This window comes from Pollachius pollachius (assembly GCF_949987615.1).
Source record: "Pollachius pollachius genome assembly, chromosome: 3".
NCBI lineage: Eukaryota > Metazoa > Chordata > Actinopteri > Gadiformes > Gadidae > Pollachius > Pollachius pollachius.
The window spans coordinates 16,407,145-16,479,233 of NC_136936.1; the positions used below are offsets into that span (position 1 = coordinate 16,407,145).

Sequence of the window (72,089 nt, forward strand, 5' to 3'; positions counted from 1 at the left end):
AGAGAGAGAGAAAGAAAGAAAGATAGAGCGAGAGAGAGAGAGAGAGAGAGAGAGAGAGAGAGAGAGAGAGAGAGAGAGAGAGAAAGAGAGAGGAAGAAAGAGGAGAGAGGATGGATGGAGAGAGGCAGATGCTGGCAGGGGGAAAGATGTGAGATGTGGAACCACATTTGGACCGAGATGAGAACGGCGCCCACAAGGTCTTACAATATAAACACCCTTCAAATCACAGTACCCGACTTTTGTTGTACATTGTGTGCACCGTCAACAACTTGTGCATGTCTTTCAGCGCTCTTTTGAGGTTATCTCATAAAAAGCAGTTTGAATCATGACAGTAAACAGTCAACATTGGCGATAGAACGACACAAAATGAGCACACACCACAAAACAAACACAGAGCGGCACTTAAGAAAATCAACCTTCAACATTTATTTTTTTAATTTTCCCTCTTACTCATGTCCATTTCCCCCTGCGTGGGCTGTAGCATGGCTGGGTTCCTTGCGATTTTATTGGCTGCTGCTCTACCTAACAGAGATAAATCGGATTTTGATCAAGTGTTGGAAAAGTGGCACAAGGACCCTGTGCTTATTTAAACTGTAATGTTGATGAATAATCAGACACAAATCAGTTATGCATTAGCTGGGTGCTATGATGAGGCATGCACGCACGCACACACACACACACACACACACACACATACATGCGTGGCACGCACGCAGACACACACACACACTCACACGCACGCAACCACACGCACAACCACACATGGACTTTGGACAATCTTTAATCAAAGCTGGTAGAGCCATGCCTTGTTCAAGGACACATTCCCACTACTCCATTCCAGCGAGCTGTGTAACCATAACAGTTTAATAACATACTATTACAGGGCTATCACACTTAGATCATCATGTTACACCACAAGCCTATTTCAGTCACACAGACAGTAGGCTTATTCAATTTAGGCCATGTTGGATCGTAATTCGGTTAATTTGTTTTTGTATGTTGTTGTTATTGCTATATACATTTTACATTTGACTTGCAAAATTGCTTCTTTCTCTCCGCCTTTCTTTCTTTCTCCCTTTCTTCAAGTGGGTCATTCTATTCATCTGTCTTCATGCATTTGATTCAATCACCAAATTCTTCCTTCCTTTCTCTTTTCCATCCTTAGTTTCATCGTGTAAACAGGCAGGGTCTTTTCTTAGCCTCCTCCAACCATCAGAGATCCCAGGTATTCTCCTGCCCAGCTAAACCCCAGCCCTCCCGCCTGCGTTATTGTGCAGCATTAAACCCGACTCCCAGAATTGGCCACAACAACAAACCCGCGTCGGCGCCGCGAGCCAAGGCAGTCGCTTGTGATTTATTTCATATTTTCCATTTGATTGGTGGCTTGTTCGGGGGTAATCAGGCTCCGTCAGTAGGCCCTGTGCTGTGGCGGCGGGGCTGTTTACATTGCACTGCTGGAGACATGTTGACACCGAGCAGGGCCCAGACAAAGAGCCAAGCGCCTTTCAAGGTCTCCGCCGAGCCTGCACTGGACCCGCTGGGCCGGGAGCAGAGGGGGGCAGAGCGGAGAAGGTGAATGTGTGTGTGTTTACGCGATTGGGCGTCTTTTGACCAGACAAAGGACGTTTGGGTTGGAGGGTCGTGCGGCGCAAGCACAGCGATGAAAACATGGTTAAAAGGGTGGGTTCCTGCGGGACTAGGGAAAACGAAACCCAAACCAGGGGAATATTTGGCTATTTGTTCCCCGCAGGCGACGCCAAAAACAAGACTCCTGAATAATCGTCTATTCATCTGCCGGGGAGAAACGCATCGATGCTCGGTTTCAGAAAGTCGTCAGTTGAATTCCGTATACCGTTGAAATGATGCAAAGCCCCCAGACTTTACAGATTTATAACTGAGCTAAACATGTCACACAAGAATCCCCAGCCTCGTTTTCTTCTTTCTCTTGTAGACCCCCCCCCCATCCACCTGCGTTGAATGTAAGGCCCCAGGTCACTCGTTGTGAGGACAAAAACCAAAGACATGTTTGCAAACTTTCCAGGTGGAACTGGGGCCTTTTCATTGAACACTTCGCAGTGGAGTGCAAACAAAAAAAACCTGAAAAGTTTGGGGAGAACCTAATCAATTTACCAAAAGGTTTTTGTTTGACTGCAGAAGACAAGTCAAGTCTTTGAAAAACTGTGCGACTGGCATCCTTGGAAAGAAAACCGTGCCGAACCCACGCTTTTGTATTCTTTTGGTCTTTTGTTTGTTGAAGGCTCCTCATACGGAGGAGGAGGTAGTTGGCTTTGAGTGTCAACCTCAAGTAATAACATGCAACGTGCACTCAGAATGACAGACACACACGCGCACTCGCCCACAGACATACACAAACTCACATGCACACACACACTGCCTTTAAAGAAATGTATAATGCTGTTAGATATTATTTTAAGGCACGGCGCAGATTTCAATGCCAAATGTCGAATCAGATGTAGATGACTAGGAGGGCTCTTTATGCTAATCACACATAGTGTTAATATTCAGATGATATGTCTACATAAAGCCTTAGTGTGTTTTTAATATCCCTGAGCCCTGTGCATTAGTGTGTGTGGAAGAGTCTTGCTCTAGATAGACGAGATGCCGCTACCGTTGCACCCAGGGGTGGGCTTCTGCACCCACGGGGCGAGCTGAAGCGCTATAGCCTGCGCCACTGAAGTTTGCTCGGTTTTACCGCGAGAAGGAACACAAAAGAGCAGCAGGAGTGTTTATGAGCACCTTGAATCTCCCAGGACCCCCGGGCTGACCTGATTATCGCCTGCATGTAATTCCACAGTCTGCAAGGTGCTGTGACTCTTGGGGGGGTTGAGGACTTTGTGTGTGTGTGTGTGTGTGTGTGTGTGTGTGTGTGTGTGTGTGTGTGTGTGTGACTGTGTGTGTTCAGTATTGTGGCTGATACCGCATCATTAAACATCCTTCCATGGCTGGAGGAAATGCAGGTTGCTGTTTTTTTATATATATATTTGTTAAAATCTTTTAAGATATTTTCCAGGAATATAACTCACAGCATCACCCTATAGACACCAAACACACACACACACACACACACACACACACACACACACACACACACACACACACACACACACCCCACCCTCCCACCCTTAACACATACACACACTAACAAACACATACACACATTAACAAACACATACACACTATGGGTATTCACCAGTCTGACTTGTTTTGTTAGTTCATGAATCCCTTTGACATGAACTTTGAGTGGCTTTCGTAAAAAGCGGAAATCAAATAACAAGGCTAACGCTTGTAGGAACAGCGGAGCAGCAACCCCCCCTCCAGCACACCACCAAAATAAACCCCTGCTCTCTATTTCCAACTACAGGACAACAACTTTTACATCAAGGCCATAAGGCAGTATGAGTGCTGCTTATTGAGGTGCCACGGTGCGTTTGCCTGCTTGTGCATTCTGACAGAGCTAGTAAGCGCTCGTTCGGTTCCCAGCAGACAAGCAACAGCGTTCTAAGTTAAGTTGAATATGTTTTGTTTTATCTGCCAGCATGTGTCACGTGCGATTGTGTTGATCAGCCACTGATTTCCGGGCTGAATACGGAGGATGCCACGGTTAACCTCAGCGTGTTTATCTGCGGAGAGCGACCGTGAGGTACAAGGTCCGGCCACGGCTCGCTGACCTACGCCTCTGACGAGACAGAACTACATCTCCATCCATCATTGGACACAGCTGTGTGCATATCGACAGACGGGACTCCCACGGACCGCGCGGAGATCAAAGCCTGCTAAAGCACAGCCGAGTGCTGCCATCTTCTGGCCGTGCGTCCCACCGAGAGGTCGACTTGTAATTACAATATTCCTCCAGTATTTGATGAGGCATTTTCGGACTATGGTACTTTATTTGGACTTTCGATTTTTTTTTTTGCGTTTTATTTTGGTGTTGCTTCCAAAAATAATGAATTTCATTAAATGTTTAAAAAACACTGAAAAAGGTTGATAAACGACAACGGATAATCTAATAAATCAACAAATGGTCATAAATGTGTTCCTTGCCTACTTTTGGATAGCACCCAATAACAATAATACTGCATTATATATGTAAGCTTAATTAAATCAATTAAATCAGTGACGACCAATCGTATTGTTGCAAAGGGGGCATAAACTACAGGTGCTCATCTCATTGTGCTCTGCGCTGCCACGTGAACGCGCCAGTGGCTGGCTGGCTCCAGCCCGGCGTACCTACTGAACGCATCACGCTAACACGTCGGGACGTGTGGTGAGTTATTATACTGAAGATCGGCTCGCTGGTTCTGCTCATGGGCCTGGTTTGATCTTTTATTTACACTCCTTTTTGCTCAGGATTTCAGGACAATTTTCCCAGCTTTTTACAGTCAACAAAACTACAAAGCAAAAGCCCCCGCTCTGGCAGGCACGTTGGATAGAGAACCAGGCCGCTGGTTTGGCTGCATGGTTCAAAACAAATTACACAGCAAAGTATACAGCCACTTTGGACTTGTGTTGACCTGTAGGTTTGAATGTTATGGACTGTGAGGGCTGGCAGGAGGGATGGGTCGCCGGGTCGTTGGATGGACGGCGCTGTGGAGGGAATATGCAGGTTTACTGGCTGACAGATTTACAGATTTAAGTTTATTGAGAAACAATTTGCTGAAAAAAAAGAAACAGAAGTACTAAAGAATGAGGTGTTCAATGAGGAGTCGAAACTGATTGCAAAAATACTGAGCAATAAATAGTCCAAATAGGAGGACAGACCTTTGGACGGCTGCAAGTAGAGTTGCATATTCACTAAAATATCTGTCTGTATCAAATAAATAAAGCCAGAAGCTAAAACTATTATTTTGCCATTAGTTTTCTGCAGGTCACGGTTGTGGCATAATGCAATGAGAGGCATCTATTTCATTCATTTTAGTTCTTAAAAGAGCGACACACAATTTAATTACAAATTCCCCTCTTTGGTTGTTTAGAGCGGCAGCGCTGTGGCCCGCCCCCCCCCTCCCCCTCCCCCTCCCCCCCTTCGTCTCCCCCTCCCTCCGCTCACTCACTTCTCGTAAAGGATTAAGGGTGCCGAAACAATGATGGATAGAGTCTGAAAAGTGCATTATTTCTGATGCATTTTTGATTATTTCTACCCTTCCCCTTTTTTTTGGAGGTAATGCAATAAAGGCCCATACGCCCTGAGTTCTGTCAGAGACATGGATATTGCATCAGCCCCCCCCCACCCACCCCATGCTAGCATGCAGGTCAATGAGGAAGGTACGGGACCAGGCTTCGCTTCTGGAGATCTTCACGATTTTGTCTTTTGGCTTCTTTTTCTTCTTCTTCCTCAGATGTTTTATATATTTATTTAGATGTCTATCTGTGTCTTTTCTATTTTCTACACTGTGGCTGTCTGTCTTCCCCATGCTTGGAGACATTCCTAGTTGGACCGGTGCCTTGAATGCCCCAGCAGACTGCTGCGATAGTTACTCATCAAAACCATTTCAAGGCCTTCCTCAAACTAGGAGAATCAATACGGCTCATATGTGGGGTTAAAGCAGAGGTTACATGGATATTGTTCAGTTTAAGACACCCCCTTATTCTCCTCGTACTTGCCAGCACCGATGACCCCTTGCCTGCTTGATATAATTCATGCTACAAATCAATTTCCACACATATCACCCGGTTTTTGCCCCAACAAAAAAGAAAATTGAAGAAAGAGATTCCAACTACAGAAAAGTCAAACCTCAGGGCCTATTCTTTAAACCCTCTCCTTCCTAAGCTCTATTTTTTTTTGACAGAAACCAGACAATGTAAATGCTGGAGAACTCTGGAATGTATGTGCTGCTGAAGGGCATGGCTCCCCGAGTCTTTAGATTGCGGTAGCTATTCTCAGCTAGGGCCATCAATGCTGCTGCTCACTTTTGCACAGACAGTTGATTTTCAGTACTGCCAATCCCGTTTTTTCCTTGCTGCGCTTTACAAAAACATCGGCGGTTTACGGTTTTATTTGTTTAAATCAAATCAGAGTCATTCCGTGGTAAGACAAGCCATTCTACTATTATGTTTTCATCCCGTGAAACTGCTTCACGTTTTGCACTGAAAGACTGACAGTTGAACAAAATTAAAACCAAACTCTACACGTCGCATGGTAACCCCGATAAAAACCCCAATAAAAAAAAATCTAGTGACAAAAAAAACCAAAGACCACAATTTTCTCCATCTAAACATCTCTCTTCCTTACAGTACACAGCCCTTTTCCTCGCTTACCTTTGATCGAGCGTACATGTGGTGTTGCTTTGATACAGCTGTCAGCATACACACACACACACACACACACACACACACACAAACACACGCACACAGAGTTACACTTGCAAGTCAACCTCACCCGTGAAGCAGCTCAGATGAGCTTGGCCGATGAACTCAGTCGCCGGGAGATGATTAGTGTTGGTTCCCACTTCATAGGGACTTTGGGGGGGGGGGGGGGGGGGGGGGGGGGGGGGGGGGGGGGGACAACATGCCTCACCTGTACTGCAACAGGTGAGGCAGAAGTTTACTGTACAAACAGAGCCCTTGCAAATGTGTTGGGAAGCCGTCTGTTGTGAAGCATACAGCATAGCTGGCTTAATATTTGTCTTCAGGAGCTGAAGGAACTGCATTTCTAACTGCTTGGTTTAATATTACAGATAGATCTAAATACATCTAAACACAATGTCAGCCGACTGCCTTTTCCACTGAATTTGATTAGGTGTATTAAGATGCTATTGCAATAAAGGGCTACAGTGAATTCCTAACAGAAGAAAGACAAATTCTGTCGCTTTAACAAAAAAGTGATTTGTGAACTGCTAGCATGTCTAATGTCTTGTTTAATATAGATATTAGTGGGCCCCTTACCCAGTATTTGAAGACGTTCCCGAAATTCAGCCGTGGTGCAGAATTACAGCCACTACGAGCATAGGCGTCGATTCCGCTGGGGACGCGTCCCCACCAGTTTTCGTCAAAATTAATTTTGTACCCACCATTTGTAAAAAAAACAAAAAACTCAAGTTCAATTATTATGGATTATTACACGGGTCTTCTCAATGCCGTGGAACGCTCCGTTCACTTGCATGGGCTCTTCACAACTTCCGGCGGTGAATTATATTTGATAATTCACTGTTGCTAAGTATGATTGACCGCTGTCAAGGAAAACAAAGGACTTTTTGCCTCTAATGCCATCTTTGTTACACTCCGCAAGTAGTCCGGTAACTTGTCAACCCCAGCGTCTTCGGTTGCAAAGCGACGTCAACGTCTTTGGCGGACTATTTCTCTGCTGATCAAATCTACGAATGCTGGTAACAAATAAATTGTAAAAAGACACACCATGTGAAGTTATTTTTTCGTTTTGGCAAGTAGCCGTGTATAAGCGGGATAATGTATAGACCGTCGCCGGTCATTATCGAAAATAAGCCCCTTCAGGGCAAAGCAAGACACCGACACGCAGCGGAGGTGTCGTGTTCGCCCTGTCGGGGCTAATTTTCCGGATAATGACCGGTGTTCTATACATTATCCCTTACATAGATCTCCAGGACTCCTGCCGGAGCACCCGGAATGTTCTAGAATATTTACAGAACACGGCCAAAGGCTGTGTGCCCCTCGACATTGCGATACATCCAATGTTAACAGAGCGCATGGTAGCGTGGCCGCAAGCTGCTCAGGGCCACACCCCCACTCTCCTCCTTGACCCGCCTCTCTCCTCCTCATTTGCATTAAAGCAACAGACAACGAAACGGCGCGTTTTGGGAAAGCTCAATGTGCAACTGGCTTGTAGTCATGGGCGTCAGTTTGGTTTGAAATGTGCTGGGGACAGAGACGCATTCGGAAGTGCATTCTCAGAAGTGCTGGGTACAATGAGGATGCACTCTTTTTTCTCTCTTTAGTGCCGGTAATGAAAGGTTCTGAAAGACGGCATACCCATATAGCTAATAACTAAGGAATAAAATGTAGACAAAATCCGTCACGTTTTATGAAGAAAACGTTTCCAAAAAGCAACGGACATTTGACCCACTATGTTCTGCTCCATGTATCCAATGTTGACAACGTGACATGACATGGCTAAGCTACCAACACAAACGACTGCGTCGGGTTCTCCGACGTCTCTGGTTCTTACACTTCCACATCAATCGGAAGTAGACTGAACCGCTCGCTGCCCGCCGCCGGCTGCCCGCCGCCGGCTGCCCGCCACCCGCTGCCGGCTGCCCGCGGCCGGCTGCCTGCTGCCGGCTGCCGGCTGCCCGCCACCCGCTGCCGGCTGCCCGCGGCCGGCTGCCTGCTGCCGGCTGCCGGCTGCCCGCCACCCGCCACCCGCCGCCCGCTGCCCGCTGCCCGCTGCCCGCTGCCCGCTGCCGGGCGGGGGTGCTTTGTGGCGATGGTGCCTGGCGGCAGCGGGCGGCGGGCAGCGGGGCTCCGGCGGGAGACAATCCCTTTCTCCTCCATGTCGCAGTTCATGTACTTCAGGGAGTCAAAGCCAGAGTTCCTTTCCCCCCAATTCCTTCTCAACCATGGCTGAGATAACCCCCACTAGGAGTCTCGTTGTGGAAATACCAGAGACGAGAGTCTGACGTGTTATGCGCCATAACACCAACCGCAGAACGGTTATCCAAATGACAAAGAAGTGCAAAACAATTGCGTTACAGTCCTGGAGGTCTATATCTAAATAATATCATATAATATATATTATCACGGCCAAAAGCTGTGTGCGCCTCCAGACGATATTATTAATCACAAACGACTGCGTCGGGTTCTCCGACGTCTCTGGTTCTTACACTTCCACATCAATCTGAAGTAGACTGAACCGCTCGCGGCTGGCTGCCGGCTGCCCGCTGCCGAGTGGTGCTTCGCGGGAAACAATCCCTTTCTCCTCCATGTCGCAGTTCATTTACTTCAGGGAGTCAAAGCCAAAGTTCCTTTCCCCCAATTCCGTACTACAGTCTCGTTGTGGAAATACCAGAGTCGTCAAAGAACCGACGTGTTATAGTCCATAACACCAACAGCAGAATGGTTATCCAAATAACAAAGAAGTGTACAACACTTGTGTTACAGTGTGTGTAATCACACACACACACACACACACACACACACACACACACACACACACACACGGCGCTCGCACGGTCATAGCTCATTGTCTCATTGGCGGGCCAAATTCTCTGGGCTGGCAAGGCAGAGAAAGGGGAGGTGGCATCTCCCCTTATGACGACATACAGTGAAAATTTCAAAACGGTGCATCTGAGCTTCGTTTTTTCAAAGGCAGAGCAGAATGCCTAGTGCTCGTTTTACACCCAACAAAATTTCGAGCTACTGGGGGAGCATAAGTAGGCTAGGGGAACTCATATTAATGTTAGAAAACCTCAGAAAGTGAATTTCATGCCATGGGATCTTTAATGTTGTTCAATTTCATCCATCTCTTCCAGATCTTAGTTGCTGTACCCCGAAGATATCAAACATGATTCTACTAAAAAGGACTGTGTTCCTTTATATCTTACAGCCCCCAACCACCCACCCCTTTGTTTGTAATTAATATCATCATGGTTTAACTTGTGTTTTTATACTACATTTGAAATGGTTCTGAAATTCAGTAAAATACCTTGAGTTTCAAATTCTGAATTAAACGTGCTGCGAAAAAAAATCTCACACAGACACACACACATGCACAAGCACACACACACACACACACACACACACACACACACACACACACACACACACACACACACACTGACACACATACACACACACACACACACACACACACTGACACACACACACACAGTTAAAGGCCTCGGGACCCCTGACATGGACTCTCCAGTGACATTTCATCAGGAGGTGTGTGTTGCATCCCTCCCAGCTTGACGTGTCTGTCGTTACAACCTGTGAGAGATTGATTGGAGAGCCTTGGGTGTGTGTTTGCGTGCGTTTGTGCGTGTGTGTGTGTGTGCCTGTGGGCGGGTGTTAGTGTGCGTGTGTTTACAGATTGACATGGGCATCATGGAAAGGTCAAACTCTGAGGTGAGGCTTCTGATATTGACTCCATAAAGATTCCACCTGATGAGACAACAAACACAAAGGTAAACACACCATGGCACTTTGTTTTGGCACCAACCAGAGTGCAGCTTCTTCTGCAGCACCTTTCTTTCTTACAGCACATGACCTCTCCCTCGCTCACCTTTCCCCAAGCACCGGGTTGGTGTTGCTTTGATACCTCTGAATGTTTGGATCCCTGAACTTCAATAGAGTCAATACAGATATTTCGAGTGTGCTTGACGGGGGCTCACCTCGGCATAACTTCAACCACTTACCCTCTATCCGTCGCACACCACTAGCCCTCCCCTTATACCTTTCTCTTTTCCCTCTGTAATTTCTCCCTCCTACCTCCACCTCTCTTTCTCTTTCGTTTTCTTGTTTCTTTCTCCTCTGCCACCTCTCACCACACGTCTCTCTCTCCTTGCCCCCCCCCCCCCCCGGCCTTCTCTCACCACTGTCTGGTTCTCTCCCACTCCAGGCAGTTTCCTAGTATTGTGATTCACGTCACCGCATGGCCCCGTACGCCCCGTAGCCTAACCTAACCCTAACCCTGTCGCCGCTTGCCTTAAGCCTACTACGGGCAACCAGGCACCAGGCACCGCCCTACTAGCGGTCCACCCCAGCACCCTGCCACCGTCTGAGGGTCCCCTCTCTCATTGGCCGACACCCCCCCTCCCCCTAACACCCTAGGGAACCCGTCACGCTAATTAAACGAAAACAAAGTCTGCGCTCCTGCCACATGTTCTCAGCATAAACATGTGCTTATGGAGCGCCGAAAGAATGAAATGAAAATCAAACTTCATGATTCATTAGCAGGGGGGAAGCCTGATGAATGGAGAGAGAGTTTAAAGAAGGAAGAGAGGTGTACGTGTGTGTGATGTTGAGGAAAGGGGAGAAAATGAGGGGAAGAGGGAAAAGGGAGAAAGAGATGGAGAGGATGGGAGAGAGAAAGAGACGTTGACTGTGTTTCCATGGGTGTGTGTCTTTAGTTTGCCTCTCTCGCCCGCTCTCTCTCCCAGCTCTCCACAGTGTGGTGTTTTCTTTTGGCTCTAATGAGTTCTAAGTGGCCAATACTTTCTTCTGCAGGAAACTCATGTCAAACTAATTAACTTTTAATGAGAGGAAACCCACTGATTAGAGTGTTTTTCTTGGCCAACGAGCCGATTAATTCAGTTGGTTTGAGCAGCAGGCCGAAGGCCTCTCCTCAGCCATCTGCATTACCCTCCTTTATAAACACATGCACACACATACACAAATGTAGAAAACACACACACGCACACACCCACACTCACTCCCTCACACATTCGTATGCAGACAAGCATATGAGTACACACACACACACACACACACACACACACACACACACACACACCTATTGCTGCCCAACACTGCTCTCTAGTGACGACAGTTGGCCTTGTCAGTTTTCTGCGTTGATATCATGTTCCACATGTTGGTGTGTACATTTGTTTTAAGTGCTTGGAAGTAATTTAAACAAGCAATATTAAACCAATCCAATTATATTAAAACTGATAAAAAAGAAAAACTCAACATTATGAAGGAGATAAATTATCTTTTTCTTTTGATAAAATAATAGATCTATTATTTACTCGAATTTTACTAGAATTTGGAAGTGAAATTTCTGTTAATCTATTGACGCTTTCTACTCAATTAATGGTTGTGTTGCATCCATGGCTGCCCTGCTCAGCTAAAGGTCAACAGCAGATTGAAAAGAATGACATGAATTTTGGATTAAATATGGACTGTAGAGTAGTACTTTATATATATAAAATACTAACTGTTGTGATTAAAGATTAAGCGTTCCCATGATCTGTATAAAATGCATTAGCCTGCTAGACAAAATTGCCTGGATGTAACCGCAAAGAATTATTTGTATTTGGTTTGTTCGTTTTAGCTTAAAACTGAATATCTATCTTTAATATTTGAATAATACAACAATGATTGCAAGATGCAACACACAATCAATAATAATGTTGAATTATTACTGGTGCGTGAAAGCATAAAATGAAACATCAAAACACTATTGATGAGACCGAGATTCAACTTATCCCTTTGAAGAGTGACACATGTTTCAAGCAGTCCAACAATGTAAACACAAAACTTTTTAACAGTATTTAGAGTCAGTATGTGTGTATGCAGTTTATGGTTTCTATGTTTTGTGAGCCCAGGTTCCATGTTATATTGTATTGGACCTGCCTGACAGATTTATTTGAACCTCAAAGTGAGTTCGACTAATCACGCATGTTAAACCAAACCAACATCTCTTAACGGCCACATTATATTCAGCGTAGATGGAGCGCCACTTGGTGGAGCCCTGAGGGGTGGTGCTTGATATGCTGGTCGGAGTGGGCCCACAAAATGTGTTGCTTTCATCTCTTAATTACCGTCAAGAGTTTGAAGCCTTGGTGTCTTCTGCTTTTCTTTGTCACAATATGGCTCACCTTCGTATCGGGAAAATGAAGAGGCAAGCCATTGACTTAAGAAGAGATGGAGAGACAAGCAGCTGGTGTTGTTTCAAAGGGGTCTGTCTGGGCCCTTAAAGATGAAACCCAGTTTGTTTTAGCTTGTACACCCAGTTGTGTCTGATGAGGGGCTCTGGGGTTGAAAAAGAGTGAGAAAGAGAGAAAAAGAGAGATAGAAGGTGAGACATTGAGAAAAAAATATCTGTTTGATTTGTCAGAAGTTCTTTAATTTAATCTACAGCTGTCAGGATGCTGTGGATACAGGCCTCATCAATGCCTTTGATCTGCCTTATCTAACCCGAGGCAACACACTTTCTCTCTCTCTCCCTCTGTTATGTACACACTATCACACAGATGCACAGAGAGACAACAGAATAGTCAATATATCTAGAGAACACACAAAAAAGGATAGGAGAAATAAAAAGTTTATATATATATATGAAAACAACCAAGTGTAAGTATTCATGGGTATCCGTTAGCTATGCTTTAGTGTTAGAAACATTAAAACACAAGGAATAATAACATTGTGTGGTAAAATATATTTTTTTATCAGTCACTCATATGAACACATCAATGCTGTAGAAAAATAAGCCTACTTAATACGAAGTGCATTTACCTAAAACTCCAATTAGTACTTAAAGTAATGAATTCATCATCGTGAACAAGTGGTTATTCATCATCATCAATAAGTAGGCCTCTGCTTATAACCTGTCTACCAGCTCACAAACCAGTCATCGAAACGCCATTAAAGTATGCCGACTCTGCGAGTGTATGTGTACGTGTACATAAATAACACACACACACACACACACACACACACACACACACACACGCACACACACACACACACACACACACACACACACACACACACACACACACACGGCGCGCGTTGAGAGTAAATCTGTGAGTAAGGCAATGGAAACTGTATAAACTTGAGTGTCAACCGAATAAATACATATCATATACTCTCAAAACGGAAAGACAAACAAAAACACGAATATAAAATGAATCGATATATTCACATTACATCTGATTAATTGCATACCTGTCATGGACATGCTGTAAACAAAGGGGAAGAGCTATGCGTTCTACTTCCGGTTAAACATTCCAATAAACGAAGACCAACAATTAAATATGTAACATCTGAAAAGATACACAATCTACAAAACCGAATAAGAGTAATTTGGCAAAACGTTAATTAATTATCATTAATCATTAATAATGGTTTACACCGTTGCCCACATGCAGCTTTAAAAATGGAAACAAACAACAGCCAGTTTAAATGGAGATTCCAATAATCGGACTCTTGAATAACCTACTCCCAATATGTTACTAAGGATATGGTTATACTGCGTTGACTCAGTTGAAGTATTATGGAAATATTTTAAGGTTTTTCATTTGTGGAAGAGACTGTCCCTTTACCATCAGTAACAACAAGTTCTTATTCAATATCAGCACCAAATTGGTAATCATATTAAGTGCAACAACTTGCACATCCGAAGAGCAATAGATAGACCCTTAGCCAGGTTTCTACACCCCAAAGTCTGACGTGCCCAGGGCGGTGGACTATCCTTTAGTGACCTCTACTGGTGAAAACGTTGTATTGAAGTGGCACAAATGAACTATTGCTATATTTATGAGTCTCCCTATATTTGCTGCGAAAAAAAAAAAGTATTTCATGAAAAAGTTTAGTTTATGTGCTCGAGGTCAAATTTAGAAATTATATGGGAGACCTTTAATGTAATTCTGTTTTTCTATTTTGTTCTATTTTAAATAAATGATTTTTGTTTACTTCCATTTCTTTTCACAATATTGTAAACATTGAATCGTAAGAGCTGCAGCCTACAACAGCCTATTCTGCATTACCTTAAGAACTGTAATAACAATTGCTCTCATTATTTATAACATTCAAATAAATGTACTTTCTGTTATGAGAGTCCATGAGTTCATCATCATTATGCTACAACTCTCAAAACATGGAATGCTGTTATGACCGTGATTCCTCATAGCATAGGACATGCCAGAGCTTCAGCGCCAAACTATTTGCCGTCAAACCATGACCGGCCCTGGGCCAGAGAGGGTGTTCAACAACCAGGCCATCCTCCAGCAGAGGCAGCAGAGGAGGAGGCAGGGCTCTAAGAGAGCTGGGTGACCTGCCGCCAGCCAAATTACTACTACTACCGCTAAAGAGTAACGTTTCCACACATTTCTTTCACATTGATGCCCATTTCTGCATCACAGGAAAAATTAAATTGATTGGCATGGCATACTTGATTTTCACTGGTACGGCCAGATTTTTTTTCATTTGTAAATTAACTTTTCTCTAGACGAAAAATATTGTGGTTGTGTCTGGTTCTGGTATAATTTTTTATGTCTTATTACACTGCAACATATATATTATACAAATTTATAGTGGAGACGTGCTGAGCCAGAGGAGGTCTAATGCAGAATGTACTGTAAAAACAGATATATAATGTTCAATAATAATTGAACACTAGACAAAAATATTTTATCAACACAACTAGACTGCGTGATTGACCACTGGCCATTATGCACGTCCATTTTCTCCAGCTAAACCTGCAATGAAATTATTGCTTTTAGTCCATATGCAAAAATCGTAATAAGCAGTTTTTGTCCTCTATCTTCCTCCCGAGTCATTGTCAAAGTCAGTTAGTTATTTTCTGATAATAAATTTGTATAAATACTGCATTATAAATACCTTAATCTTTGGTTGTCTGGATGACTGCTATTCAAACACACAGCAGCAGCTGCAGACATCAGACAGTGCCCCAGAATGGCTGCCAGTTAAATGCAAAGGTGATTAACATTTTTATTTTATGACTTAAACCAGTAGGCTGAGTACTGGGAACATCTATACAGGTCTTTATTTGGCACAGACACCTACACACACACACACACACACACACACACACGCACACACACACACACACACACACACACACACACACACACACACACACACACACACACACACACACACACGCAACATCCCATTGATATCCTTTGTGTGTATTCGTACACCTATAACTACCTTACCGGGAAGGTACATTTCTGAGCTGTGTGTGTGTGTGTGTGTGTGTGTGTGTGTGTGTGTGTGTGTGTGTGTGTGTGTGTATGGATATGGGCGGCTGGAAGGGTCACTTAACAGTCAGTCAGAACAGGACACATGAGGCCATTTATCCCAGAGGGAGTCTGGACACTAAATATTTGATAGCGCTGCACAAGCGGATGTCCTGTTTATCTGCTCTGGTGTCACACATGGATAGGATCAACTCAATTTCATAACAACACAATGTGCACAAGGCCAACCAATTATGGCAATCCGTGTTTCTCTTTTTATAAAACCCCTGAGTGTTTTACTCACTTGGCTGCCCTGCAGCATCTTATACATACATACATACATACACATAGTATACACATGTGTAAGTATTTGAGATGGAAATGCATTGTGTTGGCTGCGCCATCTCTAGTTTATGCATTTGTGTGTGTGTGTGTGTTTGTGAGTGTATGTGGTGTGAGTGTGTTTGTGTGTGTATGTGAGTGTTTGTGTGTGGTGTGAGTTTGTTTGTGTGTGTGTGTGTGGTTTTGTGTGGATGTGTGAGTGTGTTTGTTTGGTGTGAGTGTGTGTGGGTTGTGAGTGTGTGTGCAGTCGTGTGTGTGTGTTTGGCTGAGTCATGTAGCAACCTGATAAGATCCTTAGCCTTCTCAATTCCCTCTAATTCTCTGCTTTTCTTTATCTCTTTGTGTGTCTTTTCTGTGCTTCCTTTTCTCCTCTCCCCTACAACCGTCACTTTGGGTTGATCATTTTTTAAATAATTTATTATTGAAGAAAATACAAAAATATAACAAAAATATAAATCAGCAGTTCTAATAAAAAACTCATACATATAACACATATTTATGTCAATGTGGCTTCAAAGTCTTTAGTCTTATACAGCTCAATGAATCTCTGAAAGGAAACTCAACCGTCACTAATTTTCCATGGGATTATTCATAGCCATGGGGCTAGTTAGTACAATCCACTTTGTGGACCAATGTCACAAGATGTTACACATCCTGGTGGTTTCTGGGAAATTTAGTTTGGGAGGCAGAGAATCCTCTGGAAGCTTAGGGATGCCATCCAGTACCTGTAGCTTTGGCAAACAGGAGAAGACACTAGCAGAAGGAAACAGAGAGAGGGATTAAGACAGTGTTTATTTTGAACCAAGAATGAATAATTTATTATAGTCAATAGCCAAAAGCCGGTACATCATGCACCATCAAATTTAAGAACAGATTGCATGCTCCCCTCTATCCCTCCACCACCCTGTTTTCCCCCCTCTTCTCTCCATTCCTCACCGTGAGCGATAGTCCTGAGTGAAGGTCACCGGGTTGCGGCTGAGGGTCAGCGAGTGCAGTGGGGCGCCCCCCAGAGCGGCCCCCAGCCCCCCCAGGGAGCTGATGGCGTTGTCGGACAGGCACAGGTGCTCCAGGGCTGGGAGCTTTGGCAGCTGACGCCGCAGACACACCAGGTGGTTGCGATGCAGGTTGAGGACTCTGCACCTGGTTCCCAGGGGGAGAGCAAGCGATGGTTACTGTCCTGTCCACCATTATTGGAACAAATTGGAAATATGATCAAGGGAAGGAGGCCAGAGTCATCCAACGCAATGTTTCACCACGTTACTTTAATAACCGGTTTGATCTGGAACATGGCTGATGTAGTGACGCATGATGGATGTTACAGTTACCATTTGGGATTTAAACTGTTGTTTAATGGGATGTGTGTTGGGCTGGAATAGTATGATATATGAGGGATTGTGTATTATTGTACAATGTTTTTTTTTTTTTTTCTGGGAGGGTCAAACTTTGTAGCAACTCATCTCCCTTCAACAATACACCTTCCATGATATACTGAGGCAGATGGGTAAATATTGTTTAACGTGATGTGTACTGAGTGGGAGTACTGTGGCATTAAAGGTTATGCAATGTTCATCCTGATGATGCCAGCTGAGATCGGGCACTTTTCCAACTTTCCAGTTTGCATACCAAAGCTAATAACGTGTGAAGAAAGCTGGGATGTGCTCTTCTTTGAATACGTCGAGCGGAAGAGTAGCTTCACATGCATCATTCACGTTTGGTGGGGACGGGGGAGGATTGGTGCATTGTGGGTGCTGAGACGCCTACCTTGGCAGGCAGACAGAACTCAGGTCGGTGAGGGAGTTGTCCACCAGTTGCAGCTTCTCCACGCGGATGAGGCGACAGAGGATCCGAAAGAAGTTGTCCCGCTGGAATGGATCCCCGAGGTCCTGGTAGGACAGATTCAGCTCCTGGGAGGAGAGAATATGAACGCAAGATGGAAGAGTCTGTTGAGGGTCGGTTCTCTTCGCTGTCTTCGACGGTCTCCTATCGATTTCTCAGTGCCTCACTCTCTAGAAAGCATTTTTATAACATATACACATGCACGCACACACACACACGTACAAACACATAAACACACACATGGACACACACAATCAATGACTCACCAGACAGTTTTCCCAGTTTTCTTGAAGCCTCTCCTCCCATCTCTGCCCCTCCAGCTCCTCTGTCCTCCTCCTCCTCCTCCCCCAACGCTCCTGGAGAACATCACCCTCTTCTCGGATTAACAGTTCCTCCTCTGGCGGCCCTGTTTGATGTCATCATCATCCTCATCATCATCACTCACCATAAGAAATATCGAGCGGTTTTGCTTTTCCGAACAGATGCTGTACTGAAAAATGTTTTTTCTTGTGTACTTGTGCAAATGAAATGGAAATACTAAAGGATTTGAAAGACTTGTAAGTACACTGCCCAACAAAACATGTGTATTTTTTCTTCACAGCCTGTGAAATGTCCTTGTTTCTCTGGAGCGCGAATGGACTCACCTTCTCTCACCCGTGGGCAGGTCAGCTGGTTCCCTCTGACATCACTTTGCTCCAGGCGATGCCAGGACACAAAGCGAAACCGGCTGGATGGCAGCTAGTGGAGGCAGGGGCATGAAGAGCAGAGAGCAGAAGTAGAATGAAAGGTTTTGGGCTGGAACAAAGGGGCTGCTATAGCGACAAAAGCAGCAAACATACTGATCTAGCTTCCAGCAACACAGCCAGCCAAATATCAGTATTTCCCTCAAACTTTTGTCTCTCCCTTTCATTAACGATCATCCCGCAGTTCCAGTTCACAGATGTTTCCTTTTCTTTCTTGGTGTCTGTGTGGTGCACTGTGGGGGTGAGTTGGACCAGATATCTCCCGTACTTTTCTCTTAATTATCTGCTTGACCCCAGCACACTCATCCCTCACTCTGGTTCTCTCTCTCCTCATTTGTGGTGTGTGTAACCCTAGCTCTCTCTCCCTATGTTACTCTAGCCACTAGCAACAGCCCAACTACCACTGACCCCTTGCTGCTGCTGGTCAGTGACCCCATGAGCATAACACCAAGCTAACACCAACAATGAGAGAGGCTGTCAGGTGCACTGTGGAAATATATTGAAATTACAAATATATTGATGATTATAAAGGCGGAAAGAGAAGATATTATTTATTTACTTACCATTTATGTAACGTGTTTATTTAATACCATGCATATTTTCATTCATTCATACATGCATACGTTCAAACAAGCCCACATACTTAAATACATTCATATATACATATGACAGACATAAATACATACAAACAGCCTTACTAGGTACATATGGTTTATATACACATGAAACAAATACTAATTAAATAATTCAACTCATGAATGAACAGGGAGATGAAGGGAGGAGATGTGGACCAAGAGGTTAGGAGGGAAAAGACTAGTTATGTTAGGTTTAGTCTAACAAAGGAGACTAGATAAAATTCATTAAAATCCACTTCCGAAAGATTAATCGAAAGATTCACTCCTGCGAATAAGTTTCCTCCCTAGATTATCTCTGTGAGGAAACAGGGAGCAGGAAACTCCACCCCTCACCGCTGTTTGTTTCTGGCCCTGACTCTGTATCCTGGAGACCATCCTAATAACTTGACCTCACATTCTGCTTCACTACATGGATCAGTCTGTACCTCGAACCACCCACATTGATTTCCAGAAATGAAAATGTAATCGGCCCAATAGGGATTGTCTCGTAGTTGGTGATGTAACGGGCCAATGATGGAGGGATAAGGGATGAGGAAGAGGAGGAGAAGGGGACAGAGACATGAGGGTGGTATCAGTGTTTTGCAGAGTAGGCAGAGAGCCTTATCGAGAATGCCACATTAAAGGACAAGTAAGAATAAGGTAGAGTTTTTCATCTTGAAATATCGGTCAATGCATTGGTTTAAGAATGTAGGCTATGTGAGGCTGTGTTAGCTTATATTAGGAGTGGGGATGTGTGTGCACATGTGTGGTTCTGTGTTCTATGTGTCTGCATATTCAATTCTCTCTCTGTGTGTGAATGCATATTCAATTGTGTGTGTGTGTGTGTGTGTGTGTGTGTGTGTGTGTGTGTGTGTGTGTGTGTGTGTGTGTGTGTGAAACACTCACAGGTGTACTAACAACTCCAGAGTCAGGACTGTGCTCCACAGAGGGTGGGGTGTGCTTAACGCTGAGATCGGAGTACTGGGAGGAGTGGGACTTAGGAAAACTGCCACTGCTAGTATTCACACCTGAGGAACTGAGAGAGAGAGACAGACAGAGTGAGAGGTTAGAGTTACAATGAACCAGCAGGCTACTTTGACTAAGGGCTCGTTGCCATAACAGCAAACAGACACCTGCGAAAGGTACTACTGAACTACTGTAGGTTATTTGCTCTCACAGTACTGTCATTTCAGCTGCCTGGACTGCCTCTGTATACGCTGGTGTGGTTCAAAAGCATTGGATGATGTAACTCCCATTTTAGCATTCAATTCGCAGATGATTCATCTCTCTTTTTCAATTTCTCTCGATTTTCCCGCTTTGCTTATGGCTGTTGTAACGCAGGCGAGGCGATACTAACTTATTCATGGCGGCCTGCGTTAGCAGCTTACCTTTCTGACATGTCCCAATGCTCTGGTGAATTCTCTTGGCTTCTTTCAGTACATTATCCAAGGCCGGTCGAGCTCTCCAGCTGACCTGTTAACCATGGAGCCTCCCGCTCTGGTTAATATCCCTCCTCAGGCGGTGCTGCTGTCCTGCTCAGCACCCATGGGAGACTGACACCGCCGTGCTGGCATGCGTGTGTGTATGAGAAATAGGGAGAGCGAGCAAGAGAGAGGGTGGAGCGCAAAGGGTCACCTGGGCCAGGTGCTGCTGGTTGCCCGGCAACACCGTGATTAGGCGTGTCGCCAGGACCGCGTCTTTAGGGGCATGAGAGAGACTTCCATTAGGATAAAGCGACTTCTTTCGAGGCTGTGTTTGGTACTTTCAGTGCGAGCCTCGACTGAGAAACCATATCCACATGTTTCATTTATATTAAACATATATTAATGCAAGAACCACAGCATTAAGCTACACACGTATTCAATATTGACTATGAGTAAAAATGAACCCAATTGACAAACTACTGGAATTTAGTTTAACTGTGAAATTGCTCTGAACAACTATATATTATGAATATATTGTAATTAGCAAGGAAAAAAAATATTCTGACCTATTCATTGTTATAAATATACCTATTATAGGCCTATATATTATTTATTATACATTAATGTCAAATGTTTTATTCTTATTTCATCAATAATTTGTTAATTGAATAGACTTCGGGGCATTCATCGTCTAATATATCATTCATGAATTGCCATTCATCACATTCAAGTTCCAACATGCTAGGCCCATTTGCTCTTGGCTACACCATTTCCTGGCCCTAAAGGTAGTGATGCAAGCTGTCTATTGACGTGTGAGTGAAGGCAACAATCCTGCCTCTGAGGAAAAAAAAGTTTCAGTTGGCAAGCAGTTTAAGGCACTATATCACATTCACCTGTAATTATATGGTCTACATGTAAGGTCCAAATCTAGCTGCACTAAAGTGAATAAATATTTTACACTTAAACTTAAATTCCATCCCTTATTTTGTTCTTGGATCAAATTCTTCACAAGTAAGCTTACAAATAGAGGGAATCGCAGAGAGAAAAAAGACATATGTTTTATTACTGGAACACATTCATGTTTTCTTGAAGTAAAAGACTGTAGCTGGTGTCACCGTTACTTCCTTTGCTGTACTGTACATCCAAAGAAATGGCATAGCGTTTTCATCGCGACCATATGCACCCGTCGCTATGGCAACCTGTGTCAGATATGCAGGCCCCTCTGGTCACCCGTGTGATGGCCAGCCAGAAGCTTACTCAACAACTGGGATGCGGTAAGGCATGTTATTTCATCAGCAGGTTAGCAATGGGCCCACTGCTCGCAAAAGAGAATAACTAGAACACTGAGAACATATAAATAAATATTTATATATATATATGTTGATATACTAAGATTCATTGTACCAAGGACGAAATGTTTGAGGATACTTCTTTAATGCTCTTTGTTGCAATAAATATTATGGTATGGTATACTTGTAACACGAAAGCCAAATGTACAGGAATATAATTGTAACGTGGCGCACGTGTTGGTTGGAGCGCGTGTGTTCAAAGTGCCCACACAGAGAAGAAGAGAGAAAAGTTGTGTGGGTGTGTCTGTATGTGAAGAACAGAAATAGAAAAGAGTGTTGTGTGTCATAGTGAACGGGGTTGTGCGTGGATTACATATCACGCTCTCTCTCAATACAGTGTTTGATATGCAACACGTATTATAGTACAAACAGTCCTATTCCTTCCCCCAAGAGTATGTACATCTTTTCAATTCCTGTATCCAAGTGTTTAAAGCTTCCAGTATCAAAACACAATCACATTATATGTCAATTATATCTCAATATATATAATATATATGCATATATATTTATAACATTCAGGTCGTATATTCTCATAAAGAGTATAAAAACACAGCTGAGGATGGCATCAAAGGACAGGTAGCGCTTGTGTCGTCCGGATATCATTGGCTGCCGGGTAAGGAAGGGGCGGGCCGTGAGGGATGACCTCACAGCCTGGTTAGAAGAAGTCCTGGTCACTGGGATTGATGACCTCAGGGGTCATGACCCTGCCCATGAAGAGGATGGATCCTGGCGATTGGAAAGATCCGACAGTTAGTCACAATGTTGATTTAACATATAGGTGATGAATATGTGTTGGTTAACACGTACCTGTCCTGCGATTTCTGATAACAAAGAAGAAGGGGTGATCGGCCATGACTTGTGGGTACAGCACCAGAGTCCTTGTCAAGGCAATCATTCCTATAGTAGGGATGGAGGGAAGCAAGAAAGAAAGAACAAAAGAAAGAAGTATCACTTTTTGAGCTGTGTATCCTCAACAGTTTACTGATAACAGACAGAAGGGGGCAGTGTTTAGTGATATTTCAACTGCGAATGGGATGGCGAGGTAAACCCACGCAAAGTAATGTGATAACCATAAACACCTCCACACTGGGATGTGTATGTATATTTTATAGTGGTGTTGTGAGAGCAGAGCTATTTTGAATTTAATTACATTGTACTGTATTTGTTTGATTGACATTAAAGCCATATTAGATCAAAACAAACCAACTTTAAACTAATTGGCCTGAAAAAAAAATAGCCCTTTCCATGTGATATATTGTTATGAATTTAACCTGTCAATTTCATGAAAGAGCCCTGCTCTAGACTAGTAAAGAGTTGATGACGAGGATGATGATGCTGCTGATGATGAAGCTGATGATGGTTATAATTTACCTGATCCTACAGCTCCCTCCGCCCCCTCCTCAGTCACTTCCAGGTAGGCCTTCTGCACTGCTTTCCCTATGAACAGGTCTTTACCATCTGTCCGCACACAGAAACAGATACCCACACACATGGAAAAGCAGATTTAGAGGACCAATAAGCAATGCAAACTGCTTGTGTGCATTTGTGGACCAGATGTGAAATGTGGGTTACAGAGTGTCTATCACAGCCAGAGACGTGGGATAGCACAGGTTTAAAGCAGTACAAAGGTTACAGGTCAATTATTGTGTCAAATTTCGTGAACACACGAAAAACTCCCTTTGGCAGTTGTTTGAAACAAAGATCAACAGATTTGGAGCCCCTTGTTTGGAATTTAATAAAAGCTCAAACCTCTTAGCCAGTCCACATGGAAAGCCAATGAGTCATCCAGTGTACAGCATCACATTTGCTGCAGTTCCCCCCACCCCCCAGAGACTCACTCTGACACCTACAAACACCCACAGCTGTTGACGTGGTGGTCCGGGCCGGCCGTGATGGATGAGGACCAAACAGTTTAAGGCAGGCTGTGACCTTTCCCTCATTTCATTTCATAGCCCTTGATTGATGTGACCACTTGGAACGATTGATTGCCTTTTGAACAAAAAAATTAATTGCTGTTGTTTGCCTTGTGTTTATTCTTTATCGAGTTCCACATTTCGGGCCAACCAAAGCCGGGCCGATCTCCGACATGACCTTGAATATAATGTGTAACAGCCTTTTCTGTCCATCCATTCAGGTCGTTTTCTATCACCAAGCAACGGGTCGTAACTAAGTTGACTTAAATTAACTTATTTTAAGATGACACGGGTGACTGACGGTAATTGACTGCTTCTTCTTAATTTATTGGCGCTTAATGCTGAAGAAGTCAGCATGTATGATTTAAGTGCTAAATGCTAGGTTAGCGCTAAGATAGATAGGAGGTGGAAAATGTTGTATAACAAAAAAAGGTTATGTCACGACAACCCAAACAAAAGAAGGCAATTTCTGACATAAACTTCCTTTCCAAACTTAATGAAATAATTGCATTTTACAGCAAAAGTTTGTTGAAAAACGATTTGGGCTAGCTGTCCTATATGCACCTGCCTGACCCTTAGATAGCCTAAATTTGTCATAGCTGAACACAAGGAGGTCAGCACCAGCTGAAGTATCTTAAGACAAATGAATAAACCTCCATACTTTGTCTCCCACATAATGTTTTTAATTACTTGTGTAATAAACGAATACTTAATTTGTGTATGAGTATATTGGATGGTTATGCATGTTTTTCTATTGTGTTGCATTTCTTTCTCTCGTTGGATCTATTTTTACCCGACAGAGTGACAGATCTCACCTGCCCACACAGTGTAGGTACCTTGGTTGCCGTGGTTACTTGTCATTTGTAAGACGTGGTAACTCCCTGTCTTCCTATAAGACCTATTATATATGAGTATGTGCGCATTTGTGGTCTGCACGCTTTACATTATATATGTGTGTGCGTGGCATTCGTAAGATGCTGTGCATGTGTGTGTATGTTTCTGTGCATGTGTGTGTGTTTCTTTTCATGTATGTGTGTTTATGTGCATGTGTGTGTTGGTTTCTGTGCGTGTGTGTGTGTTTCTGTGCATGTGTGTGTGTGTGTTTCTATACATGTGTTTGTGTTTCTCTGCTTGCAGTGTGTTTCTGTGGATGTGTGTGCGTGTTTCTGTGCTTGTGTGTGTGTGTGTGTTTCGGTGCATGTAGTGTCTTTCTGTGGACGTGTGTGTGTTTCTGTGCTATGTGTGTGTGTGTGTATGTCTTTTTGTGTATGTGTGTGTATGGAAGCATACATTTAGCAAAATTAAAATGGCAATGCATTTTGCAATTCAATAAGTCATTACATTATGCAATTGACAATTCATTATGCAATTTAATAATGTAATTTGAAAATGCATCATTCAAGTGTATTTGAATATGTGGACGTAGAGCTACGGAGAGGGCTCTCCTTGTCTATGTACAGCACTTTACGGAGGAGTGTAAACCTGCCTTGTCCTTACTGGTTGGGCTGATGAGAAAGTGATGCAGTTCCCGCCCAGACGCGATTCGCTGATAGATTGCAAAATCTATTGCAAAGTGTTTTGCAGATTGAAAGAAATTTCTGTTATATTTTTATTCTTACAGGTTTTTCAGATTGAATTGAGGATTTCATTGTAACTTTGCATCTTAAAATACACTTTGGATCACGTATTTTCAAATTAAATTATTCAATTGCATAATAAATTGTCAATTGCATAATAACTCATTAAATTGTAAATTGCAAATTGCATTGCATTTGAACTTTGCTACATATATGCTTCCATATGTGTGTTTCTGTGCATGTGTGTTTCTTTGCATATGTGTGTATTTCCGTACATGCGTTTATTTCTGTGCATGTGTGGGTGTATGGGTGTTTCTGTGCATGTGTATGGGTTTCTGTGCATGTGTGTGTGTGCAGTGGTGTGTGTTCTGACCGGTCATGGCGGAGAGGTCGGCTTCTTTAGTGAATATGTTCCGGATCCCCAGCTGCTGCAATGGCTCCTTCAGGTCCATCTTCTGCTCCACCTTGAACCTGAAACCACAGGACTATGTGGTCACACACTGGGACATCGCAGGTCAAAGGTGAGCTCTGTTTATGTGAGTTGGATTGTGTGTGTGAACATCTGTCCTGTGTGTGCATTGAGTGCATTTTGATCCTCTCTCACCGGGGCAGGTACACCTCCACCTTCTGCCGCTTGACGTTGTTGGCCCACTCCTCCAGCAGGGCGGCTTTGATGATGGGCTCCAGGGAGGCCAGAGGCACCTCCTGCCTGGGGAGGACGATCATCATGGACATGTCCTCCCCCTCGTAGGGCATCTCCAGCACCTGGTACACCCCGCCCGCCTCCTGGGTGCCGTCACTGAACTCACCTAGAGCACAGATGAGGAGAGCAGGGTTAAAACAGGTGATATCTAGAGCACGGATGAGGAGATCAGGGTTAAAACAGGTGATATCTAGAGCACAGATGGAGAGAGAGCAGGGTTAAAACAGGTGATATCTAGAGCACGGATGAGGAGATCAGGGTTAAAACAGGTGATATCTAGAGCACAGATGGAGAGAGAGCAGGGTTAAAACAGGTGATATCTAGAGCACAGATGGAGAGAGAGCAGGGTTAAAACAGGTGATATCTAGAGCATAGATGGAGAGAGAGCAGGGTTAAAACAGGTGATATCTAGAGCACAGATGAGGAGAGCAGGGTTAAAACAGGTGATATCTAGAGCACAGATGAGGAGAGCAGGGTTAAAACAGGTGATATCTAGAGCACAGATGAGGAGAGCAGGGTTAAAACAGGTGATATCTAGAGCACAGATGAGGAGAGCAGGGTTAAAACAGGTGATATCTAGAGCACAGATGGAGAGAGAGCAGGGTTAAAACAGGTGATATCTAGAGCACAGATGGAGAGAGAGCAGGGTTAAAACAGGTGATATCTAGAGCACAGATGGAGAGAGAACAGGGTTAAAACAGGTGATATCTAGAACACAGATGGAGAGAGAACAGGGTTAAAACAGGTGATATCTAGAGCACAGATGGAGAGAGAGCAGGGTTAAAACAGTTGATATCTAGAGCACAGATGGAGAGAGAGCAGGGTTAAAACAGGTGATATCTAGAGCACAGATGGAGAGACAGCAGGGTTAAAACAGGTGATATCTAGAGCACAGATGAGGAGAGCAGGGTTAAAACAGGTGATATCTAGAGCACAGATGGAGAGAGAGCAGGGTTAAAACAGGTGATATCTAGAGCACAGATGGGCGGAGAGCAGGGTTAAAACAGGTGATATCTAGAACACAGATGGGCGGAGAGCAGGGTTAAAACAGGTGATATCTAGAAAAAGGATGGAGAGAGCAGGTGATATCTAGAACACATATCTAACACAGATGGGGACACAGCGGTACTTTATTTATGATGAATATACTTATTTTTACTTTAGCAATGCTCTAACCAGGTAAATCATTGAGATTAAACCTTGAGTAATTCATGTAATTGTAACGCAAGTCATGTAGACTAACCACACAATCAATAAAATACACAATACAATACAGAACATGCACACCCAATCCTGTATAATAAGTACAAGCAGAGCAATCCCTGAGGAGGTACAGTACAGTACTGGACGGTAGTTGGTATTCTGGAAAACAGCTGTATGTTACGCTGAGCCACAGTAGCAACGTAGCGTGCCATCCGTCTTCCAAAGTTTCTCCTCTGGAACAGGAGCACACTCCAGAATAAGAATGCCAACACAGCCCCGTCTTTAGGGACCTGTCCCTGTTCTGAAGCGCTTATGCACACGCACGTGCGCACGCACGTAAAGACACGCTTAAATACACAAAACACACACGCACACACACACACACACACACACACACACACACACACACACACACACACACACACATATATACACAACCAGGCGTGCACCTAAGCAAACAAACATTCCCACACACACATATTCAAACACACACGTGAAAATGCACAAATGCAAAATGAAGAAGACACTGATTTTCCCCTATGCAGGACGTGTGTGTTGAGCAGGATGTGTGTTTTGTGTGTGAGTGTGTGCGCATGTTGCACCAAAATCTTTCTTAGGCTAGAACTTTAGCAGCAGTGCAGTAGTCGGGGGGTTGTGGGAGGGGTGGGGTCGGGGGGTTGATGTAACCGAGTTTGGCAGCGCACGGTAGAGAAAGCAACTGGATGCTAACCCCCCCCCCCCCCCCCCCCCGAAGCATTTAAGATGATAAGCCACTGAGGAGAAACATATGACTCTGTAGAAAGGCGACTCGTCTCACAGGGAGCAGGAGTCCAGGTAGAGAGCTGCAATCATGTCTGACAACCTGGATAGATAGGCTGGATTAGAATGTCGATAAATAACCTTCTCAACAAGGCCAGGGAATCAAGGCCCCTGCGGAGACGTTCAAATATCGAGCCATGGGCACCTCAGCTCTCTGCTCAAAGGAGGGCATAGTGTGCTTGATATGCTTCTGTCCATGAATATGCATGGACAGAACATGTAGAAATGCATGATTAAAGAGCATTCAAAAGGCATGGGGATAGCTTTGCTCTTTTTCACTGTGAAACAACTTGTTCAAAATGGTTTCCTCGTCTTGTATTCATATAAAGATGCTTGACGAAGCTCTGACACAACCGATATTACTTGTGCTTGTAACCCGCCTACGCAGTGTGTCATTACAGCATTATTTTGGGCTCGGCATTAGACTAAATCCTATTTTATGACGAGCATTCATAATGCTTAATTGTGAAACTCTTAAAAATTATAACAAATGAGGGAAACATGGATATCACTGTTGGTTCCTGATAAATAACAATCAACCCAAGAATCGGGGGAAAAAAATACAAATTATGCCATTATGAGACACATAAAGACTTTTTGCAGCATTTTGTATTGGGAGAACCCATTGAAACAGGAATAGGCCGGAAGTCTGGGATTTCCACCAGCACAGATCGTGACTACTGTTATTTTCAATTTCAACCGACTTATTAACTGAATATAGGACTTCCAACCCGACCTCACATCGCAATGACTGCCTCAATTTTGGAAGCAAAAGGGGCATTGGAGTTTAAGTATTTGTGTTGATAGTAATAGTTTTTGAACATTGTTTAGTTACTAATCATGAAGAGATTTGTCAGTATCGGGAGAAATAGTTGTGTGAAACTTAAACATTTTTTTTTCCTAAGTGATGGTATATTTACGTTGATTTAGGATTTCACAGTACTACAGCTCTCTTGAGTCCTGTCAATATGGCAGACTGTCGTAGACAAAAATTCCCATAATGCATGCTGATGTACAAACCCTTTATAGAGCTCACCAGTAATCGCCCCTTTTGAATTGCTCCGGTCCCTAAAGTAAATTTCCCATTCATTCTCTCCATTACATTTTCAGAAAAATTTCGCTTAGTCTTTGTTGTTACCAGCAATAACTTGGTAGCTAGTCATGTAATCTGATATGCTATGTTATTGTATTTCTTAATATTTGCTCCAGCATGATAACAACATGATTATTAAGACTCATGTTAGCTACCTAACTAGCCACCCTGCAAAACTAACTAAGGCCTTGTATGTCTTCTCTTTTATACTGGCCTTGACATAACCCACAAACTGGCCCTCACAAACACTTCAATCCAGTACATGCCACTCTTGTCCTCATCTCTAAAGAAAACGCATCATGTCAGAAAGGGAATTTGTAGTTGCTCGGCAGTAAACGATCACAGGGTTCAGTAGTAGCAGTCATTGTCATTCTTCCATAGTAACAACGCACTCAACCAATCAGAGACGTGCTGTTACACTTCAGGATTGTAGGTAGTAGAGCATTGTAATGTTTTTCATAAAACCTTTCTTTAACTCTACAGGATAATAAACCATCATTTCACAATCTTCTGGCTCGTGGTAAGTATACCTTCGATGGTTAAGACATTATGGCTAATAATCAAAACCTCTATGCAGAGAATGAATGGGATTTTCCCTTGCGGAACCAAACTGATGTGGTCTTTTACTGTAAATAAAATGTGTCACATTTAGAGGCATCTAGTTTCCATAGCAGGGATTCTGAAGTTGATATTGTACCGTAGGAGAAGTCTCCCTGCTGGTACATCATGAGGGTCTGGACCTCTGAGCCGTCGTCCCGGCTGAAGGAGAAGGTCCTGGTGTTTTCTGGTCTGAACTGGTTCTTCCAGGAGCCCCGGAAGTACACAGCGTTCACCAGGGTCAGCCGGGTCATGCTGCTGAAGTCCTCCGCCGACAGCAGCTTATGGATCTTACCTAAGGTTGTTCAAAATTCACAATGTCACAAATTGATGCTGAATAGACCCAACTACAATTGAGATCTTCCGTAAAGTTTGCACAAGCCAATGCCAACAAGGACAATAATTATGGCAGACGAAAAAATTCAAAACTCAACTGAAGGGACACATAGTCCTCATGCCAAGGTACAAGGTGCTTGTAGGGTTAAGTGTAAATTTCAGTGACCATCTTATTTGAGCATCCACATCCATGTCTGACTCTTTCCCCCTTCCTCCGATCAGGGTTTTGTTTACTCCCCCCCCCCCCATCTCTCTCTCTCTACTCGTTCTTCTCCTGGAACAACTCTCTCTGTCTTACTTTCAGTGTGGTTCTCCACCCAGCTGTTGATCTGGTCGGCGACGGCTGCTGATTCGCTGAAGTCCACCGTGTCCACCTCTGCCCTGAAGTACTTCCTCATCAGATGCAGGAACTCTGGGTTGAAGGCCATGCCCTCCTGGAGGAACAGGCTGTTGGCCAATCGGACAATGTAGTGTCCATCGTCGTCTGACATGGCAGACGTCAGGTTGTGGAGCAGAGAGAACTCCTCGTCTGCAGCACACACACATACAACACAAAAACAACATTTTGATTTTTTTTTTTCCAAATTCTTCAACTATTCAAGCAATTGAGTGATTTAGCTAGAACTCTGAGGCTCTCTTGTTTGAGACTTTGTAATTCTTCACATCTTATGAACACAAATATGTACAAACTAAATCAGAAATAGCGACACATATATCGTGACTTAAAAATATGGCCTATCCCCGGATGGAGTATGATTTTCCTTTCCCGGTGGTGGATATCAAAGGTCAGGTTCCATCACTCTCATTACTCTCGATAATCCCTTCCGGTACTCCTCCTCCTCCTGCCGTAATCCCTGTGCTGAGCTGATTGGGAGCGCATAGAGACAGATCCGCAGTGCCTGGCAGGCCACCAGCGCCTCTCACCTGCTGGGAGTTGGCTGAAGCCCACCGCCTGGCGGATCTCCTCCAGTGAGGCCCCCCTGGCCCCCAGCTCCATCATGCCCAGGGCCACCGCCACACTCAGCGGGGAGAAGATGATATTGGAGTCGCTGCCCCCCGCCGCCTGCAGCCGGTGGTACAGCCTGACCGAGAACTCTGCCGTGGTGTCTTCCGGAATGTCGGCCGCATGGCAACCGTAGCCCAGCAACAGGAGGAGGAGGAGAAGGGGGAAGGGAGGAGCGGACACACGGACCGGGATACACATGATGAGGGACAGACCAGAGAGAGCTGGGGGAGAGACACAGGAGAAAGGCACAGAGAGAGATATGCAACTATGATCAATGATCAATGAGTCAATCCATCCACCTCCATTATTACTATATTGTGTTATTGAATTGTTGGCAGACAAAATAAAGTTTTGTGTTGAATGCGAATTGAGGAAACTGTGGAAAAAAAAGGAAAAAAAGAGGAAAAAAAGGATAAGCAAAGCAGGATGCATAGAAAAATATTACTAGAATGTTTTTCATGACATTTTATCTGAGGTGTTCAAGATGTCAAGATATTGGTGTACATGCACGCAATCAAAAGGGCAGACACAGACAAACACACACAACAGTAAAGTGTGATTCTTATCCACACGATTTTGAGTTGGTGAGGAAATAATAGCAGTTGGACAGAATGAGATGGAGAGTGTGCGAGAATAAGTGCGAGTGAGAGACCGATAAATAGCATGATTACGCGGTAACCACCGCAATATGCACTGCCGGCTGCAGTCCGGATTGCTGTTCAGAGCACATTCACTCAATGAACTCATACATATTTCATGACCATTAACATCTTAGTTAAATCTGTCTAAATCTTTAGAATCTGCTTGACTGAGTGGATCTATGCATGCACATCTATGCTGTGTGTATGCTCATGTGCATGAACTCATGAATGTGTGTATAGGTTGACGATTGTGTGTCTGCCTAGGTGTGTGTGTGTGTCTGTGTGCAAACCAGATTGTGGCTGCTTGTGCAGTAAATGATTGAGTTCCCAAACATCTCCCTCTCTCATCCCTCGTTCGGTCCTCCTTTCTAACACAGCACACTCCAGCTCTCCATTTTTCATGGGCTCCCATACCTCCAAAAGACATGGCCTGAGTCAGGCGTTTACGTCAACACTGCGCTACTTTGCATCTGTCGTTGCCAGGCAACGCTTGCAGAGAAGCATGTTCTTCTCTTGGTAACGGAAATAAGTTTAGGGAGGCGAGAGTGCACATGAGAGAGAATATAGAACACTATAAGTGCAGCCCCTACAGGAGACAAGAAAGTCCATAGACTATTTGGTTATGAAATAACTACAAATTAAACACAATCAATTTTTGACAGTGGTTTAGAGAGACAGCGGGATAGAGGGAGAGGGAAAGAGGCAGAAGAAGAGACCATTTGTTCTGTTGTCTACTAACGACAAGCCTTTTTTTTCTGTAAACATAGTAGCCCAGGACAGTGGAAGGTCCCGACTCTGAACTAGAATCTGCTAGCTCGCTGCGTTACATTGAGGCTATAGGAGGCTACAGTAGTCATTGTACCTGAGTGTCAACAAAAACACAGAGAGCAGAGAGCTGCGTTATTTTTGCCTGGACCTGCTGTGCACTCTCCTATTGACCAGCTCGGAGGCCTCTGACACACCCACCAGGACAGGGAGTGAAGCGATTAGCAATAACAATGCTGAACTATGGGAATATACACACACACACACACACACACACACACACACACACACACACACACACACACACACACACACACACACACACACACACACACACACACACATATATATATATATTTTTTTTTACACGGCTCTTCTCAATGCTGTGGAACGCTCCGTTCACTTGCATGGGCCTTTGACAAATACCGGCAGTGAATTATATTTGATAATTCACAGTTGCTAAGTATAATTGACCGCTGTGAAGGAAAACAAAGGATTTTTTGCCTCTAATGACGTCTTTGGTATCACTGCGCAAGTAGTCCGGTAACTTGTCAACCCGAGCGTCTTCGGTTGCTAAGCGACGTCAACGTCTTTGGCGGACTATTTCTCTGCTGATCAACACTACGAATGCTGGTTACAAATAAATTGTAAAAAGACACACCATGAAGTTATTTTTTCGTTAAGGCAAGTAGCCGTGTAATAAGCGGGATAATGTATAGAACGTTGCCGGTCATTATCAAAAATAAGCCTTATTTTCCCGATAATGACCGGCGTTCTATACATTATCCCTAACATATATACACATACATACACACACTCTACCATCAACATTATATGACGATTTGCTCAATTTAAAAAAAGTAATTTGGGGAAAATGTCAAACTGATGGAACCAAATGTAATACTCTCTGTTGAAGCAGATTGTGTTATTCTTCATGAGTAATGCTATACAAATAATTCCATTACCGGTACACATACACGTCAACAACACCAGGGCAAGTTATATGTTGATGTTAACAGTTACATGTCTTGTTATGATACCGCTAGACGTGCTGGGAAAGAAAGACAGAAGGAAATAAAGAAAGATAGATCAAAAGAACAACAGCAGCTGGCAGGGATGTAGAGGGAGGTACAATTTTCCATCTTGACCTTCTGAGTTGTGGGAGCTGAACCTTTCGAGCGGGGGACAACCCGTCTTATGTGAGGAAAGACCCAAACATGCCGCCGGGTCAGGTGTACATGTGGTAGGGACTGCGTGTGTGTGTGCCCTGGTGATTGAGTGTGTTTGTGTGTGTAGATAAGGCAGACATGGGTGGTTGACTATTACCTGTAAAGGGGACACCGTGGTGACCTTTGGATGGATGGCACAGGGCCAGTGAGAGTATCCCACCCAGTGCCTGTATGGCTGGTTGACTGGGCGCTGGACGTTGGCGCTAAACTTCGATACTGGAATTCCGCATTGAAGAAATCCCAGAAGGTAAAACACAAGGCAACCTAAATGGGGACTTTAGATCGCTCTCTCGTGACCAGCAGAACACAATATGGCTTATGTCCTGTCAGGGTTTTAAGTTGCCCCTGTTAAATCCTGACAACTTGATTAATTCCGTGCAATTAAACTCAGTGGCCTTTAAAAAGCGTCTGTTAAGCCCCCCCTGTAATCCTAAATCTCACAGAGAATAGATGGGCATTTGACATTTTGACAATTAGGACGTGACGTCATCCACACGGCACACGCTAATCCCTGTTGCCATTTAAACCTAACACCGTGGGACGGGTCGCTTTGGAAGTCAGCGAATTTATTTACAATGAACATCCTAATGCATGGTTCTGAAACACATACACACACACACGCACACGCACACGCACGCACACACATACACACACACACAAGGAATTACCGTGGGGGCTGAAATCGATAATCTTTTTTTATTTTATTAACTGAATTGACCAGCCAGACTTTTTTTCTTTTCAAAGGTAACTTCCTGCTTCCACATGGGCAGATACACTTTATTTTCCTTTTACACACACATGCACGCACACACAGACACACACACACACACATACACACTCACACAATATTCAGCATTTTCTCTCACATTACCGTGGCTCTTCGCACCTGCTCTAGTTCTGTCAGTTCCTGTACCCATTGCTATCATTTGTTCGACAGGCACACACAAACAAACATAGACATACACACACACACACACACACACACACACACACACACACACACACACACACACACACACACACGCGCACACACATTGCATACACACATATATACACACACACACAAACACACAATCATTCTGCAAAAGAAGACACATGGCAGGCTCCCTCCCCCTGGTAACCCTATCGCAGCAGTAGCACACTTGGCTTATGCTCACTCCTTAGCTCACTTTTCGGCAGCAGTGGGTGGAGTTGGAATTACCTTCCAAACAGCCAGTTGTGATCGTTGTCAAAATCTTGCTATCATTGCAGGTTACTTCACAACACAATCTATCTGACTAACCGGTACATAGAACTGCACTTAGTCTAACATCTGTATGTTTTCAATTTACCCCCTATCAGGACTGCTCTTCTAACTGAAAATCACCCAAATCAATAATAAAACAACATCTACAAACAATTGTCCTCAGACTTTCTTTGAAATAATCCAGGGGACAAAGCCATTAGCTGCAGCCACCAGATGTTAAACCACATGTTTCAAATCACTATAAAAAGGTAAGCAAAGTACGCAATTCATGCGTAAATGTGTAATACAACTGTGTAAAACACAATTGGTCTAGATTTCGTGAATAGGGAATAACAGGAGCGAACATTGGTTCTAATTTCTCACTCGAAGATACAATTCATAAAAAAATAAAAATCATTACTAATTTTGAAAGCCAACAGCAAGCAGCTGGAATTCTCCCATTGGTGTTTTCCTGTTGAATAAATAATGGAATCTTTCAAGGAACTCAGCTGCTCTGTTCAATCTTCTGTCACACTTGATCTTCCAACTGAAAACATAGCTTGTGGGACATAGGACACTTTTGTATAAACATGACATTTCTATACAATGCATTATTTCTATAAAACACTTTCTGTGTCTCTCAGTTTGTGTGTGTGTGTGTGTGTGTGTGTGTGTGTGTGTTTGTGTATGCATTTTTTCTCTTGCTTAAAACATTGATTTATACACTTAACAGGCCATACGGCTTGATACAAACATAAGGGTTAGGGTTACCCTAACACACACACACACACACACACACACACACACACAAACACACACGCACGCACAAACACACACAAACCATAACAACTCAAACCTGGAGGCAACATATGGCCATGAATATTAACTTCTATTGTCAGGTCACAATGTAAATAAAAAGGCAACTGCTAATTACAGTTGGCCAATCATTTTCGATAAATTATTCAAAAGGATCAATAGTTAACCCAGTAAGAAGGAACTATAAATACGGCTGATTTGGACTCTTTCTCTTCTTTTCAATGACAAAAATACATGTATTAGTGTCCATGCAGTCACAGTTTGCAACCACTGCCTCTACCTCAAGGAATTTACCTGCTGAACCTAATGCATGACATTCTAGTTAGGAAATAAGCAATCCGTCGACAAGTCCCTGGGTGCTGACCTGCAATATCTACAGGTCAAGACGGGGTCAACTTCTCATTAGCCACCGTTAAAAGACCCACAGGGACCAGCAAGCAAGAGACTGGTGTTTGTGCATGCGTGAGAGAGGGAGAGACAGAGAAACAGAGAGACAGAGAGGCAGAGAAAGAGAGAACGAGCGAAGGGATAACAATTTGGGAGAGACAGGGCTAACCTTGTATTAACCAGAATGACCCGTAGGCCTGGTTTCCCTTTGGGACAGGAGGAATAGAACGAGACTGGCCAACAGTCTACAGGCCAATAGGGATGCCAACCGGCCAACAGGTCACCAAGCCAACAGACTAACTAACAGGCCAACAGGACAACAAGCCAACTGACCAACAGACAGGGCCAACAAGCCAACCGACCAACAGACAGGCCACCAGACAGGCCAACAGGCCAATATGTCAGAAGGCAGGCCGTAAAGACAGATGATTAGAAACTTCAAGGTCTGAATCAAAAGCTGGCATCCATGTTACGGAACCAGCCGTGACTGGAAGCCAGTGTTACCCAACGACCTGCCGTGTCACGCCGAAGAATGGTAGACTGATCTGAACAACCAGCATTGGCACACACACAAACACACACACACACACACATGCTTGTGTACCAGGCAAAAACACATGTAAGACACAATCGTACAAACTACCTTACAACACACACACACACACACACACACACACACACACACACACACACACACACACACACACACACACACACACACACACACACACACACACACACAGACCCCACACCAATAGCTTAAGTGCTGTGGGACTGTGAGAGGGAGGTTTGAGCTGTAATTGGATCGGCCTCTATTTGGGGTCAGTGGTAAAAGTGAAAAGACTGGAGGCTTCTAAGATGGACTAAAGACCACAGAGACACCGCGCCCAGGAAAGGTTAAAACCAACTACCCCTCAGTGGGGAATAGGGAGGCGGAGGTAGAGAGGAATAGAGAGAGGGAGAGGAAGCGAGAAAGTGGCAGGGATTCGAGAAGAATAATGGAGATCAGAATAGAGGTGCAGAATCGGAAGAAAGCATCGTAGAGAATCCGGGACATAGAGCCAGGGCAATACAAAGGGGGCGTGTTCAGACCCTAGAAACAGATAGTGGAAGACAGATGGTTGTGTAATGGGAAGTGTGCTGGCGGGGTGTGGTGAGTTGCCGTATATCCAGAAAATTAAGAGGCGGTTGAAAGCGACAGCGCGGATAACAAGGGAGACGCTTAAGAGAACAACTTGCATTGATTGGTGCTACAAAGAGAATTCACCACTGCAGCCATGGTGTCAGATTGAGGGGGGAGACAAACAGGGGTATTACACCGCTACTTCACCGTCCTACTCTCACTCTCTGAGATAGGGGTAGGGAGAGAGTCGGTTGGAGGTAAGATGAGGAAATTAGGTGAATCAGATCCCCTCTTTCTAATGACGTGTCCACTCCGGTGAGACACCAATTCATTGATAAATCAATTCCAAGACTATGAAGCTTGTGTGTACATGTGTGATTGTGTTTGTGTTTGTGCTATCACCACTGAGCTGACTCCTCTTTGACTGGGTGCTGAAACAGTTTAAAAGCCTAATGAACCGTCTCTTTCTTCTATTTACTACACAGATATCCAATATTGTTGCAACTAAAAGGTGGATGCTTGTGATTTACATTCTACAAAATAAGACTATCCCTGATTTAGAAATAATATTGGGTACTAACTAAGGTTAACAACATTTTATTATGAAAAAAAGAACTGCACTTTGAATTTAACTGTTGTTTAGTGATTTCCTGATTTCCTCGTCTATCATCTGTCTATTTACTTTTGACTTTGTAATGGCAGTGGTCTTTGCAGATCGCTGCCTAAGTGTTGGCCAAGAGAGTTTTGCACAACACTGGTTTACTGATATATGTGAGGATTAAACCTACATCTTTGTTTTTATTGACTAGCTTTATTAATAAGGAGAAATTGATACAAGATCTGAATGGATGCATTTAGTTATTTGGACCACGTATGCTCTGAACTACTCATAGTTTACAGAAAAACATATATGATCTCACTCTCTCTTGCCAGATATGAACTAATCTCCTGTGGATTCACGACTGCAGCTTAAGTATAGGACAGACCTCCTGACTTACACTGTGTGTAATTGTGCGTGTGTGTGTTTGTGTGTGTGTCAGTATTTGGGTTTCCTCAAGGTCGCCCTTACCAGTGATTACTACAGATGACAGTGCCAGTGTCAACACAATTACCTATAATAACACATCACTCGTAGCAACTCCTAAAACGACTTACCACTACTACTACTACTACTACTACTACTACTATTACCACTAACCATAATAATCATTTGAAATGATATTCAAGCTTCAACTTACATTCATATCAGCAAGCCAATCAAGGATTTAATAAACATTCTATATCCTATTATACTTGTGAATTCTCTGTACATCACATAGCAATGGTGTCTATGGCAGAAGTGAGTCAGAAACAAAACTAATTCCCCTGATTTGCTTCTGCTTTTGCTTTTTTTTGCGGCTTCAGTATAAAGTTAGTCTTTGGTGAGAGAACATGCATTTATAGGTACTTATTTGTGCAGTCTGCAGACTTCTATTTATATTCTAAAACAACAGCGTGATGTTGATAATCCAAGAAACATTTATAAGCATTTTATCGACACAAGCACACACACACATACACACACACACACACACACACACACACACAGTTTCTTCTCACTCAACACATTTCATTTGGTCAGGCAGACTTAAAAGGTCTTATTGAGATGCAATTAATGCAACGCTTACTAGAAATCAGTCAAAACAGACTTACTGAATCCCAGAGGCTAGAAATGCAATAGTGTGCTATCAAAAGAGATTTGCAAATGGCATTAATGCATGGGATAAATACATTGAGATTAGTTTAATCATATATTTTCTACAGGAAGAGGGAGAGACCGAGAGAACGGCAAAAAAAAGTAGAGTAGAAATGGTATGAGGGGAGATACTACGAATTGTATCATAATTTGGCAATTTAAAAATAAGATTTGATTTATAAAAGGTTTCACTTTTTACATTTTTTCTCATTGTCTAGTTGAACAGATGCATACGCACACGCACGCGAGCACACACACACACACACACACGAGAGAAAAAACGAAATAACAAGTGGGATGCGTGTAGGGTGCATATATGGTAAGACTACTACTACTATAATCTACCTCATTGATACACATTATGCGGGGAAGAGCGCACGCCTTTGCCGTTATTTCAAGGACAAGAAATTCACCGCAATGTCTCGAGCTTGTGTGATTGCAAACAACAAGCAATGCGATGATTGAGTATCGATGAAATGGCCTTGGGTGGTAGACACACGGCAATACATTCAATCAATACACGGTGTATAGCTTACCACTAGACAATAAACAATTACCACCCCTCACTAGTATCCACAACATGGTACATGCAACAAGAAAGCATTTGTAACGTTACTTAAGTCTTACTCTACATCCATCCATCTACAATAAAACATAAACCAAGGATTAACATTACATTATCCGACCAACGGTATGGCTCGAAAAGTCGAACTGTTTGAAAATGAAAACGTAACCCGCTTCTCAAATGTGTTAGTTGGTTAAGTGTGCGCTATGCCTCTGTGTATAGGGTAAAGACGGGCTTACCGACTGAACAGCGGCAGGCAGGGAGGAGGGTTCGGTTCGGTCTCGTGCGTTTGGCTGCGACGCCCGTTCTCTTTACCGCCGCAGCAGGTCGCTCGCGCTAAATTTGCTGCAGATCCCGCCCCCCTTTGCACCGATTGGTCCAATGCAAATTCTTATTCCCATTTTTATATATTTTTCCCCTTGTTATTTGTAATTCAAAAGACTAAATTCAAACGAAAGTAGATAATGATTTATATTTCCATGGGTGCATAATAGTTACTACTGTTGGACAAATGTGAATCCATGAACTGATGCGGAAGAAAAGACCATCATGCACCGGGTTTGTAGTTCAACTAAAGCTCAAGATTAGTCGTGTGACAACGGCTACAGCTAACCAAAAAAACTACAACCAGCCTCACGCGACACCAGCTGAGTGGATAAACCTCGCCCACTGTGCCGTGTTTTGCTCTGGGCTACAGTTTTGTCATGCATAAAACTTCCGTGAATGAGATACAACAACAGAGAAGCGTTACATCGACTAACTAAACAAATAATCTGATAAATCCGTTTCCGACGGTTGGCTATTTGGCCTCGACCACCCTATGCGTCCCCAGCAGAGCTAATCTGTGACCTACCTTGTACTTTGGCTACGGAATGAGAGGATCACCTGCCGAACCTGCTAACCGGCTAAGCTAGCTCCTACTAGTGGTTGTTGTGCTTGTTTTGTGACATTATTTCATACTGTTCCTATCACGCCGTCCTGGTTCGAGGTGTTCTGCCTCCAGCAGGGTCCGAGGGACCGCTTGTAGGTAAGTGGTTTGATGCTGGTTGTCCAGCATCCCATAATTGTCGACTCGTGTGGTGGACATGGTGTCAGACCTCAGGGTTATGTTCTAACGACACGTCTTCCAGTGGTCGCGTTGTAAATTAGTTTGTATTTCACTGTTTTATTCTGCCGGCTAATATTAACATTGTTCCTCACTACCGTCGGAGGTACACTGAGTGATCCAATACCCCTGAAGTTAAAAGTTAAAGAAACATGGCTCAAGTGCTGGAGTGTTTATCTTGGTTGCTGGATCAATGCCACAAAGCATTAATTGGTTTTAAGGCGTTTATATGAGTGCATATCTCTGCGAATTACACTAGCACTTGTTTTGCTTCTAAAGGAAGCAAATGTCTGGAAAATAGCAGTGGCTATATGTTAAATATATGAGTAGTGTTGTTTTTAAGCAAGTTTGGTGAGTGCTGGCATGAGACGTATTCATGTAGTCAGGTGTTGTAAGATGAGTCACTGAACAATGACACATGCAAGTATGTGGTATGTATGTGGTATGTATGTGTATGTGCTTTTCAAAGACCTCCAGTATTGAATGGTGTGATGTCATTTCCTGCTGCTCCCATGTTTTATCCAGATAAAAAACATCCTTAATATATCTGTACTTATTAGCTTTGTTGTTACACTACATATTCTTTGTTTCTTTCAGGGCATCTCTACCAATCTGAGGGAATACATGCGTTAAAGACACACACACACACACACACACACACACACACACACACACACACACACACACACACACACACACACACACACACACACACACACACAGCCATTGATCAATCAAGGATGACCATGGAAGACATCAAGAATGAAGTGCAAACAACCTCAATGGTTCCGATGGCGCTGTACACCGTCATGTATCCTGTTTTTAACCAGGTACCAAGCATCAAACGCATGCTCATCATTCTCTTCTCTAACATACTCCAGGTTCAGCTGCCTCAGAATGCTCTATTTAAGATAGGGTGATGACCTTCTTTCATCCTCCATCTTTTTTTAATAGAGCAAAACCCTGAAGGAGGATGTAGTGGTGGGTTGGAGGCTGTGTTATAGTGGATGAGACATGTACAGAGAATCCCAGTGCAGCCAGGCACACACGGCTGGTTAATTATACATCATCTGAACAGAGAGCTGGTTTAATTTTAGATGTATAATTAATCCCGCACACATGGACACAACTTCATGGTGTGGGGGATGTGAAAGCGTTCATATAAGTGACACTCAATTGGTGTAATTGGATGTGAACTTTCTGTGCGTACCATGCTACTTTTTCAAATAGTTAATGAGCACGTTATATAGACTTTGGGTCTCTTTGATTTTTGGTTCTGCTTATGCATGCTCTTTGATCGAGTTTGTGTTTTGTTTATTTTTGTGTTTCCTGTACTGGGACAATGCAAACTAATTAACTTATGCGGCAGAGTATAGCAAACTCAGTGCTAATTTTCATTACATCACAAAGGCCGCAACCTGATTAAAAACCCAAATCCCAACGCAATATATACCAGAGGTAAGTGACGGGGGTAATTAATCAGATGTTGAGAAATTGTGACTTCGAGACAACGGGATGACTAAAGCTAATCAGACTAATGGGATAAAGCATGCCAGGAAGCCTGAACAAAGCATAACACCTCGGCTGGGTTTATTTAGTTCAACATTCCCAACTGGGATGAATATTTTATCTCAGTATTTAACAGTTTCACTTTGCCTCAACAGTGCACTGCACAAACATTGTTTCACAACATTTGTTTTGTAATGGAAAAAACTGGTAGAATGTTGCATTACTGATGTTCAGCTGACGTGTCCCAATGTTTGGCTTCTCACAAATAATTTAAGACAAACCATCCTGAAAATGTTAATGTGGACATTGTTCTACGTTCTTATGGCACCGTTGTTGACACAAGATGGATGTGAATCCAAGAACACATCCACCCGCCCATATGACTGCAGATAAATACTGGGGATATCGGCTCTTTAAAAGCAGTCAGACATGCATTGCGTCTCTATTTGACATGCTTTCTATTAACCCAATGGAATCAGAGAGCAGATGGGACACTGCCAGCACTCTGACAATGTTTTCCTTTTTGGGCTTGGTTGGTTTGCAATTTCCTTTTTGAAACAAACACCCATTCTGTGCTTCTTCCTTTGTGCTGATTTGCAGTTGGAGAAAGTCAATTTATCGGCCGCCCAGACGTTGAGAGCAGCCTTTATCAAGGTAAGGTTTGGATGAAACGGTATGTCTCCTTGGGTCATTAGTAGTTGGTACAGATACGGGGATGAACCTTAGTCTATCTGTTTTGGACTTCCCTGAAGCCACACGCGACGTGGAGATTACCGTAAAGTCATAAAGTACTAGTATTGATAATGATCGTGTGTATGTGTGTGTTTGTGTGTTGTTTATGTGTGCACTATCACCAGTGAGCTGATTCCTCTTTGACTGGGTGCTGAAACAGTTTAAAACCCTAATAAAGCGTCTCTATCTTCTATTGACTTCACAGATGTGCCAAATTGTTTCAGCTAAAAAGTTAATGCTTGTGATTTACGTTTTACAAAATAAGTGATTCCCTGATTTAGAAATAATATTGGGTACTAACTAAGGTTATCAACATGTATAAAAAAAAGAAAGAAAGAACTTTGCAATTTGATTTTAACAACTGTTTAGTGATTTCCTGATGTCTTAATCCATCTCTTTACTCTGTGTGTGCACATGCAGGCCGAGAAGGAGAATCCCGGACTCACCCAGGACATCGTTCTAAAGATTCTAGAGAAGAAGAACCTAGAAATCAACTACGCAGAGTCTCTCCTTCGCATGGCCACAGAAGACGTAGAAGGTACTTCAGCGATAGAAACCAAAGGGGTTCTGTTTTGCCATTTTAAATGCCAATATGATTCTGACATGTTTAGCAGATTAAGTTCTGGTAGATGGATGGCCAGGTTGTAGTTCAGTTTGAAAGGACATGAAAAATCTAAGTCATGTCCTCTTTTGTCTCGTGTACTTCCACCGTTACATCAGTACGACTCAAGTACCGCTTCACCAAATAATAATTTTATATAATAATTCATCTAATTATTACAATATTGTTATTACTATTAGGATTTAGCGTCATTGTTAATATGGTGTTGACATAGGGGTTTAAAATTGAAGAAGCTAAGACGTTCTTCTATTTCTTCTCTTAACTTAAGAGTCTTTCAAAAAGTACAAGGGGTACTCTGTGTTTGTCTTTCTGGCAAAGGAAGAGGCGGCATTGTGCCTCTACAATGAGGCCATTTTTAGTTTATATTTATTTTTCTTATGTCACCTCTTCATGACGCACGCCCTCATTCTTATTCTCCTCTAATGCCCACTTCTACCACTGGGTGGCACCGTTTCTCCACGAATCACCTCTGTTTTCTTCTTTTCAAATGTTCTATTGGATCCTCCTAATTGAATTCCCTCAACCACATTCTGTGATTGATGGTAGTAATGAATTCACACGTGCACACGCACACGCATAAACACTTTGAGGTGTGGGGAATTTTACATGTTCTTCCTTCATTGCGGCAAAAACTGCCCACGTTCCACGCTATGCATTTATTTTATTAAAAAAATAATCTACCAATGGTCCGATATCCATTGGCTTCGTGTTGGGCCATCTTGATAGGCTTCCTAAGCATGTGTAATTTGTGGTGGTGGGGACAAAATACAGCCTTTTGAATCTTTTTATTTATCTGCGTGAAAATAAGTGTGTGTGTGTTAAATGTTTAATGCTGTACTCGTACAAGTTATTACTGTCGGTTCAAGAAACTGTGGCTGGCTTGTTCCACACATGTTGGTTCAGCCTGGAGCATCCTAAGGTCTGTCCTCCTGTGTGTCCCAGAGTTCCTGATTGACAGGCGGGAGCCAGAGTTCCAGGAGCTGAACGAGCGAGCTAGAGCTCTGAAGCACATCCTGAGCACCATTCCGGATGAGATCAACGACAGAGTGCGCTTCCTGCAGACCATCAAGTAGGACCCCCATGTGTTTTGTCATGACTTAAAGACATATTGCAGAGAAAGTATACAGAGACAAGTTCAGCCAAAGTGCAGTAGCTTCTCTTTAAGGGTGACTGAAAGGTCATTGTTAGAGCTTGTGCTTCAATCCAACCTTGGCCAATCAGAATGCTGTAATGCAGTAATACTGTGTGTGTGTGTGTGTGTGTGTGTGTGTGTGTGTGTGTGTGTGTGTGTGTGTGTGTGTGTGTGTGTGTGTGTGTGTCTTTTTGTTTGTGTGTGGAGAAAATTATGGTAAAATAAAACCTTCAAAAAGCATTCCAATGTATCTAGGCTTAAGCTAATTAAATCTCGCTGCACATGAAAAATACCTAGAAAACTTCAAAGAAATCCTGAGTTGTGCCCTTTCATTTGCTATAGCAATTATGGAATATTATGTGTATTTATCGAATAGAAATAACATCATTCAACAGACTTTTTATATTAGTTTCAGAACTTACCCTCCAAGTCTCTCATAGCCGTGAACGCTCGCGCGCACCCCCACACACACACCATATACAAAGGAATCAAAAGACTTTTAAATTTTCTCTAGCCCATTTTGATAGTATCGTCGACCATAAAAAATGTAAATAGTGAAACTCATTTCTAGTGGAGATGAAACTGTTGAAGTATGCTCGGGTGAGCGAGAGACATGAACAGGATTAGAACGAAAAAAAAATGGACAAATAACAGAATCTGAATAAAGATGCTACTGTGTTATCCATCCATCACAGAGACATCGCCAGTGCCATCAAGGAGTTATTAGATACAGTTAACACGGTCTTCAGGAAATACCAGTATCAAAACAGACGGGTAAACACACACACAAACACAAAAACTTTCTTCCCCCATTTTTCTGTGATTCTGATGTGCGTGCTCCAAGATAGATGCAACACCTGTGAAATCCGTAACACTGATTGAAGGTGTCTGTGTTTCTATTGGGCAGGCTCTGGAACAGCAAAAGAAAGAGTTTGTCAAGTACTCCAAGAGCTTTAGCGACACGCTCAAAACCTACTTCAAAGATGCAAAGTAAGAACAAACACTTTTTTCTCCCCCCACCATTGATGTTCATTAACTTCAATTTCCCGTGTCTCTATTTCTGTTTTACGCCCTATTTTGATTCCCTCCGCAAGATAAATGTTCTGACTTGCACACAACCACACACCCAGTGTCACTACACTATAAATGGCTGTTGATGATCAGAGGCCCACCAAATGCATCCGTGCTGAAAAATTCCCTTGACCCACTTCCTGTGGATTCCCTTGACCCACTTCCTGTGGATTCCCACTCACCCTTGTATCCTCAGAAGCCTGACATTCTCCCATTCCACTCGGATCAAAGTGCTGCGCCTGATCAATCCTAATATTGTTGCCATGACTCCTTTAGCTGAATGATTGATCTGTGCATTCCCTGCTGTCTCTTGTCACATTTGTTTCCAGGGCGATAAACGTGTTTGTCAGCGCCAACCGACTCACCCACCAAACCAACATGATACTGCAGACCTTCAAGACGGTGGTGTAGGAGCTCAAACACGCACGCACACACACAGACACACACACATACACAGACAGACACATTGACACACACACACACACACACACACACACACACACACACACACACACACACACACACACACACACACACACACACACACACACACACACACACACACACACACACGTTGAGTTTTTTTTTTTTATGATTAGAAACTAGAAGAAGCTTTTAGAAATTGTAAGGGTATTTTATTTTCCGGGGCGTATAATTTATAATTCTTTAGCTTTGAGAAATCAAGTAGTAAAGGTTCAAAGTCAGTTAGTTTGAAAATAATTGCCAGGGCATTTTAACTTTCTTTTAGGCTGTCCTTTTAAAAATAAATCTATTTTCGTATGTCCATGCTGCACCTTTCCTGCACAAGCTGCTCCAGGCTGTTAGGAGTTCCTTTTTTTTGCAATCATAACCAGTTTGGGGATATGCAGTTGATCATTTACCTCCGGAAAGCTTAGAGAAGTTAGAGACAGATGGTCAACGGTAATGTAATAATTTAAATTTAATAATTTAACTTACTCGAAAACCGTCTTTTCTGGTCAAATTCAGATGATTATATATTTCTGGGATTGTACTTTTATTTGAAATTGTAATATATTTTCTAATAAACAGAAAAAATAAAAGTTAATAAGATTAGCAATTATGAAAAATAAGACAAAGAAATAGAGAATTTTTGAAAATGAGAAGATTGAGATGCATTATGTCTGGCACAAGCTTGCTATTTAGCTACTACTGTCAATTTCTCACACCAGGTTAAATGCATTAATATACAATCGACTGAATTAAATTAAAACTAAAATGAGTATGATTTTATTATGATTCCCAACAATATTGCAATGGCTAATCTACTGTAATACTTTTTGTGCCCCAATATTTCTATTTTTATAAAGCCAGCCATTTAAATATAAATACAGCAGGTTTGTCTTGGTGTGTAGTAATTTTATTGGGAGCTGCTTTCTTTTAGCCAGTGAGAACTTTCAAACTTTCAAGGTTTAACAGAATTGTACTTTACAACAAAATTGAATGTATATACTTTTTCTTCATTCCTGTAACTCAAGAAACTGTTTTAATCTACTACCTATTTTAGCCCTGTAAAAATGGGCACAGGCACATTCCTTAAACCAAATGTAAATAAATCATTGGGATCTGAGCTTTTTTTCCTCGTTCACTCTAGACCTTGGGCAGTCCGACACATCACTTGTGTTGAACAAATGCTTAGGAGGCTGCTCAAACCATTCCAAATAAAACAAGTCTCAACGTTTGAGATGAGATCTTTAAAAACAAATAAAAAAAACCTGCTTCCTTTTTATTGTCTATCTTTTTTTGGTAGGGAAATAAATTAAAATCTCATGTTTTACCTTCAGCTTCTTCAACTGTACATTCTTCTTCTGGGGCAGTGGTTCCACCAACTGTATTTCATTTTTAATTTCGCTGTTCCTGAAGCATCATTCTTCTTCATCCCTGTATAATGGTACATTTTCCACAGTGGATTTTATACTGCGCTATTTTTGGGCTCTGTCAGCGCTCTAGGCTGTGTTGCTGTAATCCAATTGTGAAAGCGTTCACTTTTAAGCTTTATTATTGAAATTGCTGGGACCGTACTTTCTCATTCTGCCGCTGTTGATGGATATAATCAGCTAATTCAAGTCATTCTTGGCTATTAAGGCGTTTCTAGCGATCGGATCTGAGTGACTGACGGATGGTGTCAGTTATTCAGATGGAGGTTCGAAAACGTATAGCAATGTGCTTTGTGTGTGTGTGCACGCATGTACATTTTATTGTGCACTTCTTTGTCAAAGAAATGCAGAGGAATTAGAAAAAACGTTATGAGTAGCCGCAAGGTTATGTTTGATAGTTACAATCATGTGGGTACTTATTTTTATCTCAAATTAAATGTCAAACCTCCATCAAGCAGCTATTTATCCAAGCCTTATCTATCTCTACTGAAGAAATCTTTCTTTCAATTGTTTTATTTACGGTAAGTACTCACTTGGTCGCATATGAAGAAAAAGGTCCTTTGAAGCGACTGGTGTGCGAATAGATGCAACACGCATACTCACAAGGGAAGGGTTCACACTCTAAAGCAGACCCCTTTTTGACTACTTGGTTGCCAGGAGACCTGGCTATGGACTTTGTGAAGGATGGGTAATACAATTGTGTGTGTGTACGATTGCCTCTTGGTAGTTAGTCCAGTTTTGGTGGGCATTTCGCTCAACTCCCTCTGGGAATGCATGTTTCGGGAGAAAAGCCATTTCAAAACACTGAGTGGACTTGGAGACACATTTGCTGAGCGTTCCCTCTTCACCTCTCTGGATAAGAACCACAGCTGAGAAAGCCATACATAGTGTAAAGTGTGCTTAAATGTGAACAGTATTTGTCTTTGTTCTTTTTTTTTTCGATTTCAACCCACTGCTTCTCTACTTGAATTGAGATGAAGTTTAGCAATCTTTTGACTCGCAGCGGCAGAGACCGTAACCATCGTTACACAAGGAAGTCTTTGGGGAGCCAATTTAAACGGTGTGTACAGTACACCTTCCCATGGCCATTTCTCTTTCTCAAACCAAGTAACGGAATGAACTTCAGTTGGAAACAACAGACTGTATTCTCTATTCAAGGGTGTTTAGATGCAGTAAACAGCCAACAATGGGGCGTGGGTGTAACCTTGCTGTATTTGCCATGACAACACTGCAAAATCACGTATGGACACACATAAGAGCCCAATTAAAGCAGATCAAATTGGGTTATGTCATAAAATTCTTGATGTGCAAAGAGGAAACAACACTGTTTTTAAAATTCTATGACAAACATTGTTTTAAACTTTTCTTACTTCAACCTTTAGGACCTCAGGTCATTGATATCAGCCGTAACCATGGGGACAGACACAGGGGCACTCGAGCCGTTTTACTGTTGAGGATTATCCCTGTTGAGATATTGTGTGCGTGTGGGTTGTTACCGCTCAAATTAGAATACCTCTTGTGCAGTACTGTACATATTACATTGTTACAAATTATTACTGACATGTTCACTTGTTTTTCTTACAAGTTCAAGTCAAGGGAAACAAACCAGTATTTAGAGATGCAAGCCCATTTTCTCCGATGCCCTGTTCGTTCAGGGCCTCTCCGGCCCACCTCACTCCCTCTCTAAAGCCTCTGTTTAAGAGAGGCTTCATAGGTTGTGGTCTCCAACAGGGTAGGGCTCAAGCAGAGAAGAATATCACCTCCATCAAAGCATTCTCATCACTCCAGAGCATCATAGTCCTCCTATTGGACGGCTGGGGATGCCGACGGGAAGTGGGACGAGCTTAGCTCCATTCCTTCGTTACGTCGGAGTGACGTTACGAGGCGCTCCTGAAGGAGCACGTCCACAACGGGCTCCTCACGTCGGTGCTGACTGATTCACCTCATGCGTGGGATAGCGATGCGCAGAGGTCAAGGGTCGCGGCGCCTTTCATGGAGGCACTGGAATGCTCTGCCTTTTCACGTCTGCTTGGTAGTCTGCCTGTCTGGTTATTCATTGCACGGGTGTTGGTTTTTTTCATTACCTATTTGTCGTCAATCATACTTGAGAACCACGATGGTCCCTGTAGAAAGCAATTAAGTCAATGAAATTACTTTTGCAGCCGTGCTTCCTCTTCTGGTTCCCCGGCCGGGCAAAATGTGGCATCATTTTAGCAGGAGGCTTCACCGTAGAACAATTAGAAATTTCAACAAAGTTCTCGAACATATGGGAAGAATTACCTTTCTTGGAGAAAATAATACATCTCCAGGCATGTGGCAAGCAATTATAAATTACTTCATGCACGTTGCACAATCAAATAATAATGCAAATTGAGAGGTGAATAGAATTGGAATTTCCCTGTGTTGTTCAGCATTTCCAATGGGACTCAAGTTAATTCAAGCATCAGGAGAAGTGTTTTCAACCAATCATCATTAGATGTTGAGTCAAGCACGCTTTTATTGCAGGAATCCCTTTTTATAAACATGTTTATCACCTTCAGATAACTACGCAAGCGGATTAATAGAGAAATAGCAGGTGCTGCTAATCTTTTCCAAATCCATTTTTTAACATATGGCATCGTGCTCTGCTATCTGCCACTCTCCGTACAAGTGTGAGAACAGTCCACAATTAAATAGTGGCTAAATCCATTTCTTTTTTTCAGTTTGAAAAAATAGAAGTAGTAGAATTGCAGTTCCTTATTGCCGGTTGAATTCTCCTTGTTATGTTGAGGTGAGCAGCTCTCTGACCTGTCCGTTATCCCTCCTCAGGTGTTGCACCTGCAGAGTTTGTGGCAGCTCAGGGAGGGAGACCTGAGGGTCAAGGAGACATGTTGCCCCCTCACACCGTCTACGATGGGAGGTGATCAGTGGATTGATCTGAAACCACGGGGTAGAAGGCTAACAGGTAGGTCACCGGCTGAAAATGGCTCGCCGTCACCGCTAAAAGCTGTTCAAACAACGAGCCAATAAATAATTGATTTGCACATGGGGTTATTGGGGCAGACTCCCCGCCGCCAAGACACGCACGTGAGGCAAACAAACACTTCAAACCATCCCTCGATACATTATTGATCAATGGTTCCGGTTAAGGGTGTCGAAGCCACGCACATGCGCGAGTGCATAATGTTGAGAAAATAAACACTGCTTCTTTTCATCGCCACGAACCCATCATTTATTGATCAAAAGCTTTAATTAGCCTGGTTTGATCGTCAGTCAGTTGATTGCTGTGTGACCCTGTTTGCAAATGTACACAAGTTTTCTATTAATTATCAATCAGGTTATTAGTGACTGACGTGAGATGACTACTGGATATCTATCAATGTCTTAACGGGTCTACCATTAATATGGTTACACTGTTAGGCTAGCTGCGGTTTTCTGTCATGGTATTTAATTAGTGCATGTTGCATGAACCTCGATACTTTAGCACTTGGTTAAGTATGTCTGTCTGTCAACTTATTTTTTTATTGGCTTGCTTATCCCTCCTTATATTGAGTGCTTATTATCCTCCCTAGCTCTTGCTCCATCTGTTTCCCTCTGTTCCTCTCGCTCCCTCCCTTTCATTTTCCCTACTCTCCAAATCACATCGTTCAGCTGGCAGAATGAGCTCCCGGTAATTCCTTCAATGTCACTTAAATGAGGCTGTCTCAGCGACAGACGCATTCTCCAGGCGTCCTGTTTTTGTATGAAAGCGAGTGACTATCGCTGTGTGTTGTATCTGTCTTCAGGTTCTGGGGGTTGGTGGCCCCTAGTGTCTGGATTACTGGGCGGACCCGTTGAACCCTGACCTGGCTTGTACTCGCCATCGGGGACACAGGAGGTCAGGTGACACGGCGGCATTGGTGAAATTGGATGTGGACGATGGTGAACAGAGAGAAGTCAATAGCGTTTAGACTTGTTATGGAGCAGCATGAAGCCTAATTTCTAAGTGAGGTGTGTGTGCGTGTATCTTCCAGGTCAGTGCTATCTGCTTCAGATCAACTCAGATCGCTCTGTTAAATAAAACAAACGATGCCCAGGGGTGAAGTCAACATCAACTGATTTCAGATGACTTGATTTGATGACTTGTCTTGATTTCAGGGACTTGCATGAGGTAGGCAACACTGCTGACAGACTTGGCACTCATAGATGCCTAGGTATGACACACACACACACACACAAACACACAAACACACTGATGCACACCTGATTAAACTGTGAGGTCTTTACTATGGGATTTTAAGCTGGGGAAGCAGATTATTTCCACTCATTCCCAAGTTGCTTGCATCATATTATCGTCTGAAATAAATAAATAATAAACGCAACATCCTGTTACATTCTAATCGGCGTGATTTTCTGAGCCTCCAAATTATATTCTGTGACATTTAAAAAAAACAAAAGAAACGGCACACATCTTGACATCTTGTATAACAGCCTCTGTCAGTGCTCGCCTGCTTACTTAGTTACTGTCGCCATGGCATGCGACGCTATTGGAAGCGCAACTGTGTCTGTGGCTCACAGACCAATACATCCACCAGACACACTGAAATACACACACACACACACACAACCGAATCCACACCAACATACACACACACACACACACACACACACATTAGACATCCTCCAGCCGTCTGCGTAATGAAGAGGCTGTTGAGTTGTGTCTTGATTGCATCATTTGAGAGAGAGAGAGAGAGATAGAGAGAGAAAGAGCAAGAGACAGAGACATAGAAAGGGACAGAGAGAGGGACAGAGTGACAGAGAGAGTCTCTCCTAAGAGCCACCAGGCTGCCTGGTTATTATTCAGCAGCCGGGCTGAGGGAGTGTTCTGACACAACGGGGGGAAAACATGAGAACAAAGTGCTCATAAACAAGCTCAACAAATGGGATAACAAAGGGAGAAACAAGAAGGGAGAAACAAGAAGGGGAAAGGGAATAGAAAGCAGCAGAACATTAAATAGACTAGCTAATTATGATTAGAAATGCTCCGCTATTTACGCCCGTGTTTGTGTTTGAGGGCGAGAGTAATATGGGAGGAATGGCGTGTATAGTATAGATCTTCTGCTCTGTGTATGTGGATGCCACACAGGGAACGTGAGTGTGTGTGTGTGTGTGTGTGTGTGTGTGTGTGTGTGTGTGTGTGTGTGTGTGTGTGTGTGTGTGTGTGTGTGTGTGTGTGTGTGTGTGTTCATACCTTTGGGGTTTGGGCGCCGTTCTTTTGAAGCTGCCCTCCCTGCAGTATGAGTGGGCTGTTTACCATTAGACATGGCTGGTTAGCCAGACCCCCAACCTGCAGGCTCAGGCCACCAGAGAGACACCCTGGGAAATAGAGGGGAAGAGCCAGTGAGAACGGGATGCAAGGGAAATAGGGAGGAGATTAGTGTAGTCACAAACCCATAAAGATGGTGTGAGCGTAAATATGTGCCTGTGTTTGTATGTATTTTTTTGCATATTTGTTTGTTTGTGTGTAGGGTGTGTGTGTTTGTTTGCAAAGGTGTTTGCGTTTCCGATAATATCGATGTTGTGTTTGGGTGATGAGTGAGTAACAATGATCGTGTGAGTTGTTAGGATATATTGCTGGGTGGGTGTGTATCCACAGTATAGATCTGTTTGTACTGAGTGTGTTTGTGTCGATGTTTCTAAATGTTTGGGTAGACTGGTAGGTGGCGGTGATCAAAGTAGCAGGGTGGAGCAAGACGATCGTGAATGGTTGTTGCAGAGCCGTCGACACAACTTCTGACAAATTGAAAAGCGACGTGGTTCTGAAAACAAAATCTAAGACGAAATAACAGAAATAGTTTACTTTGATGCCATCTTTGCTCCTGCTGTTCCCATTTTGTTATCTGAAATCTCACCAAATACAGAAAAGGGGCGTCTGCCATGGCAAGCCTAAGACTGTGTGTGTGTGTGTGTGTGTGTGTGTGTGTGTGTGTGTGTGTGTGTGTGTGTGTGTGTGTGTGAGAGTATTGCTTTCTGTGTGTGTGTGTGTGCCTTGTACCTTGTGTGTGTTTGTACATGAGGGCATGTTTGCAGGCGTGAGTATGCAGAGAATGCGAGAGAGAGAGAGAGAGAGAGAGAGAGAGAGAGAGAGAGAGAGAGAGAGAGAGAGAGAAATATGAAGATACAGAGAAAGACTCATCCATCAAACGGTGACTCATGGGGCGACATCATATGAAAAGGCATTGATCTGACATGTTATAGAGAAACGACGTGCAACGACACTGAAATGCAACCCACCAGTTGGGATTTGCTCCTTGCTGCACGGCCCCTCCTTGACCTTGCATGTCAGCCTTTAGCCCCTAAGTCCCGTTTGCATCACCATGCTCTGGAGGCTCCCGAGGCGTATATTTGAGGCGTTCAGTGTTGAGTTCTCCATCAATGCTTCTAACTGAGAGAGATGGCGATGTGAGATCCATTACTGCTCAGAGTTGACCTGACCAGAATACCTCATCAGAGCTCATGTGTGTTGCACCCCTAGTGTGTGTAGATCACATCAGGGGTGTAGATCACACCAGGGGTTGGGGAGGCTTCACTACACTTTCTGCTATCCCCCATGCCTTCTAAATCTCATGAACTGAAAGAGATTCGGTGTACTTTGAATTCCTACTAATTTTCTGTGTTTTAGAGAGCAGTCACACTAATGCTTAGGCCTGCAGGAGTACTGAAGGACGATTTTGATGTTCATTCCAGAAAGTTCCATTTTGAAGAAGTAAATTGTAGCCTATCTTTTCTTTGACGTATCCTCAACCGGGTGGTAAGTAGCTTTACCTCCTTCCTTCCTTCCTTCCTTCCTTCCCTCCTTCCTTCCTTCTTTCCTTCATTCCTTTCTTCCTTCCTTTCTTCCTTCTTTCCTCCTGTTACTTTCCTGGAATCTTTTTAAGCCTTTGCCTTCATGCAGCACGGCTCCATAAAGCAGCATAGTGATTGGCTGTGGGGGAATGAGGGCCGGTCCCACAGAACAGCATGTTGATTTGCTAGAGGGTGGAATTGAGGAGTCCTTGATCACCACCTGGAATTGAGCCTGATTAGTGGTGAACAAGTGTAAACTCACATACAGTCACACACGTTACCATATATTGCTCCCCTCAGGGATGAATAATATCAAAGCAAGAAGCCGTCTATTACTCTTCTTGAAATCTGTAGAGCACAAATATCCCTCAATGACACAGAGATATTGACAAATAGCTTATAAATATCATACATTTCCAGCAAAGTAATTTTTCTTTAAGAATGATTTCACAAATCTTACCCAAACGACTTTTTCATTTCATTCGCTTCATCAATTATGCCTTTTGTCTGCAAGGGTTGCGGTAAATGTCAATGTCGCATTTCTCAATCAAAAGATATATCCAAAAAGAAAAAGATAATGGGAAAAATATTAACAGAAAAGGTCAAAGGATCACCGCAGTTTATTACGATTAATAGCAGGTAAATATGCTGAATGCGGCATTGGTAGGAGAGAAGGTTATCTACCAAAAGTGTTTTGCAGCAACGTCTTCTCTAGGTTCCAATAATTAAAATGCCTTCCATTCACTACAGCACATTCCTCAAGCTCTACACACCGTATTATCCAAACTATTCAGGCTGGAATATTTAATTAATCAGGTAGGAAGGTACTTAGTGTGCCAGTTACCAGACAGGCCAATTAATATTGAATTCAACCCTGACCTTGGGGGAGTTACACTTCTTTAATCAAATATACAAAGTTTCTTAATTTTCATAAACACGTAATGCATTTATTTTACACATAACGCACAGTTCTCATGACATTTGCACATTAGTTGATGCCTGCTATTGACACCAAGCAATCCCTGTGAGTGTATAAGGTTACGAAACACATGACTAATATGGGAGCTTCATGTTGGTTGTAGCCAGAGAGGGAGTGGCTTACCAGCTGCTTTTGTGGTGACCTCTGAGACTGTGAAAGTTCTTATTCGACGCGTCATGGCGGTGCACTTCATACAATCAAAAACAAAACTGTAGCAATGCATCTGTGTGTGTATATGTGTGTGTGCGAGATCCAAGCGTGCAGGAAGAAACACAACACACATCTCACCCAAACCCCCCTCTTGTTCTTCCTGTACTCCTCTTCCTCTGCTTTCCTCCTCTTCCTCTGCGTTCCTCCTCTCCCTCACCCTGACCCTACCAGGCGTTGTGTGTGTTGGGGACGTGTCCGTCGAGCTGTCTGTCCACCGTCTGTCGGGCATGCTCCCCGCCACGCAGAAGAACACACACACACACACACACACCCACACACACTCACACTTACACACAGACGCACACTGGGTCTCCAGGCACCACCTCGTTGCTCCATGCTGCTGCTCCTTCTGGAGACGCACAGGAAGGACAGGAGGGTCATCCACAGCCCCCCTCCCCCCCCCCACGCCACACACTCGCCATCTCCTGGGTCACCTGCATGCGTCTGACAACAGTCTGTTCAGACAGGGAGTGGTCCCGTTGCACGCATACACACACACACAGACACACACACACACACACACGCATACACACACACACAGACTCTGTTTTGAATTCAGTTTCTGATTTTGTGTTGCTTGAATTTTTTATGTATCAGAATCAGAAACTGAAATCGAAAGTTACCTCATGCAAGGATTACTTTCTCGCTGCATGAAAAATTATCTCAGTTCCCTTGTACACATTTTAAAACCCTTTAAATAATATTTGTTTAAAATAACAAGTTTATAATAGTTTTCCACATGATGGTTTTACCCCTTGATATGGCTTAGCAGCTTCTCAACGCCTTCACAAGAATCGGAGATCTGCGAACCATGGCGCCATATAATCATCCTATCACTGCCCACTGACCCACACACCTATTGCTTTGGCCCAGTGATTCCCATAGCTTTGCAAATGGGACCAGGATGGATTTGCTTTACATTTAACCGCGTTCAACGCATGATGGGTTGAATCTGTGACATCCAAGCTTAGTCTAATTGCTTCCAGGAATACTGGGCCTCTGCAGAACATTTGGGGGGAAGGGGAAGGTCTAATAATCCGCCCACAGTGAGCGGTTTCTCTCCTGGTGGGGAGCGCTGGCCCTTCCTGCTCGGTGGTTTGCTGGATGATTGACAGGGGTCAGAGGGTGAAGCAGCTCCACCGTTGCCACGGCAATGCTGAGATCACTGCAATGGCGTTGGACGGCAAGCTGACTAGACTGTTTACCCACCGACTGACGGACAGGTCAGAGTGGCTTGACAGAGTTCTCAGAGAGACATACGCACGCACATGCGCACGCATGCACACACACACCTATACGGACAAAATAGTTTGCATTTGACTTTTTTATTTCTTTGTTATGGCACGGCAAAACAGAAAACTCATCTTAATATTCGCTGTGCTGTTCGCAGCTTCTGTCTAGTGCCCTCAAGGGGGGACTAGTGTGTGTGCGTCTGTGTGTGCGTGTGTTTTTAATTAATTGTGAACCTTTTTCCAGGTTCATGTGCCTTACTGCGTGTCCTCTCCCCTCACCTGCGTTGTTTGTGATATGTGAATTTCTGTCAGAGTACATGCTTATCCAGCTGTGGGCACACCTGGCGCGCCCTCTATTATCGATGTAGCTTTTACTTTGTGTGTGTTTGTGTGTGTGTGTGTGTTGGCTGCGCGAATGCGTTTGTGAATGCGTGTGTAAATGCGTGTGTTGTATAAATTATACCTGACTTGGTTTGACGTCCTGCTATTCAATTGCAACTCATATTAGTTCCGTCAGATGCAATCTTGTTTCTCTCTGCTTTTTTTTTTTCTGTTTTTTCTTCGAATCAACTACAAATACTTTAATGTACCCACAGGCCGCCTTCCAGGAATGCACTCCTGCTGACATGTGGTCATACGGTTTCAAGGAGACATTAGCATAATGTTTAATTGGCTATTAGCTGTGCTAGATGTGCAACGGCCACTATTCTGTCTGCGGTCTGGACAGTGCATATGCTGATACTGTCTGCTACTAAGTTGTGGGACTTGAACGAAAGCAGACAATCTGTCTAGATCGCCCAGGTCCTGCTGCTGAGGGCGATGCTCAGAGTCTGGGAGAGGTAGGGATTGCTTTGGGACCCCCCTCCCCTCTCCTATAGGACCATTTATGCGTGAGGCTCTTTCATTTGTAAATTTTAAATGTATTACGTTTGTGCAGATATTGCTATTTGCTTTCTTTTTTCCCATGCATGCATCACTGCTCTGTATGTCTGTGTGTGTGTGTGTGTGTGTGTGCGTATGCGTGTGTGCGTGTGCGTGTGTGTGTGCGTGTGTGTGTGTGTGTGTGTGTGTCGGTGTCGGTGCCCGTGGGCGCGTATGTGTGTGTCTGAGAGGGAGAGAAAGAACTAGAGGGTGCGGAGGAAGGTAGATGGACAGATTAAAAGAGAGAAAGAGGGATATGTTAACATTGGACTGATTTTTCTAACATTAAAATCATGCCTAAAGCAAGTGGATGTTATCGTCTTTAAATGTAATTATTGTTTTTTTTTCAAATCCATGCATCTGGGGTGTTTGTGTGTTGAGTGTGTGTGTATGTGTGTGTATGTGTGTTTCAAAGATAATAAGAAATAGCACTGTCGCCTTTATGCGGGGGTCTATGCTCGGTAGATAGATTGAGTGTGTGTAAATATGTGTAGGGGGCTCTATGTGTTTGAGTGTAATTGCCGGCAACCGTACGTTTCCACCGCTGCCTTATCGTCATGGCATCAATATCTTTATCTCCCAACCCACTGAATTTAATTCAGCAGCGGGTCCTGGGTGAGTTAATACAATGCTTTCCCTCATTCTATCACACTCACTCCCCTCTCTCTCCCCATCTCTCCCTCTCTCTCTCTGTCTCTCTCCCTCTCTGGGGCTCTCCTTTCGCGCCAAGGCGAATATGGATTTTCATCATTCCTCATATCCATTATTCCTCCCGCTTCTTCAGATCCTCTGCCACCGAGGCTTCTGTCGCGGCCGTGTCGTTACGTTATGTCATATCAGATTCAGAATCCCATTATCTGCTGCTGATAAAGGACCAAAGCCACGCCCGTCGCGCCGCTGGAGGACACATTTCAAGCGTTTTGAGGCCACGGTCCCATCATATCCAGTTCAGCTCGCATTGTCTGACGGAGGCTTCGATCAAACAATCCGCCAGCCGGCAGTATCAGAAGTGCGGACAATAGAATTATTTTTCCTTCCTACATTGATGTAATGACTCCTAATACATTTCAGCAACTAAAGGCAAGGTCTTGTCAGTCATGCTGTACGAAAAGGGGAGGGTATGAAGTAATCAGACTTCAGAATGATTTTTACAAGTGTGGACTTTTAGAAGACGAGGAAACACAATAAATATTAATGATTGAAACACAACGCAGGAAAGAGTTATGTTGTATCGTAATGTTGGAGGGGGTTTGAAACACCTTCCCAAGGTCAGGGCTGAGCGAGAGAAGTAATTTAATGTAATTTGCAATTATGCATTTGTAAGTAGAAATTTGTAATTAAATTCAAAGTTCATAATTAAATTGACAATAACATGAACATCTACCCTGACGATCCATATTACCTCATCTAAGATCAGGACTATTTCAAAACAAATGTCCATGATATGAAGGTCCAGGGTACTTGCATCAAATATGAACTCCTTTGAGATGAAGCCCCTGAATTGTAGACCACAATAAAAGGATTTCTAGTGAAATATTCCCAAGATGGATAGAATGGTTGAAGGGAGCGTTTCTAGTAGATTTTTTTATTGCAGTAAATAGCTGTAGTGGAAGACATAGTGCAGGCTTGACTAGATTCAACATTCAGATCGATAGCAGCAAGGAGCATAGAGGGGTCGGGCATCGTTCTCTTGGACACAGTAACTTTTGGCAGAGAGATGAAAGCAAGTATCCTATCCCAACCACCACCATGATAGAGATATTTATTTATTTATACCTTGGACCTTTGACCTCTCTCTCTCTCTCTGCAGGATGTTGACGGTGTTCTGTCTGATGCTGTTCTCCCTGTCTGATGAAATATCGATCTTTCAGACCACTTCTTGACAGCAAAGTATTTGATTTAATGGAGCATGATCAGGGGAAGATACCGGCAGAGATTTACAAAGCATCTTCAATGAGACAATTGGTGTACATGGTTCTTACAGGGAAACTCTCACATTGTTAATACAAGCATCAGAGGGTTTAACATCAACCCGGATCAATGGTTCCTATGGTCTACAACTATTTAGCTGTGATATAAGGAAGCAATAGATGTCCAAGGAGTGGTTCTCACTGTCTAGGATTGGAGCCTATTGCTTGTGTGTAATTCACATTTTCCATGACACTGTCCTTTTGTTGGGCCTTCCATATGAGAGAAAGGCTGATGCTGGTGTGTGTGTTCGGTGTGTGTGTTTGTGTATTTCTCAGATCTGTCTTCTTTTCATGTTTCAGTTGTCTGAAACATGACACAGTGTATTTTTGTGATCCGTTTATGTTTGCATGTTTTCCATGCATGCTTTTTCAAGGAGTTCCTTAAATTTATTTCGGAGAGAGAGAGAGAAGGGGAGAGACTCACAGAGATAAAAAGATGGAGTAGAGTGGGGTTTGTGAGGGGGGTGTGAGTAAGAGACTATGCAGAACAAAGAGACAAGGATGAGAATCACAGAGGGAGACAACATGAAAATGAAACGTCTCTGGGAGCTGTTTCCTGTTTCCTGGTGATTAAAGAGTTATGTTCTTATCAAAGGACTTTGGCTCCATATCACTTCATGCCATACGAATTTTAGTGTGTGTGTGTGTATGTCTGACGTTGTGTGTGTCTGTGTGCGTGTGTATGTGTGTGTATGTGTACATGTGCGTGTTTGGGATATGTGCTTATTTTGCCATTCTTTGTGTGAAGATGTTCCTGTGTTCTTACATGCTCAGATTTAGGGTCCCCATTGCAAAATGATATCATTTCCACACAGTGTCTTTTGTGTGTGTTTGTGAGTGTATGTGTGTGCGCATCTGTCAATGTGCATGATATAGCGTTTAAAATATGTGAGTTTAGAATATAAAACCCATATGTTTCCTCATGTTTCTGATTATGCATCTGCATGTTTGTAGATGTTCTCCAGCTCTCCACTCAAACTGACTCTATCATGCGGGATCTAAACCAGTGCCTGAGTAAAAATGCTAACCTGCATGTATATATATTTTTGGGTGGTGACTGGATTTTTGTGACACACCGAAGACCCCTTAATCCTAAACCAGAACCTGGGTCCTAACCCAGGACCCCAATTCTAAACAGAGTCCTATTAAAATGCAGACAGCATAGTGTGTCCCTCGCTCACAGAGCAGAATAGTCCGTTCTCCTACACTGCCGTCATAATGTGTACGTTGAAATGCACCAGGGAACTTGTTTAGGAACATGAAATCACAGTTCATATGAGTTCACACCTCCTGCCTGGACTGACCCACCCGGGGCTTCCAGCTTCAGGACTTCCAGCTACCATCACTGTGCCCTCCTCTAAATGGCAAATAGCATGTTATATAGCACAGAGTAATAAAGCAAGCGACACCCTTTCGACCTTCTGAAACACACCCGAGGGAGGATTGCCAGTTTGTGATTATATATTTATATACAAAGTCGAAGGATCAACGATGGTTGCGAAGACGAGTGGAATATTCAGAGTTTGTTCTCAAATCCGCATGAAGAAGTGATCTGTCCTAAGAGGAGAGAGAGAGAAAGAGAGAGAGAGAGACAGAGAGAGAGAGAGAGAAAAAAATACTTGCATTTTGAACTTAGAGAACTTGTTTCTTTGTGTTTCTGTACAAAATTGTCATCTATTTATTTTCTTGTTCAAGACTTATTTTTTTAAATCTTTCCCTCTTTCTTTCTCTGTCGCTCTCTCTCTGAATCCCCCCTGCACAGTTATAGTCAGAAACACGCCTCTTCAGTCCTTTTATCTTTGTTTTCTTCTCTAGTTTGCTCTACTTCCACCCCCCCCCCCAGCCCCCACTTCCAAATTATCCTAATGCCCAATTTAAATTATGCTTAATAGAGCACTCTCAGTAGGAGGGCTTGTTACATGAGCCTAACTGCTTTCTGTGTTTCTGTGTGTGCGTGAGTGCATGTGTCTGTGTGTGTGTATGTGTGTATGTGCATTTGTGTGCGTGTGTGTGTGTGTGTGTGTGTGTGTGTGTGTGTGTGTGTGTGTGTGTGTGTGTGTGTGTGTGTGTGTGTGTGTGTGCGCGTGCGTGGCAGCAGCGATCTGTGTTTAAATAGGTTAGCAGAATGTGTGCATGTACGTGTCTTGGTGCATGCTAGCAACAGCCGGAGAGAATATGTGACTATTTTGTCCAAATGTGACGGACAAAACATATTAATAAGGGGTCCGAGCAGCGAAGCTGCTTGGTCCCCTTTTGTTTCTGTTACGTTTTTTTTTCCCCTCAAATTCTGTAAAAGCCATACTGCAGCCTATACCGTAAGTCGAAAACTCTTGAAATTTTCTGGTGTGGTTACCAATAACTCCCACTACCCATAAACCCAAATTTGTGGTACTGCACTAAAAGGTGGCACTACAAAAATAATCAAAAATTCACCAAAATTGCCACATAAAATCTTTAGACCAAGCCTCACAAAAATCATCGAACAGAATTTGTTTTATTTAGTTCCATTTGAGAAATATTTGCCAATAAAGTTGGAGCAGTTAGCCCATTTTTCTTATATGCCCATTTTGTTATTGTATAAAAAAACTTACGACTATTATTAGGTGGATACCAATACCACCTTTGGGTGGTACTGCACCCAAAGGTGGTGCTATTAAAAAATAAACCTAAATTGTGGTACTGCACCCAAAGGTGGCGCTATTAAAAAAAATATGAACTAGCCTTATTTATTTTTTCCTTACCAGATTGACCTAGACTCAAAATTCTTTCATTATATTAATCTCTAAAATCAGATGCATCTTTTTCACCCCGGTCTTCTGCTCTAAAAATGTTTAGTTTTCCTACAATTTCATAGAAAAGCCAAACGTCCACAGTCTCAACCCGTTTTGCCTATATGACCATTTTGTTATTGTATAACTACCATACGGCTATCATTAGGTGGATACCATTAACAGTGCAAATTCTCAGATCTGTGCTCTTTTAAGAAAGCCCTTAATTCTCTTGTGAAATGTGTGATTGGAGTTGTCTTGATGTTGTGTGCTTGTCAATTTTCACCATGTGAATGAGGCTTCATGCAGTTCAGAAATGTCAGTTGCTCAACAGGATAATGCCTTGTACTGGTTATCCTTAGTTTGAGAGTTTGAATCCTGATTAGAGCATTATGAACAAGCTGAACATTGATTTAAGAAACACAACATTGAACAGCACCTGAAATTCATCAGGTCATCAACATTCTGACTCATTTGTTTCCAAGAATCTGACTGCCAAGATACAGTATGGCATTAGGGGAACTTCTTTGTTAACCATTTTTCCTTCATAAGTAACTCTGTCATATTTATATTTCTTCCGTTAGTGTTCTTGAGGTTTAATTTCCCCAGAATTTCAAAGATTTTTCAGGTATATGCTTTAAGAAAGCCCTTAATTCACTTGAGAAATGTGCTCTTGGAGGTTTCTGGATGTTGTATGCTTATCAATAGACATTTTGACCATGTGAATGAGGCTTCAGTTCAGGTTTATCAGTTGCTTAATTGGGATAATGCCTTGTACAGGTGATCCTTAGGTTGAGAGTTTGAATCCCGATTTTAGCATGCTGAACATAACATTCGGCCATTGCTTTGCAGCTAACCTCAAAGCCGAGGCACAGTATTGCATTAAGTGGAACATCTTCATCAACATCTTTCCTTCCTAATTATTGGTCATATTTATATATCTTCCATTAGTGTGTTCTTGACTTTTAATTTTGGTCGGACGCTGTTAATCACTGCTTGCGGTTATATTTTAATTTGAATCCTGACCAGTTCATGAAAAATTCAGATTTTGTTCATATTTCACTCTGTTGAAATGGAGTGAGTAGTGCACATGTTTTCAACTAGGAGGAAAGCATGTTCTAAATGTCTTATTGTTTGGAGGAAAGCCTTTTTGAGACCAAAGGTTCTCTGTAAGTTTTCTCAAAATATCTTTCTTATCGGTATTAACTAAGCCACGCCAGATAATGCGAACAAACGTAAACCTAAGCCTAATTGATCAGATACTTACATTGTAAAATCAAGCGACCAAATTTGTTAAAAAATACGATTTGGTAAAACACCATGTGCCTCTATTTCTTATAACAAAACGTTCACACATGTCGTCAAGAAACAGAATATCTTTTATATTTCGGTTTGTGCTCATGAAAAAAATTACATAAACATTTCCTAACTCCGGAAGCCATTTTTGCTGGAACTCATTTAAATGTATTTTCATTCATTCATGAATTGTGTTTTCTTTTTGGGGGCTCTGTTTGCCATTATTGTTGAACTTCAGAACCCATGTCGCCCGAGGGTGCACACATGCACAACCACTAGTGATTACCTCTGCGTGTTTGTGTCTCTGGCTGAACTCGGATGGGTTGCCAGAACATGGGACTGAAATCCCTCTCATCAGAATTCAAATTCGTGCACGGTTCTGCATGACTTCTCCAACACCTCCTCCTCTTCCTCCTCCTCCTCTTCCTCCTCCTCATCCCTCCCTCCCTTCTTTACTTCCCTCCTTTCTCCCTCGCTCTCCAACACCGCTGGGCATACCAAGTAGGGGTCCTGCACATGTTCCCCCCCCCCCCCCCCTCCATTCTCCCCTCCCTCCATCCCTCACCCCTTAATCCTTCGTGGTTGAAAACCTTCAGGCCACCAAGGAGCAACTCATCCAAACTGTGATGGATGGCCCGATCCAAAAACGTTACTCCAAATGGAAGTGCGAGTGAAAAAGTCACTCTGGTAAATGGGAGCAATGGGAAGGTTTTCATGGGTTATACGTCCATTATATTTATATTTCAGTTCATGAGTGTGTGTTTGTGTCCGTCTGTCAGTCTGTGGGTCCGTCTGTGTGTCCGTCTGTATGTCCGTATGTGTGTCCATCCGTGTGTCCGCCTGTGCTGCTGGGGTACCTCAGTTTCGGAGAGCTGAGTGTGAGAGCATTAGAGTGTGTTGTGAATCTAAGTAAGGCTTAAAGTGTTCTGTCTGCATGGCAGAACCCCCCAACACTGTTTGGCTGAACTAATGTCCCGGTGCCTGCAATCTGTCTCCATCTCTCTCTCTCTCTCTCTCTCTCTCTCTCTCTCTCTCTCGCACACACACACACACACACACGCACACACACACACACACACACACACACACACACACACACACACACACACACACACACACACACACACACACACACAAACACACACACACACACACACACACACAGTGGGCAGTGATAAGCGTCAGTAGAAATGGTTGGCCTCTGGGCAGCATGAATAATGCAGTCAGTCCACATTCTAATAAACTCTCTACCCCTCCCCTACTACACACACACACACACACACACACACACACACACACACACACACACACACACACACACACACAGACAGTCAGTCTAGCATCAGTGCATACACCTCGAGTAGCGAATGCATTTCTCCAACTTTTCTAACTTTTCAATCCTGCTGTTCGTCTTCTGAACCTGAACTTCACCACCACCATGATGTGTGGGTTTAACATAGGGCTAACACACGCAGTCTCACACTCCAAAATGTCAGAGTAGTGGAGCAGATGGTAATTCGGGACAGATTTGAATGAACTTTGGTTTGTATGCTTTAACGATTGACTATTCAGCCTGTATGTGTATAGTAGACTATGCTAGGAATAACAAACACATCTATGTATAATCAGGCATGTGTTTGTTTGGCCACACACATACACACACAGACACACACACACACACACACACGCACACACACACACTCACACTCACACACACACTCACACTCACACAGATGAATGTGCATGAGCACACACACAAACTAAAAAAACCACGCCGTCAACTGTCTTGATCTCGTCATTATGATGTGTTTACGATGACGCACAGGATTCTCTTTCCCTGGCCTCTCTTTTTTATCTTCCTTTTCAGTTTTGCATCGTTGGTTCCGGACAACAAAGGTCCTCTCCTGGACTCCTCTCAGCTCGCTGTTTTCCACAAGGCTAGAAGGAGACACGGAGAAGTGCGACGTCACCATCCCATTATTATTCATACTGGCTGCACCACAGGTGAGCTATAGGATTACTAAATAATAAAGTATCTGTAATTAATAAAGTATCTGTGCTGTACACAGCCGAGGGGGGGGGGGGGGGAGTGAGAGAGAGGGGGGCTGCTCGTGTCATGTTGATACACACTCGTAGGATAGTTGGAGCCACACGAGTGTGTGGGCCAGATTGTCCAACGTCTGTCAGTGAATGACTCCTCCCCCCCCCTCCCCATCTGTTGTACGTTGCGTCATATTTCTGTATACAGTGGAGAACTACGTCCCATCTGCCACAACTCAAAGGATCCCCCGCAAAACCAAGACATTCAGATAATGCTGAGCTCCACAGCTCATTTCTCACTGTCGGTATGGGGTCTCAGGTGGGGTGTGTGTGGTTCTGGTTGGGTTCAGGTTCTGGGATGACTGGCGCTCGCAGTTGCCTTTTCTGGGACGGTTCACAGCTTGTGACCATCAATTTGGGCCCTGTTGTCGTGGCAACCAGTCCCCGTAGAAGAGACCTGATCACTAGCGATCCAGAAGGGAGGCCCTACACCTGGGACATCCAGGTGTCTAGGTGTTTGTTTGTGTTTGTGTTTGTATGATATGTTGCGTCTACTTACTCTGATCGTTATTGCTGTGGACCCTGTTTGTATTCTAAATCATATGTCTCAAGCCAATAATCTGCTGCAGCTTCAAACCATTCCCCGACACAGACAATTATATATATGAATCATAGGTTTTAGTGTGTTTGTTAGTGTGTCTGTGTGTCTGCATGCGTGCTTCCTTGCGTGTGTGTGAGTCTGAGCGATAGACGGCAAAGCATTATCCTTCCATACCTAATTTCCTTTTAATGATCACTTTAATGTCTCAGTGTCCTAATTATTTCACTCTTTTCCCTCCCTATTTGGTTCAATGTCTATAAGCTACGTGGACTCACTTAATATAAATTATCAATTATCTCTGCATTGGTTAAAATTGCGACTTAAGACTCATCAGAGATTATTTTAAGCCTATTCTGTGGGTGCCAGTAATACGAGCCACAACTGCATCCCACGGTGATTCATTCAATTGTGCTTAAAGTTCTACTTGGCATCCCTCATGGCCACGGCATCGGCTGCTCGTTTCTCCGTTTGGATCTCCTCTCTCTTGGCTTCCTGTTTTATTGTATGGGGATTTTCCTAAATATGGAACAGAGATGAATACGGGATGGATATCTTCTGCCACAATTCCTAACTATTGGCTGATTCTCATTCCAATTCCATTAGTGGCAGGGACTCACTTTTCCTCCCCGAGACATGCCATTGATGGACCCTTTATTGAAGCTTGTTTTAAGTTTAACTTTTGGGGTGGTTTCTTATGGCTTGCGTGGATGCAATCAGGGTATGGCTAAACCTCCCGGAAGTTAAAACAATACATTCATAAATCATTTGTTGTAGAACAGGTTTGATGTAACGTAACTGTTCATTATACATTTTGTTATGATTTGTTTGTTAAGGTGGATAATTAACCAATGAACGCCAAACATGCTCTACAGTCTCCGCCTCAAAGTGGGCCTAATGAGATTTGTCTCCATGACAACAGGCTCAAACTACCACTATCCTCATCCTCACCCTCATCATTTAATGAGGCTTTGAGTGTGGTCGGAGTGTTTGGGTTTGTAAGAAAACACACACGCACACACACACACACACACACACACACACACACACACACACACACACACACACACACACACACGCGCTCACATCCAAGGGAGCAGCGTGGATAGAAGTGAAAATGTTTCAGAATGAAGGCACTTGCCTACATTGACTGCTTGCTTAGAAGTGCAATAGAGGGTAAAAACAGCTTGGCTTACACAATGCACCCGGAGACTTTGAAATAAACTCTTTCGGATAGCAGGGCTTTTGTGCTGTCAAGATGAACGCGTTCGGGTGCGCAGGGTTCAACGGCGCCGTGGCGCAGGTGAGCTCTGATAGGGCCTGGCGCCCATGCCCCGCTGCACACAGGTTGTGTGGCATTACCCGCCTGGCGAAATGGATGTGAAAGGGGGCATCGCGGCGCGCCGCGCTGTGCGCGCGTGTTTGCGTCAACGGAGGCTCATGTTGAATTACCCCGCGGCGAACCCTAGCCCTTCTGAATGGTATTCCACTTCACTCCCTCAGCCCCAGACCCCGCCTCATGGGACCTACCTTCCTCTGAACCCTGTTTACCCTCCACACAATAACGCACAAAGTATGCACGCGCACATGCATTACCACGCACGCACGCATGCATACATGCACATACACACAAACACACACACACACACACACACACGTACACTTACATTCCCACATGCTTTAACACACCACGCGCAAGCACGCACATGCACACAAGAACACACAGGAATTACCCAACACACACACACACACACACGCTTTACCAAACCACAAGTACGCACGCACACAAAAACGCCCAAGCATTACCCCAGACTCACAAGCACACAAACATACACACAAACATTAGCACAAACATAAGCACACGCTGTACCACACCACATGCAAGCATGCACACAAACAAAAACACACAAGCATTACCCCCCCCACACACACACACACACGCACACACACACACACACACACATCCACACACACACACGCACGCACGCACACACACACACACACACACACACACACACACTCGCGAAAGCCAACACACGCAAACATACACATTTAGTAATGTAGCTAATTAAATAAAATGAGCACATGCCCACCCTGCAACCTTCTGCAACATGTATAAGCACCCGAACATGCAAGATGCAAAACATCTTGTGATTTCAATATAAGATAAGATAAGACTTGGAATCTGGGTGTTTACAGCAGTAGACCGGCTGAACGATATCAGGCAGGATTATGTGTTCGTCCATGTGCTTCCTTAATATTCACCGAATATGAAATTATTTTCACTGGAAAGTAAAAGTGCGTCCAAGAGCTCCAAACATTCCAGAAGCATCTTCCTGAGCAATTTGTATCTCATTCAATCAGAAGTAATCCATGAAAAAAAAAGGCTTCATTCCTCTTTCATCTGCTTTATAAATGATTCAACCTTTTTCAACTGCTTGCCTGAGGGTACATTTTGTTTATAGTGCGTCCCGTGGGAGTAGTTAGTGTGAAAGGGAGGGTTAAATACGTGTGCTTTATGAAGAGAGTTAGTGCCCCCCGGGAGCGCCGTGGCCTTTGCTGCGCTGCTGGGCTGACGAGCTGCCTTAACGGAGCATTACCCCTCTGCAGGGGAGCCCAGGAGGAATCTCCACCTAACCCCAACACTTCCACCGCTAAACTGTGGGGATACACACAACAACCAAGGCTACTTCACACTCAAAAGGTGTAGGCTAAGCATTTGTTATGAGCCTATCCCTAACCTATTCCTATCGCTAACCCTATGCCTAGCCTTAGCCCAAATGCTATCACTAGCACCTGTCCCTCTCCCTGTCCCTTAAGTTTTTTTTTACTGTTTTTAACGACTCGGTTTCCTTTACAATCTTTTTACTGCACGGCTTGTTCTGCTTTTACGTTGCAGTATTTTAGGAAGTCTTTTCAACACCTTGGCCAGGGACTTCTGATGAAAAATAGACTCTTTTCTGTCATTTTTGTGTTTAATTAAGTTTTGTTGTCCCTTGGCTCAAATAAATTCAACTAAACCCTATCCATTTCCCTTTCCCCCTTTCCCTACTCTGATCCCTCCCCTCTTTGAGGGCTCTAACTCCTTCCTGCCTGTTTACAGCCTCCTTGTCGCCCCTTGGCATCTGCAGGAGGAGAATCACTGGCTGCTGGGGCGATGCCAGACCCCAGCACACTATGGACATCACGCCCCAACACCGGGACGCTCTGAGTCAGCCTGGACCCCCTGCCAGACACCGAGGGGGCTCACGGCCATCCGTCCCACACACACACACACACACACACACCCACACACACACACACACACACACACACACACACACACACATTCACACACACACACACACACACACACCAAGGACCCCTGGCCAAGAGTGGGACCAACGTGGAGACCCTCCTTGGTGATGAATCTCTTCTGGCCGAATGACAATACGGAGCCATGACTAATGCTGTGTTTGTTTGGCAGTCACTAGTGTGGCGAGGGATTTGTCTATTTAAGAACTGGTACATTTGATATCTTTGATGCTTCCCAGCTGGTTTCACAGTTAAAGTTGTGGGATGCGTCCCCCGCACTGCTTTGGTTCAGATGACTGTTAAAAGTGTGTGTAATGGTGGTATGGATGTTGGCACTACCAGGGATGTTAGTAGTTCATATAATGACAGTAGCACTGTAACAGAGCGGGGGCTCCGCGAGACACCTGGGCCCACTTCTTCCGATGACCAAAGGGCACCCCCCCACACCCTGCCGTCGGTTGCTCGTGGTAAACGTTGGATCTCACCACCGATTCTCGCTGATTTAGAAACTCCTCTCCGTTCCACACATTGGCTCATCCTCCTTTGTGTGTTTGTGTGTGTGTGTAAGTGTAAGTGTGCTTGTGTGTGTGCACATGTGTTGGTGTGTGTGTGTATGTGTGTGACGTGTTAGCGCGAATGTGTTTGGCGTATTGGCAGAGTCAACCACAAGCCCCGGAACCCCACTGACTCTTCTCCCGCAACCTTCCTCAACAATTTTGCTACTTGCAAACCCACAGACTTTATTTAATTATTAGCATACTGTTTAATAAAATGAATAGCATAATTTAAATTTCTCTATCATGTCCTGTTCACATTTTCTTTTTCGTACTTTTGTACCTTGTATTTCTGCACCAGTAAACCATACCATCAAATTCCTTGTACCGGAATGCTTGCTTGCCAACTCTGTGTGATTCTGATTCTGTGAATGTGTAAGTGTATTTTTATATATATATATATATATATATATATATATATATACACACATACAGGAGCTCCAAGCTGTGGTGAAGTTATGCAGACCAGAGATCCAAAGTCACCCAGAGCGCTACTTTCACAAGAGACAAGAATGTACTTCTACAACCACCAGCCTTCCAAGCAGAGCAGGTACAGACACACACACACACACACACACACACACACACACACACACACACACACACACACACACACACACACACACACACACACACACACACACACACAGACACTCTTCTTCTGTGCCTATTATCCATGTCTGTCCCCTAAGCTGTGGGAGCAGTGTTGGATGAGCGCAGGCTGTTCCCTGAAGAGGTTGTGTTGCTGGAGAGGAGGCAGAGAGCCCAGCAGAACAGTCAGAATGCCAGGTCCCTCCACTGGGAGAGGAGACACGGAGGGAAACACTCCCACAGCCCAGGCAGTGGGAGCCCGGCCTGGAAGGACAGGTGTATGTGTGTATGTAGACAGAGAGAGGGGCCGGGGGGGTGGGGGGGGGATAGGACCAATTTGTATCTCTGTAGAAGGTTTTAATATGTTATAAAATACCTACTCTTCTCTGATACTATAATTCATGATCTGTATACTTTATGATGTTGTTATTGTTAGTTATTTTATAAAATCCTAACACATACAATAAATATAGATGAAACATGATTTATGATATGATCTATATCAGGGGTCACCAACACAGTGCCCGCGGGCACCATGGCGCCCGCAAGGACCATATGAGGCGCCCGCAGGCCTGTTCTAAACATAGCACAACTCCTTCTTGAATAACTCTTTCCCACTTTTTTTAAGTCATTGTTGATAATTATTGTGAGAAATCATTAACATGATCAGTGTCTTCAAATAGATGAGTGTCATTAATCATTAATAATAATATATAACTAAAGGCAAACCGAGCAAATGTGTTATTTCAGAGGAGTGTATCAAACTGGGTGCCCTTCGTATGACTCAGTACCAATGAAGTAGCTCTCAGGTTCAAATAGGTTGGTGACCCCTGATCTATATTATTATAGAAAGTAAACGACTGGTATAAAGTTAGTGGCAAGTCAAGGTAGACAATGTGAACTGACTGGATGAGTTGTTTTTATGATCTCTTGAAACTCTCTGAAACTAAAAGTTTGTATCTGCCTGCCTGTAGAAACCCAAAAGTTTATCTATCCATCTCTCCCTCGCTCCATCTCTATATTTCTCTCTCTCTCTCTCTCTCTCTCTCTGCTTCTCTCTCTCTCTCTCTCTCTCTCTCTCTCTCTCTCTCTC

At 43.5% G+C, this 72,089-nt stretch overlaps 2 protein-coding genes across 2 annotated transcripts; one reads left to right on the forward strand and one right to left on the reverse strand.

The window, feature by feature from the left end:
- Nucleotides 1-22,533: 22,533 nt before the first annotated feature.
- On the reverse strand, nt 22,534-39,969 carry serpini1 (serpin peptidase inhibitor, clade I (neuroserpin), member 1). Its single transcript, XM_079731651.1, has 9 exons — nt 39,913-39,969; nt 31,106-31,408; nt 30,480-30,710; nt 29,946-30,140; nt 26,035-26,239; nt 25,804-25,901; nt 23,312-23,398; nt 22,748-22,837; nt 22,534-22,666 (listed from the first exon to the last, which is right to left on the reverse strand). The coding sequence occupies exons 2-9, from the start codon at nt 31,383-31,385 to the stop codon at nt 22,596-22,598; spliced, it is 1,257 nt and encodes a 418-aa protein (XP_079587777.1). The 5' UTR covers nt 31,386-31,408; nt 39,913-39,969; the 3' UTR covers nt 22,534-22,595.
- Nucleotides 39,970-40,362: 393 nt separating this feature from the next.
- LOC307073578 (programmed cell death protein 10-like) lies at nt 40,363-47,575 on the forward strand. Its single transcript, XM_079733468.1, has 8 exons — nt 40,363-40,700; nt 41,376-41,608; nt 42,888-42,941; nt 43,440-43,557; nt 44,584-44,710; nt 45,469-45,547; nt 45,681-45,763; nt 46,174-47,575. The coding sequence occupies exons 2-8, from the start codon at nt 41,519-41,521 to the stop codon at nt 46,253-46,255; spliced, it is 633 nt and encodes a 210-aa protein (XP_079589594.1). The 5' UTR covers nt 40,363-40,700; nt 41,376-41,518; the 3' UTR covers nt 46,256-47,575.
- The last annotated feature ends 24,514 nt before the right edge of the window (nt 47,576-72,089 follow it).

Coding starts and splice junctions, on each gene's coding strand:
- LOC307073578 (XM_079733468.1), top strand. CDS start 41,519: ATGACCATGGAAGACATCAAGAATGAAGTGCAAACAACCTCAATGGTT. Junction 43,558..44,583: donor GGCCACAGAAGACGTAGAAG/GTACTTCAGCGA, acceptor TGTGTGTCCCAG/AGTTCCTGATTGACAGGCGG. Junction 45,764..46,173: donor ACCTACTTCAAAGATGCAAA/GTAAGAACAAAC, acceptor ATTTGTTTCCAG/GGCGATAAACGTGTTTGTCA.
- serpini1 (XM_079731651.1), bottom strand. CDS start 31,385: ATGTGTATCCCGGTCCGTGTGTCCGCTCCTCCCTTCCCCCTTCTCCTC. Junction 30,711..31,105: donor CTTCAGCCAACTCCCAGCAG/GTGAGAGGCGCT, acceptor TGTGTGCTGCAG/ACGAGGAGTTCTCTCTGCTC. Junction 26,240..29,945: donor GCAGGGAGACTTCTCCTACG/GTACAATATCAA, acceptor TCTGTGCTCTAG/GTGAGTTCAGTGACGGCACC.